This window comes from Crocuta crocuta, unplaced genomic scaffold (assembly GCF_008692635.1).
Source record: "Crocuta crocuta isolate KB4526 unplaced genomic scaffold, BGI_CrCroc_1.0 scaffold291, whole genome shotgun sequence".
NCBI classification, from domain to species: Eukaryota; Metazoa; Chordata; class Mammalia; order Carnivora; family Hyaenidae; genus Crocuta; species Crocuta crocuta.
In genome coordinates this window covers 3,394,919-3,467,007 of record NW_027527977.1, presented here as the reverse complement: position 1 = coordinate 3,467,007, position 72,089 = coordinate 3,394,919, and the positions used below count along the sequence as shown (strand labels likewise).

Here is a 72,089-nt window from a genome sequence, read left to right as displayed (position 1 = left end):
TTATCCATTTCCTTATTGATAGAGAAGCCACTTACTCTGTTCTTACTCAGTGCTCAGGCCTTGTCTTTCTAACCATAACAGTGTTGGCAGAGAAGGGGAAGCTAAAACATACTGTCAGACAACGCCTTTAACTTGCAAATACAAAAGTCAGCTGGTTATTCATGATTTTCTAGTCCTTCCATCTTGTCCCACTCCATAACTTGGATGAGACTTAATGTATAAACTAAAGAGCAGGTGTGTTCTTACTAAAGAAGAGGATGGCTTATTTTCTTTAATTCTTGGAGAAGTAAAACTTTGCCTTGATATCCTTTCTAATATCTGGAAGGAAGTAAATCCACAGGTCTGGGATTGCAGTGTGCCAGGACTGTATTTTTTTTTTTTTTTTTTTTTTTGAGAGAGAGAGTGAATGGGGGAGAGGGGTAGAAGTGAGGGGTGAAGGAGAGAGAATCTTAAGCAGGATCCATGCTCAGCACCCAGCCCAATGTGAGGCTCAATTCCACACACGACCCTGGGATCATGACCAGAACCAAATCAAGAGTTGGACTTTCAACCAACTGAGCCACCCAGGACGCATCTTAAAGTCCAACCGTTAAAGTGACCTTAAAGGACCCAACCACTATACCACATATATATATGTATATAAATATATATATCTTTATATATATTTCTATATATATCCCTTAAAACCTGAGGTAAAAGCTGGGTTACAACCACTTATTGATAAGTTTTTCAAATGTGGTATTTTAAGGCCTTGTCAATCTCCTTATAATATTCCATTTTACCAGGAAAAAAGCCAAAGGGAGAATATAAAATGGTACAAGATTTAAAAGCAATAAATTAAGTGGTTGTACCTATTCATCCCACAATGCCAAATCCATATGCTATTCTCACTCAGGTCCCTGTTGATGCTAGCTGGTTTACAGTTCTTATTTTAAAAGACACCTTCTTTTGCATCCCTCTACATGAAGAAACAGCCAGTATTTTTTTTGAATGGGCCTCACCTTCAAGCCCACAGGCTGCTCAATTAACTTGGACATTCTTGCCATGGGGATTTAGAAAGAGTCCTCACCAATTTGGGGCTGCACTTAGCAAAGACCTCCATAATATATTCTTGCCTCAAGGGACTATAATTCGATACGTGGATGATATTTAATCTGTAGTCCCACAAAAGAAACGTCTGATAGTAATTCTATAATCTTAATTTCTGGGCAAACAGGATATAGCATCTCTCTTAAGAAGGCACAAATTTCCAGACAAAAGGTATAATACCTGGGATACGAAATAAAAACAGGTCTCTGTATCCTGTCTACTAACAAGAAAATGGCTATATTAGATCTTGGACCCTCAACTACAAAGAAATAACTCCGTGCTTTCCTAAGTATGGTAGGATGTTGCTGTCTATGGATTCCTGAATTTTGGCTCTTAGCCAAAACATTGTATGATTGACGCTTCAGCTGAGCTTCACTTGAAGCTTTGGGGGTTTTTACCTGGAAATTAGGGAACAAAACAAGCCTGGTGGGCTAATTTTTTCAAAGACACTTGATAATGTAGCTCACTGGTGGCCAGCTTGTCTTTGACGAGTGGCTGGAATAGCCCTCCTTCTACTACCTCCTGGTAGAAGAAGCTGCAAAAACTCACCACAGGACAATCCTTGTCCATAATGATTCCACATCAGGTCTAGCCTGTCCTAGAGACCAAAGGATGATGGGAGGCTGACTTACTAAATAGCAGGCTATGATTTTAGATATGCCTGAAATAATACTTAAAACCTGTCAAAGTTTAAACCCAGTTATCCTGATGCCTGGACCTGACCATCTATGTTAGGACATGACCCTTTGGAAATGATCAATCTTGATTATTCTAGCAGACCAGACATAAAAGATTCCCCTATTGAAAATGTAGATGATAGTGGGTACACTGATGGTAGTAGTTTCATGGATAAGGAAGAAAGAAAAGCTGTATATGCCATAGTTAGCCTAATTTAGACCACTGAGGTAAAAGCCCTTCCAGTAAATACTTCTTCCCAAAAGACTAAATTACTAGCATTTACCCATGCTCTTCAATTGGCAAAGACCTAAAAATTGTATTTATACTGACTCCAAATATACTTTCCTGGTGCTACATACCCATGGAGCAATTTGAAAAGAAAGGGGGCTATTATCAAGTTGTAATTCCCCAAATATGGGCCTGAAATAATTACCCTTCTTGAGGCTGTGAATCTACCTCAGGAGGAGGCTGTAACTCATTCAAAGGACATCAAAAGGACATGACCTTGGAATCTAAAGGAAACAATTTGAGCATGCAGCCAAACATGCAGCACAAAATAAATACTAAGTCTTATGCCAATTTTAACTCCAATTAAGTCCATATCTCCAACCTATTGAGATCAAGAGATTTACACAGCCCAGAAATGGGGGTATTCAAAAAATGCACAAGACTGTCTTGTTAATGATGAGGGAAAAATCTTCTTATCCAAAAATAACCAATGGAAGGTAATACGGGATTTATATCAGGTTACTCATTTGAGCAAAAATGCTTTAGAACATTTGGTTAAAATATATGTTTGATGGAATATATTTAACAACTATAAAACAGATCTATCAACCTTATGTTGTTTGTGCACATGTAAATCTGGAAGGTACAGTCCATCCCCCTCCCCCCCACCCAACTCTGGAAATCAGTCCATAGAGGTGGAACATATCCAGGAGAGGCCCAGCGGCTTGATTTCACACAAATGTCTCCTTGCAAAGGCTCTAAATTCCTATTAGTGTTTGTAATACTTTGGATGGATTGAGGCCTTTCCATGTAAAACTTGAAAGAGCCGCAGAAGTAACCAAGGTTCTGTTGTGAGAAATTATTCCTAGTTTTGGCTTTCTGTGATCCCTTCAAACTGACAGTGGACCTTCTCTTACTGCACAAATAAGTCAATAAATAGCACAAGCTTTAAAAATTAAATATTTTCTACCTTCACCCTCGTATCCACAATCTTCTAGAAAGGTAGAGAAAGCTAATCATACTTCAAAAATGACACTTTACTGAGCTTAGTCTAGAGACCCAGAAAAACTGGGTTACTCTCTTACCATGAAGACTTCTCGGAATGAGAATTGCTCTAGAAGAACCTATAGGTTATGAGTTATTATATGGGAAACCATTTTTTACAGTGGATATGTTATTAAAGATTATAGTACTTTATTAAATCATTCACTCGAGGCCAGTTTAATTCATAAGTTACGTAATTAACATGCTTATCTCATGCTCTCCAAACCTGATTGAACTATAACTGAAAGTCCACCCCATGTAAGCCCTGGAGACATGATTTATTTAAAAGATTGGAAGTCAAATATGGCGGGGGTGGGGGGGTGTACTTACATTTAAAATGGAAAGGGCCATATCAGGTCATATTAGGTACTCCTACTGTGGTAAAATTAGAGGGATATTCTTCCTGGATGCCAGTATCTAAAATAAAACCTGTACCTCTTTCACAGGAAACTAATATGCCCTCATACTCTTGTGAACCTTTGGAAGATCTCAAACTCCTCTTCAAACGACAATGAAGGTTGTATATTTTCTCTTTGTTCTCTGTTCACATATTTAACAGTTCTTTTCTGCAATGGACATACCATTATACTGAACTTCAAAATGAAACATCTTGTTGGATATGTAGAATTTTGCCCATGTCAAGGAGCCCCAGGTTACCCTGATGAGTTTCTCCTTCACAAAGCACTGACTGACACTTTTTATATACTTCTATTTTAGATGTGATACATAATTGTAACACACTAGCATTTATCATGGTAATTCTATCACTAGACAAAATGTTTCTTCTTATCCCGTGATCAGTATACCTAGGAACTGTCCAAGTCATAACCAGAAATTTTCATTTTTCAAACTATTAAGGTTTTAAACTGAACTCACAAGCCCATCGATTAATGCCTGCCAATGAGTGTAATCTTACGAAACCCTAAATGTCAATAAACGCAGGATGGAATATACCAAATCTGGGATGAAAAATTATGCCTCACACAAAACATTGGACAAGTCAATCAACAGGTGATTTTATGCTGGGAACAAAGAAATCGTACGTGTGATACCTGGACAAACAGTACATGACATTGGGATGGCTATAACTAGAAGTATATTCTCAAACCATTGTACTCCAGCTTACTGATGGGTTTGCTACTGATTGGGCAGAGCAACCCAGGATTAGATGGCTCATTCCAAATGGAAACCAGTGGTTACATGGGTTTAACATATGGCCCTGGTTTCCTCCAGGGTGGGTAGGTAATTGTGCCTTAGGTTTTGGTTTTGGTTTGGGATTCATGGATGGATTACCAAAGCCATCACTACTCCACTAATCTTCCAAATTTAAAACAATGGACATGATCAGTATTTCACTGGTATGAGCATTTAATGTCGATCTTTGTTCCATCAGTGGGTCTGGAGGATGTCATCTGGCATATGGAATCTCTTAACAGATACACTATAAAAGCACTAAATGACTCACAAAACAGTATTTCTTTACCTAATGCTGAAATTACACAGATGTTCAAATCAGTTCTACAAAATCAAATGTCTTAGTTGTTTTAACAGCTGCTCAAGGTGGTATATATGCCATTATTAAAATGGGAGGTTTTGAATATAGTCTACATTATATAACAGGACTGTGAAAAGGTATGAATACTAAAATTGGCATTACATTATCCCTCCCTCTGCTTTAATGATGGTTTGAACTCCTGGGCTGGAGGAGGATTTTGGTCAACTATCAGAGGTCTTTTTCTTGGGCTTCTTTTTCTCATATTAATCTTATTTGTTGTTTTTTCTGATGTCTCCCCACCTGGTGCCGAGACTGCTTCTGTGCCGTAAATTCAAGCAACAGATGGTCCTCTCTACATAAGGAGATTCATACATGTTGTCTACCTTGGATTCTGCTGCCTCTGCCTTCTGTAACTCCTATATAAAAATTCCCCAACTGACCAATGTTGACCCATAGGTAGGGACATCTCTACACCCCTCTTCAGCAGGAAGAAGTTACAGAAGAGAAGACCTTCCACCTTCAGCAACCTTAAAGATTTAAGGGTCAAAATTGTTCAGGGGGGGAAATGATAAGGAGAACCAAGGCGAGAGAAATACAGTAAAATTAAATTTCCTTACAACTTGCAGCCCAGCGCTAAATACCTGAGACCTGCAGAGGCTGCCATTCTGCCAACTTGTGGTTGCCTTAATGGTTTCCTAGAGACTAAGAGCAACTTACCTTGACAATCATAGCCAGATCTACAAGATCCTGGAAGTCTTCTTTATCGTATCTACTCTCCCTCCCCCTAAATTTAAATGTATGTAATCAGTCTCTCCTCATAATCAGAAGTAGATCTCCTTCTGCCTATAGGGGTTCAGTCTCCGTGACCTAATAAAAGCACACTTTTGCACTGTAAAATGTCTCAAGAATTCTTTCGTAACCATTGCTCTCCATGGCCCCACCTCAATAACTGCTAGGATGGTGGTATTATGGGGGATTTAGGGATATGTTCTGATAGAGTCTTGGAATGTATCACAGAGGTGCTGAGCCCAAGGTTAAGAGGACATTCATCAGTTCTGTGATGGGCTCAGTGACCCCCTGCAGCCAGTTGCTTAAGTGAAGAAGCTGTGGGGATTGAGCTCAGCCTAGATTACTCTCCTGCTCTCATTGTTTTTCAATGTGCTTATCATTACTGTGGCTCCCTGCCTCAGGCAGGCATTGAGCATTTGAAATATAGCTAATATGAACTGAGATATGCGGTAAATGTAAATTATATTGCAGATTTTAGAAATTAATAAAGTGTAAAAAAATCCCATTGATGTTTTTATATTACATGTAGAAACGATACTATTTTGGATACATTGAATTAAAGTATACTATGGAAATTAATATTACCTGTTTTTATTTTTTTATTAGTGTTGTTCGAGATAGCTTAAAATTTTATGTGGTGTCTGAGTGGCTCAGTCATTCGAGCATCCCACTCTTGATTTTGGCTCAGGTCATGATCCCAGGGTCATGGGGTCCCAGGCTCAGCAAGGAGCCTGCTTGGGATTCTCACTCTTCCTCTGCCCCTCCCCCTGCTCTCTCTCAAATAAAAAAAAAAAGCTTACAATTATGTATATAGTTTAAATTATACTTGAAATACTGCTCTAAGCCATTGGTTCAACACCACTGGGAATTCTAGCATGTTCGAGTTTTGATGTGGGTCCTTTAGAACTGGGCTCCTGGCTCTGCTACAATCAGGTGTTCTGGGGTCAGCCTTGCTCCACTACTTGAAGTATCTCAAGCTTGAAGACATTTAAATAAACTCTATTATTGTCAGGGTCTTTAAAATTTATAAATTGGGGACAATAATACCTATGAACTGTATCAACATAATAATCCCTATAAACCAAAGCTTTTTGCCCCATATTTAACATATTTAAGTTCTTAAAAAATTTTTTAATGTTTATTTTTGAGAGAGAGAGAGCATGAGTGGAGGAGGGCAGAAGGAGAGAGGGAGACAGAGGATGGGAAGCAGGCTCTGTGCTATCAGCACAATGCAGAGCACAGACTCCCAAACCATGAGATCATGACCTAAGCCAAAGTCAGATGCTTAACAGACTGAACCACCCAGGTATCCCTAAGTTCTAAACATTTTTAAACAGCTTTCTTGAGGTGTCATTTACAAATAATACTGCTAATACTCTTAGTGAACAGTATTAAGACTAGAACGTATTGAGTGCTTCCTACTGCTAAGCCCTTTGTATGAATTCCCTCCTCTAATTTGTGGGAATTCTAGTTTTACCACCTTAGGCAAACCAGGTCAACTTTCTAGATCCCCATTTCCTCACCTCCACTCAGAGATGATCAAAAATGATTTGAAAGATCAATTCCAGCTTGTTCTTATTTCCTGGTTGTATTTCTTCTTTCATCTCCCGAAGATGTGTAATTTTGGTTTGTTTTTAAAAATCTTCTCTTACTACCCATACTTTCCTGTTTCCTCTGTGTTCCTTTTCTCTATTTAGTAAGTTTGCTGCTCTATCTTTTGCGTTAGACTTTCCCTTCACATGTCTGGTCTTCCTAGCTTGTCCATTGATATTCGAGAATGATACACTAAATGCTAATTGGAATCTCTGTGTGTTGGGAGGTGGTGGTGGCTGAGCAGTGAGGGGCGAACCTATTTTGTTGAGGCAGCTCAGTATCAGTATCTATAGGTATTTATATGGAGGAGACTTCTCAAAGAAGCTTCCACATTCCTGCCTGACTGTAAGCCTGGCAATTTGAATTCTAGAGGCTAACTGGGGATCCTTCCTGACAGGTCAAACCATTTCAGTGTGCTGCTTTACCTCCCGTTGGAGGTCAGGTAAGTTGGTTTGCTCTTTTTAGCGTCTCCTACTTCAGCCAAGGTCTCGAGTCTCTCTCGAACAACAGCAGTAGTAAGAGGACATATACAGTGGCTGCTACTTGTTAAGTACCAACTCCATCAGGCATTGTCCTAAGTGATTAACATGGCATGTATCATTTATTCCCCCTCTACTCTGTAGGTAGGTACTATTATCCCGTCTAATTTTTTGTTGGGATATGGAGAGTTTAAGTGACTTGCTCAAGGTCACAAAGCCTTGGATCTAACACCTCCACCCAGAGCCCATGCTCAAAGCCACTATGGCTTTGTCCATCTACTTTCTGCTTCCCAAATACTACCATCTCTTTTGCATTGGTGGTGCCTCTCTTGTTCCTACTTGTCTTTGAAATTTATGCTTTATTTCCTTACTGTCATTTTAGCAGCGTTTCAGAAAAGAGAGAGACAAATGTGCAGGTTTCATTCACCATATATAACCAGAGACAGAAATCCCTTTTTGGGTATAGGTCGCTATCACAACTGGTCACACTGACTGGTGGATGGCCAGTGTGAGACTAAGGCCAACCCTGCTGTCCCAGCTTTTGCTTCTGATCCCAATTAGCTTTTGTAGCCACAGAAGCCTCAGGAATCCTAGCTCATATATACATTGGTATTATGGTCAAGTTACCTAGAGCTGTTGCTGACAGCATCCGCCACTGAGGAAATGATTGGCTAGGTGGTAAGATTCAGAGCATGAGACCATCAGCTAAAGGAGAAAGAATTGGAAGTATTTCACTGTGAGAGTGAAAAACCACACATGTATATTAGAGGCCAGAACAATTAACACCAAAAGGTAAATGTTAGATTCTGTTAGGTGATGTGACTATAGGTGATTTATATTTTTTTCTTTGTTTTCATTTATTTTCCAGAGTTTTATACTGCCTGTGTTACTTAACAAGAAATGGTTAAGATATTTAAAAACATTCTCCCTTTGATTTAGCATTTCTACTTCTTGGAAATATCCTAAGGAAATAATTAATGATGGGTGTTAAGATTTAGCCACAGGAATGTTCATTCCAGAAACAATTCTACCAGCATTAAGTTAGAAAACAGAAATGTGTAAGGGGAGATTAACGTTGGATTATATAGCCATTAAGAATATATAATGGAATGATGTACATGATATTATTATGTGAAGAAAGCAAGCCCACAAAGCATTGTGTACAATATAATCTGAGTTTTTTTACTGAGGTATAATTAACATACAATGATATGTTAGTTTCAAGTATACAGCACTGACTCAACAGTTCTATACATTACTCAGCACTCACTATGGTAAGTGTAGTCCCTCACCATCTGTCGCCATATGATATTATTATAATATTATTGACTATATTCCCTATGCTCTACTTTTCATCTCCTTGAGTTATTTATAACTTGAAGTTTGTACCCCTTAATCCTCTTTATCTATTTTACTTAACCCCCCACTTACCTCCCCTCTGGCATCCACCAGTTCTCTGTATTTAAGAGTCTTTCTTGTTTTTTGGTTGGTTTGGAGTTTTTTGTTAACTGTTTTGTTTCTTGGATTCCATATATGAGTGAAATCATATGGTATTTGTCTATCTCTGTCTGACTTCATGTAGCATAATAACCTCATGTTCACCCATGTTGTGGTAAAGGATTAGTTGCCATTCTTTTCATGGCTCAGTAATATTCCATCATATGTCTATAACACTCCTTTATTGTCCATTCATCTATTGACAGACACTTCAGTTGCTTCCATATCTTGTCTGTTAAAAATAATGCTGCAGGACCGTCTGAGTGGCTCAGTTGATTAAGCATCCGACACTTGACTTCAACTCAGGTCATGATATCGTGGTTCATGAGATTGAGCCCCACCTCAGGCTCTGTGCTGACAGCATGAAGCCTGCTTGGGATTCTCTCCCACTCTCTCTTCCCCTCCATCTCCTCCGTTCTCATGCACTCACATGTGTTCTCTCTCTAAATAAATAAATAAAAACTTAATGCTGCACCACACCTGGAGGTGCATATATCTTTTCTAATTAGTGGGGTTTTTGTTGTTGTTGTTGTTATCATCGGGTAAATATTCAGTGATAAAATCATTGGATCATGTGGCATTTCTATTTTTAATTTTTTGAGAGAACTCCATGCAGTTTTCCACAGTGGCTGCACCAGTTTACATTCCCAACAAGAGTGCATGGGGGTTTCCTTTTCTCCACATTCTCACCAACTCTTGTTGTTTGTCTTTTTGATTCTAGCCATCCTGACTGGTGTGAGGTGATAGCTCATTGTGGTTTTGATTTGTACTTCCCTGATGATGAGTGATGTTGAGCATATTTTCACGTGTCTGTTGGCCATCTGAATGTCTTCTTTGGAGAAATGTTTTCTCAGGCAGATCCTCTGCCCATTGTCTAATTGGATTATTTGGTTTTTCTGGTTTTGAGTTGTAGAAGTTCTTATATATTGGATATGAATCCCTTATCAGATATATCATTTTCAAATCTCTTCTCACATCCTGTAGGTTGCCTTTTTGTTTTGTTGATGGATCCCTTTGCTGTGCAAAAGCTTTTTAGTTTGATGTAGTTCCATCAGTTTATTTTTGCTTTTCATCCCCTTCCTGAGAAGACATATTTAGAAAAATGTTGGTAAGGCTGATGTCAAAAAAATTATTGCCTGTTTCTTCTAGGATTTTTATGGTTTCATGTCTCACATTTACATCTTTAATTCAGGTTGAGTTTATCTGTGTGTGTGGTGTGAGAAAGTTGTCCACTTTCATTCTTTTGCATGTGGCTGTCCAGCTGTCCCAGCACCATTTATTGAAAAGACTATCTTTTCCCCCATTGTATATTCTTGCCTCCTTCGTCAGAGACTGATTGAATATAAAAGCATGGGTTTATTTCTGGGCTCTTTATTCTGGCGCACTAGTCTATGTGTCTGCTTTTGTGCCAATACAATATTGGTTTGATTATTACAGCTTTATAGTAGATCTTGAAATCCGGGGTTGTGATACATCTTTGTTCTTCTTTTCAAGATTGCCTTGGCTCTTTGGAGTCTTTTGTGGTTCCATACAAATTTTACGGTTATTGGGGCACATGGTGGCTCATTCGGTTAAGCGTCCGATTTTGGCTCAGGTCATGATCACACGGTTCATGGGTTCGAGCCCCGCGTCGGACTCTGTGCTGACAGCTCAGAGCCTGGAGCCTGTTTCAGATTCTGTATCTCCCTCTCTCTCTGACCCTCCCCTGCTCACACTGTCTCTCTTTCTTTCTCTGTCTCTCAGAAATAAATAAAATGTTTTAAAAAATTGTTTTAAAATTAGGGTTATTTGCTCCAGTTCTGTGAAAAATGCTGTTGGTATTTTGATAGGAATTGCATTGAATCTATAGATTGCTTTGGGTAGTATGAACATTTTGACAATATTCTTCTAATCCATGAGGATGGGATATCTTTCCATTTGTGTCATCTTCAATTTCTTTCATCAGTGCTTTAGCTTTACAGTTTTCAGAGGACAGGTCTTTACCTGTAATTTTTACCAACATTTAGTATGTTGAGATGTGTTGCCTCTAAACCCACTTGGTTGAAAGTTTTTATTGTAAACATGTTGAATTTTGTCAAGTGCTTTTTCTGCCTCCATTGAGCTGATCATATGGTTTTCATCTATGGTTTTATTGATGAAAGATATCACATTGATTTGTGAATATTGAACCATCTTTGCATCCCCGAAATAAATCCCACTTGATCATGGTGAAAGATCCTTTTAATGTATTATTGAATGTGGTTTGCTAATATTTTGCTGAGGATTTTTGCATCTATGTTCATCAGGGATATTGGTTTGTAATTTTCTATTTTTTTAGTGTCTTTGGTTTTGGTTCTAGGGTAATGCTGGCCTCGTAGAATGCATTTGGAAGCTTTCCTTTCTTCTGTTTTTAAAATTTTGAGGGGACTAGATGTTAACTCTTCCTTAAATGTTTGGTAGAATTCACTTGTGGATCCGTTTGTTTGGATCCTGGACAAAAATCCTGGACTTTGGTTTGTTCGGAGCTTTTTGATAACCAATTCAATTTCATTACTGGTAACCAGCCTGTTTAGTTTTTCTGTTTCTTCCTGATTCAGTTTTGAAAGATTGTATGTTTCTAGGAATTTATCCATTTCTTCTAGGTTGTCCAATTTGTTGGCATACAATTTTTCATAGTAGTGTCATAATCCTTTGTATTTCTGTGGTGTCAGTTTTACCTTCCCTCTTTTGTTTCTGAATTTCTTTTTTTGTGTCCTCTCCTTTTTTTTCCCCTTGATGAATCTGGCTAAAGGGTTTTCAATTTTGTTTCTTTTGAAAGAGCCAGCTCTTGGTTTCATTGATATTTTCTATTGTTTGTTTGTTCGTTTTTTAATTTTTTTAAAATTTTTTAATGCTTTATTTATTTCTGAGAGAGAGAGAGGCAGCATGAGCAGGGGAGGATCAGAGAGAGAGGGAGACACAGAATCTGAAACAGGCTCCCGGCTCTGAGCTGGCAGTCAGCACAGAGCCCCATGCAGGGCTCGAACCCACGAATCGTGGGATCATGACCTGAGCCGAAGTCGGAGGACCAACCGACTGAGCCACCCAGGTGCCCCATTCGTTTTTAATTTTAAAGAGAGGGCACGCGTAAGCAGGGAAGAGGGGCAGAGAGGGAAAGAGAGAGAGAATCTTAAGTAGACTCCCCACGCAGCACCAAGTCCAATGCAGGGCTCAATCCCATGACCCTGGGATTATGATCTGAGCCAAAATCAAGAGTCAGAGGTTCAACCAACTGGGCTACCCACGTGCCCCTCTGTTATTTGGGTTTTTTTGTTTTGTTGTGTTTTTTGTTTTTGTTGTTTGGTTTTTTTCTGCTCTCTATTTATGTACATCTGCTCTTCCTTCCACTAAACTTGAGTTTTGCTTGTTCTCCCTTTTCTAGTTCCTTTAGGCATGAGGTTAGATTATTTGAGATTTTTCTTGTTTCTTTTTGTTTAAAAAATTTTTTAATGTTTATTTTTGAGAGAGAGAGTGCAAGTGGGGGAGGGGAGCAGAGAGAGGGGGAGACGTAGAATCTCTGTTAGCTGTTAGCTCAGAGCCTGATGCAGGGCTTGAAACCACAAACTGTGAGATCATACCTGAGCCAAAGTCAGATACTTAACCAACTTCACCCAGGAGCCCCAGATTTTTCTTGTTTCTTGAGGTAAGCCTGTATCGCTATAAATTTTCCCCTTATAACTGCTTTAACAAAGATTTTTAACAGTTGTGTTTTCATTTTTCACTGGGTATTTTTTAAATTTCCTCTTTGATCTTTGACTATTGACTATTTAGCAGCATGTTGTTTAGTCTCCATGTATTTGTGCCTTTTTTTAAAAAAAGTGTTTTAAGGACAGTCTCTTTAGCAAATGGTGCTGGAAAAACTGGACAGCAACATGCAGAAGAATGAAACTGGACCACTTTCTTACACCATAAACAAAAATAAACTCAAAATGGATGAAGGACCTAAATGTGAGACAGGAAACTATCAAAACCCTAGAGGAGAAAGCAGGCAACAATCTCTTTGACCTCACCCGCAGCAATTTCTTCCTTGACACATCTCAAAAGGCAAAGGAATTAAAAGCAAAAATGAGCTATTGGGACCTCATCTAGATAAAAAGCTTCTGCACGGCAAAGGAAACAATTAACAAAACCAAAGGGCAACTGACAGAATGGAAAAGATTTTTGCAAATGACTTATCAGATAAAGGACTAGTGTCCAACATCTATAAAGAACTTACCAAACTCCACACCCAAAAAACAAACAATCCAGTAAAAAAATGGACAGAAGACATGAAAAGACACATTTCTAAAGAAGACATCCAGATGGCTAACAGACACATGAAAAGATGGTCAACATCATGCATCATCAGGTAAATATAAATCAAAACCACACTGAGATACTACTTCACACCAGTCACACTGGCTAAAATGAGCAAATCAGGAAACAACAGATGCTGGCGAGGATGTGGAGAAATGGGAACCCTCTTGCACTGTTGGTGGGAATGCAAACTGGTGCAGTCACTCTGGAAAAAGTGTGGAGATTCCTCAAAAAATTAAAAATAGAACTACTCTATGACCCAGAAACAGCACTACTAGGAATTTACCCAAGGATAGAGGAGCGCTGATTCATAGGGGCACATGTACCCTAAAGTTTATAGCAGCACTTTCAACAATAGCCAAAATGAGGAAAGAGCCTGAATGCGCATCAACGGATGAATGGATCAAGAAGATGTGGTTTATCTATACAATGGAATACTACTTGGCAATGAGAAAGAATGAAATCTGGCCATTTGCAGCAAAGTGGGTGGAACTGGAAGGTATTATGCTGAGTGAAATAAGTCAGAAAAGGACAGATAATCATATGTTTTGAGAAACTTAATAGAAGACCATGGGGGAAGAGAAGGGGGAAAAATAGTTACAAACAGAGAGGAAGGGAGGCAAACCACAAGAAACTTAAATACAGAGAACAAACTGACAGTGGATGGGGGGTTGGGGGAGAGGGGAAAATGGGTGATGGGCATTGAGGAGGGCACTTGTTGGGATGAGCCCTGGCTGCTGTATGTAAGCCAATTTGACAATAAATTATATTAAAAAATAAAAAATAAAGATTATTTAAAAAATTTTAAACGTTTATTTTTGAGACAGAGACAGAGCATGAGCGGGGGAGGGGCACAGAGAGAGGGATACAGAATCTGAAGCAGGCTCTGAGCTGACAGCACAGAGCCCAACATGGAGCTCAAACCCACAAACCATGATATCATGACCTGAGCCAAAGTTGGACTCTTAACCAATTGAGACACCCAGGCGCCCCTCTGCTTGTGCTTTTTAATTTNTATGAGGGGCTGTGTCTGCTGTCAGCATGAAGCCTGCTTCAGAGCCTCTGTCCTCTCTCTGCCCCTCCCCCACTGTGTGCACATATCCCTCTCAAACATAAATATTAAATTTTTAAAGATGCATACAATTTCAATCTTTTTAAACTTATTTTAATTAAAAAATTTATTTTAGAGAGCACATGAGTGGGGGAGAGGGGCTGGGGGAGGGGGTGGTGAGGAGAGAGAGAGACAGAGAGACAGAATGAATCCTAAGCAGGGTCCACACTCAGCACAGAGCTTAACACAGCTTAACTCTATTCACTACCCTGGGTTCATGACCTGAGCCAAAATCAAGATCCAGATGTTCAACAGACTTAGCCACCCAGGCACTTCAGTATACTGAAATTTAGTAAAACTTGTTTTGTGACCCAATATAGGACCTTTCCTGGAGAATGGTCCATGTGCACTTGAAAAGAACGTGTATTCTATTGGTATTGGATGGAATGTTCTGTGTACATCTCTGTTAAGGCCTTTGGGTCTAATGTGTCATTCAAAGACCTGTTTCCTTTTTGATTTTCTGCTGGATGATCTATCCATTGAAGTAAGTGGAGTGTTAAAGCCCCCTACTTTTATTGTAGTACTGTCAGTTTCTCCCTTTATTTCTGTTAATATTTCCATTATGTACTTAGGTGCTCTAATGTGGGGTGCACAATTTTTATATCTTCTTGTTGGAAGATCCCTTTATCATTATGTAATAATGCCCTTCTTTGTCTCGTGTTACATACAAAGTAACTTTGTCTCATCTAAGTATTGCTACATTAATTCCTGCCTCCCCATCCACTTCTATTTATATATTACATCTTTTTTCATGCTTTCACTTTCAGTCTATATGTGTCTTTAGATCTGAAGTGAATCTTTTGCAGGCAACATATAGATCAGTCTTTTTTTTTTTTTTCAATGTTTTANAGGTTCCTCTTTTTTTTTTTTTTTTTTTTAGCCATTTAGTCGCCCTGTTTCTTTTGACTGGAGCATTTAATCCTTTTACATGTAATTTTTGATAAGTATGAACTTATTGCCATTTTGTTCATTATTATTATATTTTTTTCAGGTACTTTCTTTTCCTTTCTTCTCTTGCTCTTTCCTTGTGATTTGATGGCTTTCTTTAGTGTTATGCTTGGAGAACTTTCTCTTTTTGTATCTATGATATGGTTTGATTCATGGTTACCATTTCATTCATATATAATGTCTCACGTGTACATCAATTTATATTGTTAATGGTCACTTAAATTCAAGCACATTCTAAATTTTTGTGTATCCCTTAACTGAATTTTGCATAAATAACTGATTTTACTACTTTTTCTTTTAAACTCCATACTGACTTCATAAGTGATTTTATCTATTACTTTTACTGTATGCTTTAACAGTGATTTTTTTTCTTTCATCATTTTTTTTTCTAGTTATAGCCTTTTCTTTCCAGTCAAAGGATTCCCTTGAATGTTTCTTGTCAGGATGTTTTAGTGATGATGTATTCTTTTAACTTTTGTTTGAGAAGTTCTTTCTTTCCCCTTTTATTCTAAGTGATGACCTGCTAGACAAGAGTATTCTCAGTTACAGGTTTTGGGTTTCTTTTTTTCCCCCTTTTTCTTTCAGCACTTTGAATATATCCTTCTATTCCCTTCTGGCCTGCAAAGTTTCTGCTGAAAACCAGCTGATAGCCTTATGGGGTTTCTCTTGTATGTAATTTATTTTTCTTGCTGCTTTTGAAATTCTCTATCATTACTTTTTGCCATTTTAATTATTATGTGTCTTGGTGTGGACCTCCTGGGTTCATCTTTTTTTTTTTTTTAACGTTTATTTTTGACAGAGCAGAGCACAAGCAAGGGAGGGGCAGAGAGATGGGGAGACAGAGGATCAGAAGTGGTGCACTGGAGCACAGAGCCCGATGTGAGCCCATGAGCCGCGGAATCATGACCTGAGCCAAAGTTGGACATTGAACTGACTGACCCACCCAGGCACCCCTCCCGGGTTCATCTTGTAAGGGGCTCTCTGTGTTTCCTGGACCTGGAGGTCTGTTTCCTGATCCAGATGAGGTAAGTTTTCAGTAATTACTTTTTCAAGTAAATTTTCTGTCACCTTCTCTCTTCTACTTCTGGGATCCCTATAATGCAAATGTTACTAAATTTGATGATGATGTTGAATTCCCTTAATCTATTCTCATTTTCAATTTAAGTAAAAAAAATTTTTTTTCTGTTTAGCTTGGTTGCTCTCCTTTACCATCTTCCAGATGGTATCCAGAACTGATATGTTCTTCTGCACTCTCTAATCTGCTGTCAGTTCCCTCTGGTGTAATTTTTATGTTGGTTAGTGAATTCTTCATCTCTGGTTCTTTTTTATGCTTTTCATCTTTTTGTTTCAGTTCTTACTGAGCTTATCTGCTTTTTTTCCTCAAGTCTAATGAGTATCTTCATGACTTTTACTTTGAATTTTTTTATCAGGCATATTGCTTACGTTTCATTTAGCTCTTTTGCTGTGATTTTCTACTCTTCTTTCAGACATTCCTCTGTCTCCCCATTTTGTCTTCGTCTCTGTGTCCATGGATTAGGAAGGTCAGCTGTGTCACCTGGTCTTCAAAGTAGTGGCCTTGGGTAGAAGATGTCGTGTGGGTCCTGGAGCACAGTGTCCCCGGTCACCAGAACCAGGTGCTCCAGGGTGTGCCTTGTGGGGGCTGCGTGCCCTGTGCTGTGGCGGCTGAGCGGTGTCTGCCTTCTCCTAGTCAGCAACAATGATCCACTTTGCTGTGGGCACGCGGCACAGGTTTGGTTCTTGCACTGCTGAGGGGCCTAATACCAGTTTGGGACTCATAGGTGATGGGATCAGCAGTCAGACTAGGCGTCCGCATTCAGCCTTTCTGCTGCAGCTGGGGACCCTCAGAAAGCGGGTCTTTCTCCCTGTGGTCCAGAGGCGCTCATTCATGGGCAGGGCCAGCGTCAGACTAAATGTCTGTAATTGATCTTTCTGCTGCAGTGATGGGTGCCCCAAGCAGCAGGGCTTTTGCCTTGCACAGCCAGCTAAAAGGCTCTGCTTCCGGAACTGTGCGCACACCGGCGTAGGGGGTTCTCTCTCCCTCTCCCCGTGGCAAGAGTCGCCTTGGAGTGCTGCCAGTCCCTGCCAGAGCTGCTTCAGGGGGCACCTGCTGAGGCAAGAGGGTTAGGTAATGCGAGGTTTGCAGGGAAAGTCAGGGGAGGCACACAGGGGTCTAGCAAGGTAGGTGGAGAGTTAGTGCTGGTTCCCACCAGTGTCTGACTATCCAGTCGAGGGGAGGGAGAACCCCCCACAGCCCCAAGCTTGTCCTGCACTAAGGTGTGAGATGGGAGGTGTGGAGGACATGCAAGAGGGAGAGGAGCTGTCTCCACAGTTAGTTCTTAAGCCAGGTTCCCTAGAAGGACATCTGAGGAGTTCAGCAGGCTATAAAATGGAATTCCTACAAAATGTTTTTATTTTAATAGTTTATTGTCAAATTGGTTTCCATATAACACCCAGTGCTCATCCCCACAAGTGCCCTCCTCCATGCCTATCTCCCCCCGCCCCCCCGACCATGTGTCCTCAGGTTGTTCTCAGCATTCAAGAGTCTCTCATGGTTTGCCTCTCTCCCTCTCCCCCACCATTTCCCCACTTCTTCTCCCTGATAGTCCTCTGTTAAGTTCCTCCTAATCCTCCTATACGTGCAAACATTTGGTATCTGTCCTTCTCTGCCTGACTTACTTCGTTCACCATAACACCTTCAATTTCCATCCATGTTGCTACACATGGCCAGATTTCATTCTTTCTCATTGCCATGTAGTATTCCATGGTATANTTCTGAGTTCTCTATTCTATTCCATTGGTCTATGTGTCTGTTTTTGTGCCAATACCATACTGTCTTGATGATGACAGCTTTGTAGTAGAGGCTAAAGTCTGGGATGGTGATGCCTCCCATTTTGGTTTTCTTCTTCAATATGACTTTGGTTATTTGGGGACTTTTGTGGTTCCATACAAATTTGAGGATAGTTCTAGGTTTGAGAAGAATGCTGGTGCAGTTTTGATTGGGATTGCATTGAATGTGTAGATTGCTTTGGGTAGTAATGACATTTTAGCTGTATTTATTCTTCCAATCCATGAACATGGAATGTNTTTCTTCACTAGTTATGGGTCTATTCAGATTTTCTATCTCTTCCCGTGTGAATTTTGGTAATGAGTGTGTGTTTAGGAATTTGTCCATTTCTTAGAAGTTGTCCAATTTGTTGGCATATAATTTTTCATATATTCCCTGATAATTGCTTGTATTTCTGAGGGGTTGGTTGTAATCAGTCCATTTTCATTCATGATTTTGTGTATTTGAGTGCTCTCTCTTTTCTTTTTGAAAAGCCTGACTACAGATTTGTCAATTTTATTTTTTCAAGAAACCAACTCTTGGTTTCATTGATCTGTTCAACTGTTTCTTTGGTTTCTAATATTGTTTATTTCTGCCATTTTTATTATTTCTCCTCTCCTACTGAGTTTGGGGTGCTTTTGTTGCTCTCCCTCTAGTTCCTTTAGGTGCACTGTTAGATTTTGCACTTGCGCTTTTTCTAATTTCTTGTCTGTAAAATGTTTTGATTGTTTAGGAATTAGTGTACCTGATGCTCTGTCAGCTTTCCATAGTAGCTATTGGTTTGTCGAAATAGAGCAAAGGAAGGACATTCCTGAAGTTAAAAGGTTCTGTGGCAGGATTTGCAGAGAATAGGGGAGAAAAAGGTTACACAGCAAAAATTCCTCCTGATTAGCTTTCTTTGGGTGTTAGGATTGCTTTTTGATTCTCTGTATATATGTATTTTTTAGAGAGAGCAAGCACAGGAGCAGGGGGGAGGGGCAGAGGGAGATAATCGTAAGCAGGCTCCAAACTCAGTACAGAGCCTGACATGGGGCTGATTCCTACAACCTGGAGATTGTGACCTGACCCCAAATCACGAGTTGAATGCTCAACTGAGTCACCCAGGCACCCCATTGTTTGTATATTCTAATATTCTCACAATTTTATTGTATAGTTTTTGTATTAAAAACCTTCTGTACAGAAAATTTAAAAAAATACTACTTTCTGGTTCAAGGTAAATATGTAAAATTGCTTAAGTGGTCAACACAGGGAGGCTTTGAACTTGGTATCCACTGGCTACATGCAGGCCTTCTAATCCAGGCATGGGTGGCAAAACAGAATCTTCGATTCCCACTCTCCTTAGGAATCGATTTTTCTAGCTCTATTTGACTACGTCCCAATCAGATGTCCTTTTAACCTGCATGTCAAAACCACTAGTCACATCATAAAGAGCTGCCTTCTCTTCGGCATTTTGCTGCTTTTTCTCTTTTCTACCTTGAGAAAAACATCATTTCTCAGATTATTAGAAAAAGCCAACTTAAGCAGCAGTCTCTTTGCACACACACATTGGATGCTTCATTTTCATCTTTAACATTTTTAACATAACATTTCCACGCCAAATTGCAGGAACTTGAGGAGCACCTCTTACCGTCAACATGAACTTGCAAGCAACCGTGGCTGCAGATGCTGATTTCTGAAAAGACGGGAGACTTCACCCCTAGCTGTGCTTGAATGGCCAACAAGAAAGCTTTATCTTCCTGTTTACTGTGGGCGGCCTAACAGGAATTGTACTGGACTCGAGGCAAGCTGCATCACACACAAACTGAGACCACACAGCAATGGCACTGTCACCAGGGAGGTAACACAGCACACTCAGTGGCTGGCTCTCTTCTAGCTTTAATTCGGGGTGGAGTTGCGCCTGGGTTGACATGACCATCTGCTGTTCTTTTAGGAACAGAGATGCCCGGTTGAGTTTGTTGAAGGGATCCAGGCCAGAGTTCAGTCTTTCTCACTTACTGTCACACATCTGTAAGGTGCCTGGATGAGGCTGGAGTATAGAAAGTGACAGTCTGTGGCCACATACGAGAGCACAGATTAAGGAGGCAGATTTCTAGACTCTGCTGGCTACCCTGGGGCTATTTGTTATTCTGACATTAAAAAAAAGGCAATCCAAATACATTTTCTTCAAAGAAAGGTTTATTATGTTTATTGGTCAAACAGTTTCAAACAAATCCAGAACAAGTTTTCACATTTTGAGGCTTTAGTGCAAAGAGACTATGTCATGCGTGAAAGAGATGCTGGTCCAGTGGAACCCTCCCCTGATGCACTTAGTACTGGGATGATCAGGCAGAAGGAGACTTCTGAGCCAGAGTTCTGCTCAGAAATCCTCTTGACAAAGGACAGAATTTAAAGCTCATTTTAAGGTTTTGTACAACATAAATGTGTTTAAACAACTTGTAATCTCAACTTCTTAATTTCAAAACAAAATACCCCAAGTATCAACTATCCCTTTAAATAAAAAAAATAATCAATTTATACTCTTCTTAAAAGAACTCTAACAATGTAAAATAAGTTCCAATTCCATATATATATACATATGTACATTTATAACTTAGGTGCTCTTTTGCTTTATAGACTTTGATTCATGCAACAGTGACGGAGGACTGGATGCGAGGACCTACAGAGGCCTCTCCGAGAAAGCAGTGTAGCTCCTCACTCTGGCGAAGAACAAGGGGGTGTACATCTTGTCAATCTCAAAAGCAGTGACTGCGGTCTCACCAGTTGATCTGCAAGAAAGCACAAAATGACCAGTTACAAGGAAGTTTCAACTATTTATCTTACATTTTAGTCGTTTTTTTTTTTTGGTAACTTTTATTTTTTTAATTTTTTTTTTACAAATAGTTTATTGTCAAATTAGTTTCCATATATTTTTAGTCGTTTTTTTAGTTCATCTCAGTAAGTTCTAAATGTTAGAGTCACGATAAAAGAGAACCACAGGCCCAAAATGGTGTCACTTAGACCGAGTTCCCAAACCAGGGCCTAAAACAAGAGTGAGATGCAATTTCATCAGTCAGGAATTTTCTGACGGGCACCCATGCGTCTGCCGCACGGGCCCTCTCTGTCCCCCAGAGGAAGAGGAGGTAATCTGCATGGGAAGACCCCTGCTCTGTCCCTCGAATGCCGGGAACAATCCTTCTCCTTTGCTGTAACCGGCTTGTTCCTACCCTCCTATAAAAACCTCCCGTTTTGTGCAACTCCTCCAGCCTTCCCTCTACTTGTTAGATGGAATGCTACCCAATTCATAACTTATTTAATAAAGCCAATTAAATATTTAAAATTTACTTGGTTGAATTTTTGTCATTTAACACATTTGGTGGCAGCAACAGGATCCCAAGTGAATTTCTGGCAGCATTTGGAGACCATGAGAAACAGGTGTGGTACCTGTGACCCTTTGCTTTCACTGCCTTTCTCACCATTTTCAGGGCCATGGGCAAGTTCCTCTTGGTTCTGAGTTTTTTCCTGTTGACATTCAAGCGCCCCATCTAGCTGGTTTTCCTTTATAAGGCAGGTCAGCTTGAGGTGGCAGAAGGGTCTGCCTAGCCTTGCAGATCACAGTTCCCTGGTAGAAAAGCAAGGTTCCTCAGGAACTGGTGGTGGTGTGCACAGGGCCTTCTTACAGGCCAGAACACTGAGGTGCATGTTTGTCAGGGCTGTACTGTGCAGAAAAGCTATCACCAGTGGGGGTCTTGGAGGCCAAAAAGCCCCAAGAACTGGTGGCTATGAGTGGAGCACTTAAAGGCCGTTAGAGTGCTGACCACCTCAAGACGACTCCTGGGATAGAAGTTGGTCATGGAACAGCTTAGATAGGCACTATGCGACCTGCCAACCTCAAGAAACCTTCCAGGCACTGACGCACACTATAAAACACACAATTCCCAACCCCGTGGTGCATCCATTTTAGGTGTTAGTTCAACTTGGGAGAAACCCAAAGGCTTATTAGCTAATGGGATCCTTAAGTTCTAACGAGTCAGGCTCACCATGTTCCAGAATACCTGCTTATTCGATGTCTCAGAACTCTAGTCCCAGAAGTTTTAGATGTCTAGCAAGAAAGACAAAATCCTCCTAAGCTTGTTTTGTGTCTGAGGAGCTTGGCTTAGTACCCATCAGGTCGGGTGCCCCAAAAGGCGGTTGAACAGAAATGTGGGTTAACTCTGGGGCTAGGGTCCTACCAAACGGCTGCCAGCCCTCTAGAGGAACCACAACCTAGAAACACTATGGCCAGTATGGGGAACATTCCAACTAGATAAGATCATTTAAGGAGTACACTTGGAAGCAAGGGTTTCCAAATTAAACAGGATGGGAGACCTGTTTTATCTGGCATGCAGAGGCTTTGAAAGGGTTTCAAAATTCCAAAAGTTTCATTGTAAGATTTTATCACAATAAGTTAATGAAAAATTAAACACAGAAAAGGTAGCTATCTAAAACAAAACTTAGAAGACCGACATGACTTCTACTATTTCCCCTCTATCCTCCTTGGGGGACTCATTCTAGTCTGATTTTTTTTTTCCCACTGTGAAAAGACTAATAAAACCATAAACAAAATTCTGCCAAGTTAATGGCCCTACAGGCTCCCTGTTATCTACCTTCAACATCTACCTTCAAAGGAGGGCCCTCATATGAGCCCCTCCCAGAGTCGATGAAGCTGAGGGATTTTTCTGATAAGCTGCTGTCATTCCTTAAACAGTCAAGGGGAAACTGGCAGATACAGATCTTGCCAAAGGGATTCTGGAAAAACTGGCAGAAGCCAGCAAAAGGGGAAAATTCTTACTGGAATCTGCTCTTCCAAATCTGTCTGCCCAATTAAATAGGAAGTAAAACCCATTGTCCCTTCCCTTCTAGATCCAGACCCACTGGTTATTGATCCCTTCTCTCCCACAGACAACTACTGCCCCCTTGCTACTCTTGTTTTGTGTAATTGGGCTTGGTTTTCTGCCTGCCTGGAGCGTACAGGTTGTTGGTTCTCTCTTTTGGCCGTGACTGTGAGTGGTTCTAGATTTGGCAAAGCTGATATTCCGACTCCTTTTGGTGATCCATCTTATACCCAAGGGGAGGCTATTCAATACTGCCAAATATACTTAGAATTTTGTACCCTGTAACTTTGTACAGGCGCCCCTCCTTGTATCTTTTAAATCTAAATGTTCAATGTTCTACCTGGTGTTCTCCAGAACTCTCATTAAAATGCCAATTTAACAGAGATCATTCTTACCAAGAAAAAAATAAAACAGGTCATTTGGAATTTGACTTACCAAGAACAAATACAAAACTTAAGTGTCTTATCCAAAGATGGATATTAAAAAACAAACTTTACCAAACTAGCCACGTGACCTTAATGTATTCATCATCTACCAGAAAAACAAACTCACATTCAACTTTCAATAACTAATAAGTTCTCTACTGATTTCATGGCAGAAATCTCAAAACCAGCTATACGTCTGAGTCTGTCTGTCCACGTGTATCTACACATGTATTACGTTACTTTCTACCTCTGAATGGTGTTGCTAAAATGAATTTGTAAAAGAGCTCTATGTAGTTGGTTTGAAGGCAAGTGCCTGTAAAAATAGGTAGTCTGAAACTCGGGAAAAAACCCAAATGTTTAAATTCACATGTGCTGGGAAAATATTTGATATAAAATCTAGACTATGGTTGATGGCTTAATTAAAACAAACATGTTTTTAGTTATCAACGTTAAATATAAAACTTATTCTACTGGAGTTTACTAGCCATCTAAGTTCACGTTCTTTCTTATAAGATGTGGCCACACAAAATAGGATAGTGGGTGACTCTGTCTAATGTTTAATAAAGTTCTTGTAGGTAATCTAAACATAATTCAGGATATTTCAAAAATAAAGGTAAGGAAGACAAACTTATAAATGAGCTCTTCAGCAATATTTTCCCTATGTTTTTTTTTTTTTTGGATACTCTAAAGCCTTAAAGATTTACTAAGGTTAAAATGACTTACAATCATTAAGTATGTAGATCATTTCTAAATAAGAGAAAATTCTAAAACATTAGTAAATGTAGGTTTATCTACTTTTGGCTTCTTATTGCAGAGAAGCTAAAAGATATTTAAACATGCTAATCTTACATTGAAAAATTTAAGAAAGGGGCACCTGGGTGGCTCAGTCAGTTGAGTGTCTGACTTGGGCTCAGGTCATAATCTCATGGTTCATGGGTTCAAGCCCCGCATTTGGCTCTGTGCTTACAGCTCAGAGCCTGGAGCCTGCTTTGGATTTTGTGTCTCCTCTCTCTGCCCCTGCTATGTCTCTCTCTCTCAAAAATAAAAACATTAAAAAAAAGAGGTTGTAAAAGGTCTGTGGAATTTTTGAAAGGGAATTTTAATATGTGGTCAAGCTGGTTAAGATTAAAACTTATTTTAAAAAATGAGTTTTAGGGGCACCTGGGTGGCACAGTTGGTTGAGCATGTAACTCCTGATTTCGGCTCAGGTCATGATCCCAGAGTCGTGGGATCAAGCCCCCTGTCGGGCTCCACTCTGAGTGTGAAATCTGCATGGGACACTCTCCCCCTCTCTGCCCCTCTCCTCTGTGTGCATGCTCTCTCCCTTAAATAAATAATAAGTTTTAATATCAAAGTAAGATGGTATAAAATCAGAATTTGGCTTTTTGTTAAAAAAGTTTTCTTGGAGTTTGGTCTACTTTTGATAATATTAAAAAGGTAAAGACATTTTTGCAATTTAAGTCTCATAATGATTTATAATTCTATTTAGGCAAGTGCTTTAAAACCCTTTTTAAAATTTTTTGAAAAACTTCCAAAGGACCTGTTAAACTACTGAGACTTACTCAATATGTAAGTTACATGGAAAGCATTGTCAAATGCATTAACACTAAGCCTTCTCTATGTTTGTAAAATTGTGGCACATGTGGATAAAAGTCCACTCTGCTTCCATAAAAATGGCCCCTCATCACCAGACTCTTGCAATCCTGATGTCCTTGTGATATGGCAGCAGCCTGCTTCTAAACTGGAGAAACAGAGATGAGTAAGCGATGACTGCAAATGAAACAAATGCTTGTGGTTATGCGAAACCCAAGATGGCCTGACTCTTCCTGGCAAATACCCACCCCTCCCTTTTCTAAGTTTACTTATTTTGAGAGAGAGAGAGAGAGAGAGCACAAGCAGGAGAGGAGCAGAGAGGAGGAGAGACAGAATCCCAAGCAGGCTCTGTGCTGTCAGCACAGAATCTGATGCAGGGCTCACACCCTGCATCATGACGTGAGCCAAGATCAAAGTCGGACACTTAACTGATTGTACCACCCAGGCACCCCACAAATCCCATTTTTTAGTTGTTGCATTCCTTTACCCACCACAGTACATTTAAAAAGACTCAAATTATAAACAGACAGTGATAGACTGTTTCTGTAACTTTATAAAGGTTTACCAGCAATGTCTGGCCTGACTGGTCACCACCACTCCCCTTCTAAAAACTATTTTTATTCCCAGAGGCTTAAACCTCTACCCTCTGGACTCTTTGAATACTAGCAGCTGGACTTCATTTACCTGCCACTTAATATGGGTTATTAATATGTTCTTGTTATTATATGTGTGCTTTCTAGATGGGTCATGTGTGCTGTAAGACAGATGCCCTCACAGGGAAAAAAAAAAAAAAAAACCTTAAAAAAATGTGTTTCCTATTTGGGGTATACCTTCTACTTCAAGTTCAGTGATCAAAGCAGCCATTTCACTGGACTAATCGTATAAGCCTTAATGGAAAACCTACAAACTTCTTGGAATTCTATCAGCACACAACCTTCTGAGCCCTTGTTGTCTCATGCTCATATGACCAGCTACTCTAAGTCTCTAATGTCTTATGCTCAAGTCTATCATCAAAATGCTCCAGAAGCTTCTGGATCCCAATTCAGAGAGACCTGTTGATCTACAGTTTAGAGCCTGGTGACTATATAAACACCGGAGGAAAACCACCTTTGAGCCCCACTGGAAGAGGACCTTAGCAGGTGCTTCTGACCCTGCTACAAAACTAACAAGTATTAAGCCTTGGGTACACTTCAGGCAGCCAGAGAAGGCTCCACCTGACATCTGGTCCCATACAGATGCTAGAGACCTCTGTATCAAATTGATGAGGGAGAGAAGTAGCTGACATCAAGGTAGACTCCTTCCTTCCCAGATGATAGATCAATACCTCATATGCTAATTAAACATAAACCTTTTTCTCCTCTTTGCCCTTCTTTCACTCTGGCATTGGCCTGGGAAGGTAACACCCTTATCTGCATCTCCCAGGCCATTGCTAAGAAGATGGGGTATACAACCTCTCGAATTTATCTAAATTTACATTGTTGAATTAAATAAGACCTCTGAGGGGTGTTATGCTGAGCGAAATAAGTCAGGCAGAGAAGGACAAATATCATATGTTTGCACGTATAGGAGGATTAGGAGGAACTTGACGGAGGAACAAGGGGGAGAAGAAGGGCGGAAATGGTGGGGGAAAGGGAGAGAGGCAAACCATGAGAGACTCTTGAATGCTGACAAAAACTGAGGACTGATGGATGTGGGGGGGGGATGGGCATGGAGGAGGACACTTGTGGGGATGAGCACTGAGTGTTATGTGGAAACTAATTTGACAATAAACTATTTGTAAAAAAATAAATAAATAAAATACATAAATAAATAAATAAATAAGATCTCTGAGGAGACATTCATGATTGAGATTCACTCCTTTTCACAGATCTCTATTTCCTTGATTAGGGATAAATATAAATAAGGCTGTGATCAAGAACTCCGCAATTCTCAAAAGTATTGCAAAATCTGCGGCTAAAGCAATAGCACAATGGAGATCCTCAGACTCTCTAGCCCAAGTTGTCCTTGATTATCTTTTAGCTGAACACCTTGTGTTGTGGCCAACATCACCTGCTGTGCCTGGATTAATAACACTTATGGCGAAGTTAAAACTCAATTATATAAGATCGCTGAGCAAGCCACTGGGCTTAAAAAGATGACTCCTTCAGCAGGGTCTTTGACTTACTTGATTTTGATTGGTTTGGGTCTTGGGGCCCATGGCTCTAAAGTATACTCCCATTATTGGGCATTATCCTTATAGTAATAATCCCTGTGGTGCATTATCTTCTCTCAAAACCTTTGAATCTATTATGTTCACAACTACTAAACACCAAGCAAATGATCTCCTAAGACTGAAATGTGAACCTCAATCTGTGACCAATAACCACCACAGAGATTAAGGAAAAGCATCAGGAGCTATAGGTACCACACAAAAAAAATCTACAAAGGCTGCAAGAAGTACAAAACAGTAATTGTTAGTGCTAATGCCTTAAATTTTGATCACATCTCTCAGTAAAGTGGAGAGTCTGAACAAAAGGGGGAACTGTTGGGGCACCTGGGTGGCTCAGTCGGTTAAACCCTCTGACTTCGGCTCAGGCCATGATCTCACAGTTTGTGGTTCAAGCCCCACGTCGGGCTCTGTGCTGACAGCTAGCTCAGAGCCTGGAGCCAGCTTCAGATTCTGTATCTCCCTTCCTCTCTCTGACCCTCCTCTGCTCACGTTGTCTCTCTCTCAGAAATAAATAAAACATTAAAAAAAATTTTTTTTAAAAAGAGGGGGGGAACTGTTAAGAAGAAAACCACAGATTCAAAGTGGCATCATCAGAATGAGCTCCCAAATTGGGACTTAATACATAATTTAACTGCAGTTTCAACCTCCCCCAGAAATGTAGTCTTAACTGGTCAGTCAGGAATTATCTGATGGCACCCACGAGCCTGCCACATGGGCCCTCTGCAACCCCCAAAGGAAGATGAGGTAGTCTGCATAAGACTCCTGCTTTTCCCTTTAAGGGAGAGCGTCTTTGCCTGAAACAATCCTTTTCTTAACAATCTTCTTGCTCGGCTCTTCTATAAAACCTTCCATTTTGTACAACTCCTCAGAGCTCCCCATTCACGAATCTTTTAATAAAGCCAATTAAATCTTTAAAATGTACTTGGTTGAATTTTGTTATTTAATAGGCATATAAAGAATTGACAAACTTAGAAACGTACAAAGAAAAATCACTCATAGTTCTATCACCTAGACATAGCTTATGAATTACAGTTGACCCTTAAACAATGCAGGGTTAAGGGCGCCTACCTCCCACACAGTCAAAAATCTGCATTTGAGTGTCCCAAAACAGAAATAATAATGACCTACTATTGACTGGAAACCTTACCAGTTACAGTCGATTAATACATATTATGTATGTTACATGTACTATATATTGTAATCTTACAATAAAGCTAGAAAAAAGGCCAAGTTATTAAGAAAATTATAAGAAAAATACATTTATAGTACTCTATCAAAAAAATCCACATAAGTGGATTCATGCAGCTCAAACCCGTGCTGTTTGAGGGTCAATTGTACTTCCTTCCAAGTACCTTAACCTGTCTATTGAGCTGTTCTATTGAGATCATACTGTTAGTAATCCTGTTACGTGTGGACATATGGATTTCCTCACATCAAAAAATACTCTTCAGAAGCCATTTTTAGTTCCTGCATAGTATTTCACTGTCTGTCTATATCACAATTTACTTAATAATCCCTTTTTGTTGGAGATTTAGGTTTCCACTGTTTGCTAATTAAAAAATAATACGATATTTTTGATTGCCCTTTGAACAGACTCCTAAGAACAGAAATTCTAAGTTAAAGACTATAGACATTTCAAGGATCTTGTTAAAAAGTAATTTAGAAAGAATTATAACCCTGTAACAGAATTTAATCACTTAATATTTGCATGATCAACAGCATGATCACAGTTGGGAGGGAGGCAAAGCAGATGATAAGTTAAACTACCAGAACCTTTTATTTGTCCCCAAAAAGGGAGAAATAAACAAGGGCAGAGAATTCAAATGACTTTGTAAGGAAATCAATGTTATCATTAGCAGTTACAAATGACACCTATTATAATGTCCTTTTTTCTCCTAAAACGTGATGCTATTTGTTTGGTTTTATTCTGGGTTTGGTATCTTTCTTTGAAAAGAAAAAAAAAATTCCACCGCACAATTTACTCAGAGAAGCAAGTAAGTAAGAATGAAAAGAAAGAAAAATGCTTTCTCAGTTCTCAGGACTTTTCAAATGAGAGGGGGGAAGTTCCTTGTAAGGTGGAAACAGGACGCAGAAAGTTTTCAACCCTGTGGTCAAGGCTATGAGGTAGGTTAATAGGAGGTGACCTCAAAATTAGTCTCTGAGAATTTTGGATTCAATTTTGCAATGGAGAGCCCTCGATCACACGCCAATATTCTTTCAAACCTAGCAACAGTGAGCCTCAACACCTACACAAATTCTGTTTCTCTTATTTCTGCTCATCAACTATTTCACACAGGTAATCCTAATATGAGGAGGTTTAAATTAGGAACCACCTGCTAGACCTGGCTTTGGAATAGGATCTTCTTAGAAGACTTATGCTTCTACCTACAATTTTATTAAAATGAGTGTATAATCCCTGAGAATAAACAAACTGGAAATAAGTAAAAATTTGGTAAGACTGAAACCCAGGGGAAGAAAACAGATCTGGTGTTTTCAAAGTGCCTTGAGTAAGTCAACAAACAAGTAATGCACGGACAACTTTGTGGTGACTGAGTACCATTCTGCTCGCAGAGCACGGCTTTCACTTTCAAAGTGGTGGCACCCATTCCCACTCCCAGGGGCACTGGGAAGTGCTCTGCCCCCTGGTCCACTCTCAGTTCATCTCACTTTGGCCATTTTCTTGGTTTGTGGTTGTTTTTGTTTGTTTGTTTTTTGAGTGCCTGACAGAATAACACTGACATAGAAAAGACTGTCATTGGCCTGGACTCTCTCCCTGGGCAGGTGACCCCCACCCAGAAAAAGAGAGAACATGACCAACTTGAGCCTGGCAGCACTGACTACCGCACCGAGAGCTCTCTAAGTAAGCACAGCAGACTTGGGCGGCATCTACAGTAACACAGAACACTCTATACTGTAATGCCGTTTTAGAATATAATGTCCACTCTGGAGGAAGTTAAAAGCTATGTGAGGGTTTTCTAAGCCTGACATAAGTACACATTTATTGTAACTGTAGTATTTGTATCACATTCACCTACTTGTAGGTAATGTGACAAGAATGATGTATCCAGATGAGTTTGTTGAACCTCTGCTGGCCACTGGAACACAGCTGTAGTCCCACATGAAAACTCTGATCGGCTTCTTGTACGGGGACACGACGGAAGTATCTGTATTTATAGTCAAGTGGTTTCTGTAAAAGAAAAAGTGTGTGAGCCATAATGAACCCTCACTTCACTGATGCACAGAAACATCCTAGGAATCCTTATGCAAGAGTGATGCTAAAAGTCACATGGTCTCTGCACACAGCAGAGGTGTCCTGGGTATCAAGTAAGAACATGTATGAGTGCTCTGACAAACATTAAAGCACTCTAAAATAGGGTTTTCTCCCCATCATCGTCTCTGTTAATCGTCACAGTAACCACAGGTCTTAAATATGATTGTATATTGTTAGTTAATGGCTACAAGAATGAAGACCTAGGGAGACCAAACAAGTTAATCAAAATTACACAGCAGTTGCAGAGTTGGAAATGAAAATTGGTATCTTCTACATGTAAGCCCAGTACTTCCTTCTACTGAAAGCACAGCAATGTTTAAGGAGGCAAAGTGATGAGCTCATGAAAGATATAGAAAAAGCATGGAGTAGAACTTAACTTTTGTGGTTATAGTTAAGAGAGTCAATGAAGAAATAAATGTGGACAAGGTTCACTAGAATCACACTTTAGCAAATACCATTGCTAATGACACAAGAATGCCAACACTATATATGGTTTCACTATATTATATTCTGAAGAGAAAACTGGAACTCAATGTAGGACTTCCTAAACTCTTTAATTAGGTAAAACCTAAATAACAAGGGCCTCACATTCTGACCTCAGGAAGCTCACAGCCAACATCACAGCTAGCGCAGCCACCTCTGCCCCTCAGACTGTCCCAGATTTCTGGAGGCTCTGAGGCAGGCAGAGAAGCCAGCAACAGATGGCCACAGGGTGAAAGGACTCTGATGAAACCCTGCCCTAACTATCTCAACACATGATGCCAAGGAAGAGAGGAGGATCTGATGGGAGGAAAACATTCAAAAACTACACTAATTATAAAAGCATTAGGCAAGTCTTTATTCCAACAACATCACAACTGACTACTCAGGTGTACGGGTATACATTTTAAAACCAGAACTGAAAAACACATATGGAGAAAAGTTGTGAAAAAAATTAGTTCCTCAATGTATTAGAGTTAATAGTAACCTGGAATGTAAAAATGCAATAATCACATTTGTTTGCCATTTTTTTCCTTATGTAAACACAGGAAGAAGGCTCAGGTCATCTTACAATTCAGGAGTTCGAGCACCGCATCAGGCTGACAGTGAGGAGCCTGCTTGGGATGCTCCTCTCCTTCTCTCTCTGTTCCTCCCCTGCTCACATGGTCTCCCAAATAAATAAACTTAAAAAATTGAAGTTCTCTGTACGAGTATCCTTGAGAAAGAATTACCTGTGTGAAGTAACTTAGGAGGAAATCCCTTATGATTCAAAATGAGAACACAGCTAAAAACATATTCAGGTATGATTTTACTATTTATTTCATAGGATATTTTGGCTTTACATTTTCATATGTAAAAAACCTGGACCCAAAAAGGAAATTTAGAGAATAAGTGGATTCACAATTCAAACTACCCCACATTTTAGACCTTCCAGCTCTCTTCAGAAGGATGCTATAAGTCAACATACTTTTTGTGAAATGTATAAATTATACACTATTTTCTTATCCTTTCTAATCAAGAATGCTTGAATAAGTAGGGTACTGAACGGAAAAGAACTGCCAATTCCACCCTGCATACTCACTTCTTCTTTTTTCTTAGTTATCACAGCAAATACTTTGGTCTGATTGTCTGTATCTTGTGACAAGCGATAATGACCCAGTAGAATTGCATCAGTTCTAAAAATGAAAAAATATAATTTAAATCCATTAATCAGTTATTATATGTATTTAAGTAACCTAGGAGGTAATAGGTTACAATAGAAGTTACTCAACTTGCCCAAGAAGAATTAGCCAGGATGTGAGTAAACCAAATCTGGTAAGGCTCCAGAGACCTACTGAAGTGTCCTCTCTAGAGACAGGCCCAGGAATTGGTATTGTTCACAAAGGCTTTGCAGAGTGCTGTTTTAATCATCCAGTACTAACTTAAGGAAGCACTGGATAACATTAACCCGCAGGTATCTATAGAAAATGTGGGTTGCATAGAGAACTACAGAAAAATACTACCTGGTATTCCTAGTTTTTAAACGAGGAACAATGGACTGAGGCTCCTCAGGGGTTGTCAACATCATCATGTGGCCATCAGGGAAGAACCTTATGTACCTGTGTAAAAAGAAAAAGAACACCAAAAAACACCACACACACACAAAGTATAAAACATGTCCTTGTTTTCTAACACCTAAACCTGTTCCCTGCTGTGAAATCAAAACAGAAATACCATGGGCCAAAAAACTGGCAAAACATTATTAAAACAAACATGACTGACAACCTGTGAGGCCAGCACAATAGATGTGAAGGCATTTTATTATCTTTCTTAGAGGGAACTGCTGAACTTAAATTTACTCCTGAATAAAAATAAATACTCTTCTATTAAAGCACGTTTCCTAAAGCATACTAATTAATGTCAAAAGTGAGCTCTAATGTCTATTTTTTTTTTAATTTGTTTATTTTTAAGAAAGTATGAGCAGGACAGGGGCAAAGAGAGGGGAAAAGAAGATCAAAAGCAGGCTCTGCACTGCCAGCACAGAGCCGGGTATGGGGCTTAAACTCATGAACCATGAGATCATGACCTGAGCTGAAGTCGGATGCAACTGACTGAGCCACTCCCCATGTCTACTTATTTCTCATTGACAGTTAACATGTGATGGATAGTAAGGCTGAATAATAGCACAAGCTATCTGAAAAGGCAAATAAGTGAGTACATCAAAAGCAAAAAAACAAGGAAGAGCTCTAAAACATAAAATGATTCTGGGGTACCTGGGTGGCTTAGTCAGTTAAGTGTCTGACTCAGTTTCAGCTCAGGTCATGATCGCGTGGTTTCAGGTGCAGAGCCTGCTTGGGATTCTCTCTCTCCCTCTCTCTTCCTCCCTCCCTTACTCATAGTCTCTGTCTCTCTCAAAATAAATAAACAAACTTAAAAAAAATGAAAAACTCCCAACATAAAACGATTCTTAGATTTAGAGGCTAGGGGGAATTAAATCATTTGTATTAACCTATTAGTTGAGTGCAGGTCCTGTTATAATACTGGATAAAAATGCTGAAGGTCATTCTTTAGATAAATACAAAAGCCACAGAGAACATCTGCCCAATAACTCATGAACTGATACTTGGAGAGAGAGAATTTTTCACTCACTCAGTTTACTACAGTTGTACCTGTAATATTCCACTTGGTGCCAGGCTCTATAGAAACCATCAAGAGACTGCTCCCCTTGACGAATATATGTTGTTTTACTGATATACACTCCTATAAAAAACAAAGTTGTTTTTTTTTTTAAGTAGGAATGTAAAAAAATTTTTACAGTTATAAGCACGTAACATGTTTCTAGTTTTGATTTTATTGTGGTTTCCTTTAAATATGATCAGAGTATTTACGTCTGTTACAGAAAAGGAAAACTATGTATTTATCAAAATCAGCATGACAGAACACTATTTCTTTTGCATTCTAAAGAGTTCAACTTACCATCAAATCGGACACGGGGCCTTTCTAAAAACATCTCTCTCCAGGATGTGTATGGAACAAGTTTAACACAGCTTCTGCCCCAAACTTTCAAGCAGGCCAAACGCCATATTTCAGGGTCTCTAGGTAATAAAACATAACATCAATTTATAAAAAAGACTAAGTCCCTCTAGGTAGATACAAGAAATATCTCTGCTACTAGCAATCATCTTCTATTCAGCAAGAATTTGTTGAGCTCCTACAAGGCACTGTCCAGGTTCGGGAGATAGACTGACAGACAAGGCAAATGTCTTGCTCTTTTAATGATAGAAAGCAAACAAAACTAAGAAAATAGAAACGTTTCAGGTAGTGTGCCCAGTTTAAGAACAAACTAAACAGAGTAAACAGACAAGTACTGTGGTGGGGAAACAGAGACCATTTCAAATATAGTGTCCGGGAAAGCACCCTGGGCAGAAGCCATAGCAAGTTCAAGGCCCTGAGGTGGGAGTGTGACTGGTGCACTCAACGAGGACCACAAAGTTACAGCAAACTAAGCATGGTTAACAGATTACATGATTAGAGAGGCAGTCAGGGCCAAGGGAGGTAGTGGCTTGCAGGCTGCTTAGGTGAGATGGATGCCACTGAAGAATTCTGAGTATGACTTAATACTTTTATAGTTTTGTTTATTTTTTCAATTTATTTTAAGAGAGAGAAAGCACAGGCAGGGGGCAGAGAGAGAGGGGGGAGAGAATCCCAAGCAGGCTCCACACTGTCAACGCAGAGCCCGATGTGATGAAATCACAAACTATGAGACAGAGCCCCACATTCATTGTAGAGTGAAGCCTGCTTGGGATTCTCTCTCTCCCTGTCTGCCACTCCCCTGCCTCAAAATTAATAAGCATTAAAAACAAAAAAAGTATAGAATAACATTTAATGGGCCAAAAGAAAGTTCTAGTGCAATCTAAGTTTAAATCATTACTTTAAAAAAATTTTTTTAATGTTTTTATTTTTGAGAGAGAGAGAATCCAAAGCCAGCTCCAGACTCTGAGGTGTGAGCACAGAGCCTGACAAAGAGCTCAAACCTGTGAACTACAAGATCATGACCTGAGCCAATGTCAGATGCTCAACCAACTGAGCCACCCAGGCACCCCTAAATCATTACTACTTAATGGGCTTACATTATTGTGAAAATGACTTGAGTTTATTTTTCTAGCACAGTTTTTTTTCCCAAATCAGTGAGGTTAGCATGGAAACTGCCCTGTGGAAGTGATGTGTGGGACGACATCTGTTCTACGTAATATTCTATACCCTGGAAACCTAGTGCCTTCTACCTTTAAATGCTAAGTGGTTTGAGAAAATCACATAAATACAACTTAGGCAAAACTGTTCATTCTAAGTTTTCACCCAGAATATCTATCAAGTCTTTTATCAAAACTGGCAAAGACCACAATTTTTTTTTCACCACCACCCGAGTTGTTTTAAAACAGGTGAAGTACCTGGCACAGATATAGAATCCTCTGCACACCTGCGACAACTGCTCTAATGATCTGAGGTCCAAGTCACTAGACACCACCCATCGGAAGATGTACATCAGGACCTCCATTGGCAGCACTGCAAAAGAAAACCATCCGATCAGCAATTCTCCTGGGTTATTTTACCATCTCATGTACCATCTCATTCTCGGTGCAGGTAGCTTCCCGTACTCCCACACATTTGTGACTCACACTCTGAGTATTGCTGAGAGCTGTGCACATGTGTATTTATCTAAAAGTAATAATTGTTTCTAACATCAAGACACAAATCTTTGTTTTTTTTCAGTACAGGGCAGATCAGAAGCCACTTTTATCAAGCACCTTTTACGTCAAAGGATGATTTTACCACCAAAATATATTACGATAAATGTGTTAGAAAGATAGTCTGAGATGTGTGTGTGTGTGTGTGTGTGTGTGTGTGTGTGTGTGTGTGTGTGTGTGTGTAAAATCCATATTCCATTTGCTAACACTAAAAACTTATTTTCATCTCCTTGAATGTTTTCAAGTGTCCTCCTCTGGAAAATCCCACAACTAACTTTTAATGTATGAAAAGAAAAACATTCATTTTTGAACATGCGCATATCTCAGGCTAATATGCCTGGTGACACCAGTATTCTCATTTTCTTGGGCTGCTTCAACACCCTCTTAGATCTTCACTGAATTGAGGAGTGCCTCCTTGAACTGCACTAGAAACTGCTTTCTTCTTCAGATTTTGCAGAGCTTATTAGTACATGCAAACAGTAATCGTAACTAGCTCTCCCAACATACCCTGACCTAAAGCACTTACCTGGCAAGTTATCTGACCTTGTAAGTTTGGAAACCTTCAATCTCCTGTGAAAGTGTGTCTCGCCGAGTTCTAACAACCGTGAACTCATACCTGATATGTGAGTCTGATTGCTCTCCAGCTCAGGCTGGCACAGTTTGAGCACAGACTCCTGAAACATGAGCTGCTGCTGGAAGCAGGACAAGAGGTCTGCCATCTTGCTGTCATCATCATTATCTTCCATGCTGAAAACGGAGGGAGGTGAATAAACTAAGTGCCTCAGGCCAGAACACAGAGCTCAGAAACTGATTTTTCATAGTACTTTTAAAATCTGCTTCAGAAAACTCTTCTAAAAGCAAGCTATCTTAACTACTTTTTTGATTTAAGTTTATTCTGCCTTGCAAAGGAGTACCATACCAAGTCTTTTGAAGAAAAAAGTTTCAGTAATTTTCATTCTCACCCAAGAAGAACTAGAATTTGGAGGGGGGTGTTGCGCGAGGGTGGCTAAGTCAGTTAAGCATCTGACTCGGTTTCGGCTCAGGTCATGATCTCACAGTTTTGCGAGTTTGAGCCCCACATCAGGCTCCTTGCTGACAGTGCAAAGCCTGCCTGGGATTCTCTGTCTCCCTCTCTATCTCTCTGTCCCTCCCCAACTCGCACTATCTCGATCTCTCAAAATAAATAAATAAGCTTAAAAAAAAAAAACTAGAATTTTGGATACAATTACTGACATTTAATTAGTCCATTTTATTATAGAGATTTCTTGAATTAGTGAAAAAGATCATTTCAAATGATTAAAAAAACTTGTGTAAATATATCCACACTAATAGGACTATAATCCATTCTAACTGGGTAAAAATCAAATATACAGTTGTCATCTGTGGTACTTACTTACCGAGGGTTTTCTAACAGATGTGCCTTATCACCCTACCTTAAGAGAGGAAAATATGTAATTTAAAAAATCTTAGCAGGGTCCACAAATCATCTACCAATATAAAAAAATGTGCATTTTAGAGTTCTAAAAACAAACAAAAAAACCTCTAGCTTTCCATTTTTGCTGAAATGAACCTTAAAAGTGATCAGACTTAAAAAAAAGGCCTAGAGGAGGGTGAAGTCAGAAGACCAGGAAGGGTTTATTATAACACAACAAAGGCACCTGCGGCTGATGGCTGACGCTAGACGGACTCAAGGGCTGCTCTACTGACATTTCAGGGAAGGCAAGAAACCAAAACAAAGCCTGGAAAGAGACTTTCAGGGATTACTAGATCTGATAAGAAAGAAAAAAGAAAAAGAAAAAGAAAAAGAAAACTATCTTTAAAGAAACTTCACTGCATATGGGCATGCAGAAAAGGATGGGAGAAAAAAGAAATGCTTTCATTTTTTAAGGCAACCTTCCTTAACAGCACCTGCATCTATTCATAAAACTGGCTAACAGCTGGGTCTAAATGACCACCTGAGTTTAAAGAAGGTTTAAAAAAATCCAAAGGATTCTTTTTGAATATAAACTAACTTGTACGGTTAAATCTCACTTTGTGAACAATACTATTGGCCTCAAAGTTCAAACACACAATTAAGACCAACTTCATTTGGATGTTTTTAATATCCAAAGCTTGTGTGTTAATACTATAAGCAGTTAAAAAAACAGAGTCAATAAGTATGATATCCATAAGGGGAACTTATTTCATGACAGAATATCATAATAATAATCATAACCCAAACACTATTTTCCTATGTATTGCTCATTTTAAACCTGACATTCTCTTGTGGGTTCAGACTGTCCTCCCTTCTCATTTCAGCAAATTAAGCTTTTAGAGATGGATTAAGCCAAAAACAATTTTATAGAACGGCTTGCAAATAGCTTCAAAAGTACTGCTTTAAAAATATGTTCTTTTCATCTCTTTATGTTCATAAAACTATCAATACTAGTTTATGACTTTCCTGCAAGTGACATCTGTCCAAAGAAACAGTTTCTTTCCTGTACCTGTGCTTTTAAACAAATGTTAATTTGTAGTCTTAATGTCCTCCTAGACACCTTAAAAGAATAATAAAGTCCTGTTATAATTCAGCGTTTTCTTAATAAAATGAAAAACCTTTTTTAAAAAAATGTGTAGCTTCAAGCATATAAAAAGGAGAAAGACTAGTTTGATGAAAGCCCATGTACCCATCACCCAATTTCAACCATTATTAACATTTTGTCAACTTTGGCCTAATTACCTTTTAATAGGTTTGGCTTTTCAAAAGAGGTTTCAGAAAGTTGAAATGTGTCTTTTAATTTACTTTCAATAATCACTGCTTGTATTTAAAAAAAACTCATTACCTTCTCTTTGTTATATCTGTTTAAAATGTGCATTTCTATATTTTAATTTTAATATTTCCCTAGCTAAAAAAAACTTCTACAACTGTATGAACCAGTCTTTATACTAAAGACAACATAATTTAACAGAATTACCACCACCTTCTTATCATGTTAAGAGTCAACAGGGCAAAGACGCTTAACTTTAACAAACTCTATGTATTACTGTCTATCGAATTATATACGCACTAGCTGTTTCCAACGCCATCACCATCTGGAGACCGGGTATAAGTAATCTTGAACTCTATATCAGGTACAAGTTGCATAGCCCTACGATAAAACTTGATGGCTAAAAGAAGAAATAAAGCTAAATTAGCTATGACCGCACATTTTTGTCATTTCCTTTGATTACCTGTAACTGTGGTTTAATTTGGTAACTTTCTTTACAAACAGCCAAATAAATTCTTTTCTGTATGCAATAGCAGTTCAGTGAACAAACTTATTTCCAAACCTCACTACTCAGAAATAACCTTTCCTTTTCTAAAACTAACACATTACAGACGCTTAAGGACACTGTATTTCACTCTTTGCTTTTAGCCCTTCCCACCTTTTCCCCTTAGCCTCTTATGTATTGTTAGAAGTGATCTTAAGTGGCTGTCTTCCCTCCAGCTTCTAAAAAGCAACTGCTGTAGCCCCAAGAAAAACACTTTTAAGCAACCTTTTCTAAGATGCAGAGTTGAGGATAATCAAATGCTTCCTACTAGGTAGAATAAAGAGGGATTTTTGAATTGAACCTTCAAATCCAACTTCCTTTAATCCAGCTGCCTTTTATTTAGCTAAATAACCTTTAAAACCTATTTTCTTATGAAGTTTCCAGCCAGGCAGTTTAGAGCTATAATATTTAGTAATCTCTCCCACAAAGCTACACCAACAGAACTTGAGACTGCAAAAGCCAACCAGCTCTTTTCCCCTTAGATGGAGTCTATTCAATTCAATGTATTCTGCTGTGTTCTATCATTCTGGGTGAATTACTATACACTAAGTGGATATGGGACTCTCACAAACTAATGAAGCCTGTAGAGGGCTTTCACCATTTTGGCTCTTTTACTATCTCAGAGTAAAAATATCGCTAGAAGAAATGTGCAAATAAGATGCAGTAATCCTGAGAATGCTATTTTTGGGGCATTTTCAAATGATTCAAGCACAACCATTTTTCCCACACGCCAATTATCAGCTTTACTATCACAAAATGGGAGCCTTACACGCCTAATATGGTAAAATGCATCACTTTGTTTATTTATGCAATTCTAATGCGTTAATAAAAGAGACAATAAAAGCTGAAAGGTATTCTTTTGTGTAAGTGTAAATTAGCAGATATGTGTATGTTCCTGAAACTATCCTTTATATTCCCCTCCTCTGAAGTCCTTTTCACCCATAAAATACCTTGTTTTTAAATGAGAAACAATTATTTTAAGACTTTAATAATGAAGAATTAATAAATACTAAAACCTAAATATAGACCAATATGATGATGTTTCACAGTAATACTTTCTGGAAACAAGTTACACAGAAATACAATTTTTAGTTTTGATTTGTTAAAAAATAATTTCAAATATAAGGAGATTGATGTTTATATGCCAAATATATTCTAGATAAAAAAGGAACTGGTCAGTAAGAGCTGTTATTCAGAAATGTCATGACCACATGATCCTGGGCCCTGAGTTTTACCTTCATAGAGAGCTCCGTTCTGTTCTTCTTCTACTGCCTTAAGGAAGAGTTCTCGAGCCTATAAAAACAGTGAAATGCAATTTTTGAAAGTCTGTATTAAAAATGAGTATGTATGGCAGAAGTGCAGTCTTTCCAAGAAACAGTGCCAGAACAACTGGACATCCACAAAGTACTAAATTGTGACTTAAACCTCACATCTTACATAAGAACTCAAAAATGAATTGATTGTAGACTTAAATGTAAAATACAAAACTTTTAACTTTTATGAAAAAAAAATCTTGGAGACTTATAGCTGGGCAGAGAGTTATCTTATACTCAATTCTCAATGCACAATCCATAAAAGGAAAGGCTGATAAACTGGATCTCATCAAAATTAAAGACTTTTGCTTTGTGACATACCCTGAGAATGAAAATGCAAGCTACAAGCTGAGAGAAAGTATTTAAAAGCCACTTATTAAAAAAGGACTATATTTAGAATGCATAAAGAACTCTCAGAACTCAACAGTCAAAACATAAGCAATCCAATTAGAAAAGACAACATATTGTACAGAGAGGATATAAATTTGGCAAACAGCATATGAAAAGGTATTCAACATCATTAGCCATCAGGGAAATACAAATTAAGATCACAGTGAGGTATCCCTACACACCTATCAGCATACATAGAACTAAAAAGTAATGACAACACCAAGGGCCGACAAGGATGTGGAGACACTGGGCCACTTGTACATTGCTGGAGGGAACATAAAATGGAGCATACACCCTGGAAAACAACTCGGCAGTTTCTTTTAACCAAACAGGCACTTACCATACAACCCAGCAATTGCACTGTTAGGCCAGAGAAATGAAAACTTACATTCATGCAGAAACCTGAATATGAATATTCATAGCTGCTCTGTTAACAGCCCAAAACTATAAACAACCCAAATGTCCTTCAACCGATAAAAAACAAACTGGGGTATGCCCATACCATGCAATACTATGGAGCAAAAGAAGGGAACTACTGTTACACACAAAATTGGATAGATCTCAGGGGAATTATGCTGGGCGAAATAAGTCCATCTTAGAAGGTTATACTAGATGATTCCACTTATATAATATTTTTTGAGTATCAAAATGATAGAAATGGAGAGGAGTGATTGCCAGGGGTTCCGAATGGTCAGGGGGTGGGGGACGGGAGGGTAGAACTATAAAGGTGTTAAAAGAGAGCTCTGCGGTGCCAACAAAGTTTTTTTTGTTTTTGTTTTTGTTTTTTAATGTTTTAGTTCTAGGAGAGAGAGAGACAGCGTGAGCAGGGGAGGGTCAGAGAGAGAGGGAGTCACAGACTGAAACAGGCTCCAGGCTCTGAGCTGGCAGTCAGCACAGAGCCCGACGCAGGGCTCGAACCCACGAACCGCGAGATCATGACCTAAGTGAAGTCGGACGCTTAACCGACTAAGCCACCCAGGCGCCCCACAGAGCCAACAGTTTTTTATCTTGACCATGGTGGTGGTTACAGGAAGCTACACATGTAATAAAACTGCACAGAACTATTTATATACATACACACAAGAAAGTGCTTATAAATCTGGGAGGTCTGAATAAGCTCTGTGCATTGTACCTACGTCTATTTCCTAGTTTTTGATACTATACTGTAGCTATGTAAGATGTTACTACCGAAGTGGAAAGGGTGAAGGGTACACAGGATCTCCCTATACCTATGTTTTTGTAATTATTTCAAAAGAAAAATTAAAACAAAATGAATACGGAGGTTTTTAATTATCATGGTAATTCCAATTATTTAATGACACATTGCTTGTTAAAAAAAATTGGGGGAAAGATGATGGCTCTATGGAATAGGAAAAATGGTAAGTGTGCTGTGCCTAGTTCATATTAGTACTAAAAAGAGGTGAACAATTAGACAGAATTAGAAATTTTTTCAGTGTGAGCACTTTCAAAATTTTCCAGAGTAAGGAAACAATTAATGAATCATTATAAATTTGTTCAACTCAAATTGTAACAAAATACTGCATTAAGACCTTTGCAAAGGTATTAATGTTTGAACAAGTTTTTTCTCCCTTAGTGCTTCTGCTAATAAATTCAGAGGCATCAATCTTTTAGAGACTAATGGATCTCAGGGATCTGAATTGCCAAGAAGGTCCATGAAGAAGAGTACCTCCAGGAAGAAGCCCATGAGTGGTGGTATCATTCAAAGTACGTAGAAGCAGAAGTGAAGGATAGACATGCTGGTACACTTTCACACATGAGGAAAAACTGTTTTATAAGTTATGTGCTTATTTCACCAGAACACAACTATAACGATCACTTACTACTCAAGACCACGAAAATTCTCATGTGCAACTGGAAAATAAAGTTACTTGTCACAATGTCCATAATACTTAACTTTTCTTCCTTTGCCAGTTCTTGCTTTCCTTTGGTGTCTGCTTTCAGTAAAGAGCCTTTTGCCGCTGTTCTACAAGGCCGAGTTTCTAAACTGCTAGAGCCGACACCTGGAGCAAGTTCAAACATCCACTGAGCTCGAAACATCTGGAGTTGTGCCTAAGGAAGAAAAGGACTTTAGAGTTCATCAAGAAGAGTAGCTCAGCTCTGAATAATTCATCAACAGGTCCAACATCAATTTCCATATAAATAATGAAAGACCAGAAAGCAGGGTCTTTTAAATTACTAATATCCATTCAACACATTATCTTCTAAAATAATGTTCTGCTTAAATCTTTAAAGAAATTAGGAAGAGTCGCCTACGTTTGTCTATGTAGGAAAAATCTAATGGTGTTGGAAAACCAAATTCTGTTTTGAGCTGAAAATAGAGACCATCACCAAGGGGCTTAACTTATAAGCTTTCAAACATTTGCTTACCTAGAATACATCATCTACTAGAAGTAAAAAGTGCTGTTAAAAATTCTATAGTTGTGCCCCAAGCCTTCCTTTTAATAGCCATTTTCTTTTTTAAAGAGAAACCATTTTCTCTTATCTATGTAATGGCAATTTTTACATACAGCAAAGAGTAAAGTTGGGGGGCCTGGTTGGCTCAGTCGGTTAAGCATCTGACTGGCTCAGGTCATGATCTCGCAGTTGGTGGGTTCGAACCCGCAACAGGCTCTGTGCTGACAGCTGGCTCAGAGCCTGGAGCCTGTTTCAAATTTTATATGTCTCTCTCTCTCTCTCTCTCTCTCAGAAATCAAAAAAAAAAAAAGAGTGAAGTTCCCATGTGTGGTGGACTGTGCCGTGCTCAGTCCAGATCCCTTCAGGAATCAAGGCACCGATAACCCCAACTGCTGGGACCAATACAGAAACAGTCCCCAACTGTCGGCCCTTTCAGGTACAGCCTCAGCAAGATCACGCCCCTTCCTAGGCAATCCCCACCCAATAACTATCAGCGGCTGCTGAAAGGCTCTGGTCCTCCACACTGAGAACTCTTGCAGAACTGGCTAAGGCCAATTCTTTCCTCCCTCTCTCCCTTTGGTAGGTGTTGATCCTAAAAGCACTCCCTAGCAAACCTCCCTCCCTCATTGTATTCTCCACCTTAAAGTCTGCTCTCTGGGAACCCAAAGGGAAATGCTCCTCCTCCCAAAGAAGGCCATTATCAATAGGACTGTGTACATTATTCCTAGATTTTTGTTGAAGAGGCATATAAAAAAATACATGTTTTAAAAAGAATTTTTCTTGCCATTCTGTACAGTGGTTTGGTTCCCACCCTCCTAGCTCTAACACAAAACACATCTGTAGTAGCACTGAACATCTGTTAGAGGGTACATTTCAAATAAGGTATTACAAAGGTTATAAATTCAGTAAGATACATTTATCTAATTATAATGAGCATTTTTCTATTTCAATGCACAGGATTTACCCCCATCAAGTGACTGTATTTCACTGTATGAACTCACCTTTACTTAACACAAGTGATGGATATTTAGGGCTGTATTCCTTTTTTTCATGTGACTGCTATAAAATACATTTTGTATAAAAAACATTTTGTACACATTCTGTACATGTGTATTTACTCAGATTCCTCATTATTTCCTTAAGATTAATTTTCTGGAGTGTTTTTCATTTTGTTCCATCTTGCTAGTCTGCTCCCCCCAAATCTGTAGCAGTTTATACATCATGTGCACTGGTTAAGTGTTCTCTAAGACTGAACAACAATGGGCATTGTTCACCAATCTGATTTTAAAAAAAAAAAACAGTGTAGATCCAATTTGTATTTTAAAAACAGATCAATAATCTCAAATATTTGATAACCATTTATATTATTTTTCCATTAGCTGTCCATTCAGATCTTTCTATCTTGTGTCCCTCTTACTAATTTATAACGATATTCCATATACTGAGAGTGGGTATCAATCATCTGCCTATATGTGGTAAACAGTTTTTCTAGCTGATCATTTCTCTCGATTTATGATGTCTCTTCTACATACAGGTTTTAACTTTTAGGTGGTCAAATCTGTCAATCTTTTTAAGGTAACAGGTTGAGTTATGCCTTTTATTTTGTTCTGTTTGTATTTTTAAGTAGGACATGGACCCCAACACAGCGCTTGAACTCACAACCTTGAGATCAAAACCTGAGCTGAGATCAAGAATCAGACACTTAACTGAGCCACCCAGGTGCTCTAAGTTATACCTTGTCTTGAACATTTTAAACTCATAAATCAAACTACATAACAGCAAGACTGTCATTTTCAATGTGAGCACTCAGAATTTTCAAGAAGGAAAAAATGCATTATATATTTATATTATACATTTTGTTCAATGCAAAATATTATAAAATACTGCATTAAGACCTTTGAAAAGGTGTTAACATTTGAACAAGTTTTCCTCTTTTGGGTTTCTGTTAATAAACTGAGAGGCCAAGTGAATCTTGGCCAGGGTCCATAATTTACCATAAATTACCAACAAGAATTCCATGAAGATAGTGTACTTGTAGGAAAGAAGCCCATGACAAGTGGGGGTATCATCCAAAGTACCTAGAAGCAGTACTGAGGGATGGATAAACTGGCTCTGCTGTTTGTGGAGGATGGTGAGAGGGAGGATCCTGAGCTCCGCTCCTCCAATGGACATAACGAGACAAGTATATCTACTACAATTAATTCTGACAATGACCTGAAGACGCAGATCTTCCATAGCTAGTTGTAGAGAGACAGCCACATTGAAAAGGGTAGGAAGAACAGAGACACAGTTGGAAACCACATCCCCAGGGTAATTAACCTCTAACGGGAGGGATATCACAAGCACAGAGGAGCAAGGGGATCACCCCACAGTAGGCACTCCCAGCCCTGGGAAAGTAAGTCCTCATAACATCTGGCTTTAAAATTCCTGAGGCCTAACTCCAGAACTAGAGAGGTACTAGAGGAGTCTCCACCCTTAAAGGGCCAGCACACTAAAAACCCCACCAACAAACAGCACAGAAGCAGCACATTGAAAGCGCCTGGGGTATACACAAAGGTATTTATTTATTTATTAAATATTTTTTATTTATTTCTAGGAGAGAGAGAGACAGCGTGAGCAGGGGAGGGTCAGAGAGAGAGGGAGACACAGACTCTGAAACAGTCTCCAGGCTCTGAGCTGGCAGTCAGCACAGAGCCCGACGCGGGGCTCGAACCCACGAACCGTGAGATCATGACCTAAGCAAAAGTCGGACGCTTAACCGACTAAGCCACCCAGGCGCCCCTACACGAAGGTATTTATTAATTACTTCTAGGACATGTGCCAAAAGGGCAGGTACCTGCAGGAAAGTTCTGGAACAAAAGTGCTACTGGGTGCCATTTTTACACTTGATCTTAGCCAAAAGGCAGAGAAGTGATAGTGGGTGCCATTTTTCAAAAATTTTTTTCATGTTTTATTTATTTTTGAGAGAGAGATAGCAAGTGGGAGAAGGGTAGAGAGAGAGGAGAGACAGGGAGACACAGAATTGGAAGGAGGCTCCAGGCTCCGAGCTGTCAGCACAGAGCCCGATGCAGGGCTCAAACTCACGAGCTGTGAGATCACGACCTGAACCAAAGTCAGACACTTAACCAACTGAGCCACCCAGGCACTCTGGGTGCCATTTTTCTTCCCTCCCCCAGCCTGGATAGCCTGAGGCACGCAGGAGCAAATTCTAACACTATTCATCTCCCTTTCTAACACTTGTGCATGCAGCTGCATTTCCCTATAGACTTTCCACCTTGTAGGCGCCCATCCAAAACAGCGCCTTCCCTGCTAAGCCAGCAGGCAGCCCTGGGCAGGACCAGCACCCCTCCAAAGTGACTCCTATTGTGGGGACGTAGGGGGATAACCCCATACGACACATCAGTTCCTGCAGCCAGCCTCTTAGCTGGCTGTGCAGGGAGAAGCCCTGCCCTTTGGTGTGCCTGCAGCCATTGGTTAACTGCAGACAGCCAACGTGACGACTGACTACACCAACCATAAAGTTTATGGCAGCTACAGCTGAGCATCTAACAGTACCAAAAGCAAAACCTGCCCAGTGTACATGCAGCAAGCTGCAGCAGCAGATTACTGAAACCAGCTGGACCAGGAACAGTCCAAACTACCAGCATGCCCTTATCAATCACAGCTCAGCCACAACAGGAGGGCACACACAGGCCACAGAGGACACTCATGGACTGCCTGGTTCTGGTGACCAGGGGATTGAGCTACAAGGGCATCTCAGGACCTCTTCCACATAAGGGTACTACTTTTTGTTTTTTTAATGTTTATTTATTTTTGAGAGAGAGCTCACACACAAGCAGGGGAGGGGCAGAGAGACAAGAGGGTCAGAAGCAGCCTCTGAGCTGTCAAAGCAGAGCCCGACACAGGGTTTGAACCCACGAGTTGTGAGATCATGACCTCAGCCAAAGTCGGACGCTCAACCAACTGAGCCACTTAGGTGCCCAAGGCCACTAATTTCAAGAGTAGGACACGTAGCCGACCTAATACAGAGAAACACAGAGGCAAAATGAGGAGACAGGAAAAATGTTCCAAATGAAAGAACAAGACAAAAATCACCAAAAAAAAGAGCTAAATGAAACCAGGATAAGCAATATGCCTAGGAAAGAGTTCAAAGTAATGGTCATAAAGATACTCAACAGGGGCACAGGGTGGCTCAGTCAATTAAGTGTCAGACTTCAACTCAGGTCATGATCTCATGGTTTGTGAGTTCAAGCCTGGAGTCAGACTCTGTGCTGACAGTGGAGCCTAGAGCTTGGTTCAGATTCGGACTCTCTCTCTCTGCCCCTCCCCCATTCATGCACTGTCTCTTTTTCTAATATAAATAAATACTTAGAAACTAAATAAAGATATTCAACAGACTTATGAGTGGATGAACTCAGGGAGAACGTCAACCAAGAGATAGAAAATATAAAAAAGAATGAATCAGGGGTGCCTGGATGGCTCAGCCGGTTAACCGTCCAACTTCAGCTCAGAACATGATCTCATGGTTCATGGATTTGAGCCCAACATTGGACTCTCTGCGGTTAGTGCAGAACCTATTTCAGATCCTCTGTCCTCCTCTCTCTCTGCCCCTCCCCTGCTTGCCTTCTCTGTCTCTCAAAAATAAACATTAAAAAAAAAAAAAAAAGAACCAATCAGAGCTGAAGAACTCTAACTGAAATGCAAAATACATTAGAGGAATCAACAGATCAGAGGACACAGAAAAATGGGTCAATGATGTAAAAGACAGGATAATGGAAAGCAACCAAGTTGAACAGAAAAAAAGAAAAAAATAATAAAAAATGAGAATAGGTTAAGGGATCTTTGCAACATCATAAAGTGTTAACAGTATTTGCATTACTGGGATCCCAGACAGAAGAGAGAGAGAGAGAGAGAGAGGAACAGAAAACTAACTTGAAGAATAATAGCTGAAAACTTCCCAAATCTGGAATGGGAAACAGCCATCTAGGTGCAGGAAACACATAGAACCCCAACAAGATGAACCCAAGGAGGTCCACAAAAAGACACATATTAACAATGGCAAAAAGTAACGATAGAGAATCTTAAAAATATCTAAAGAAAACAATTACATACAAGAGAAACTCCCATAAGGTTATCAGCTGATTTTTCAACAGAAACTTTGCAGGCTAGAAGGGAGTGGCAGGCTATATTCAAAGTGCTGAAAGCAGGCAGGGGCGCGTGGGTGGCTCAGTCAATTAAGCCTCCAGCTCTTGATTTTGGCTCAGGTCATGATCTTGTGATCGTGAGACTGAGTCCCACATCAGGCTCTGCACTGGGTGTATCCCTCTGAATTAGTATTTTGTATTCTTTCGTTAAAATGCAATTACTGGATCATAGGATAGTTCTATTCCTAATTTTTTGAGGAACCTCCATACTGTTTTCCACATTGGCTATACCAGTTTGCATTTCCACCAAAAGTGCAGGAGGATTCCTGTTTCTTCACAAGTTAATGGCCATTTGATTTTGAACCCATTTCTCTGGAGCATGGAATGCTGGGGTTTGGTATAAGCAAGTTAAGTAGTAGGCGTCCACTCAGTGCTCTTCCCTGTTAGTCTGCCTCACTCTTCTTCACAACTGGGGCTCCTTCCCCACTGCAGCGGCTGCCATCTGTTTATCTCCCAAGCTGTGTCTCTAACATTTCCTACTTTCTTTCATGTAGCTTCTTCTTTACTTTTAGTTGTGGAGTTTGTTCTGCCAAACTTTGGCTCAATTTCTGGAATATTTAGGATGATTTGATAGTTATCTAGTTGTATTTGTGGGATGAAGTGATCCTAGCTAGGGCCCTCCCACTGCCATCTTCCAGACTGTGAAGTGAGTCTTTCAAAGGCAGCAAATAGGTGGGTCTTCTATCCATTCAGCACCCTGTCTTTAATGAGAGCATTTCATACATTTACATTTAAAGTCTTTGTTAGGTATATTCTTATTGCCATTTTGTTCATTGTTTTGGAGTTTTTGTACTTTTTCTTTTTTTTTCTTGCTCTCTTTTGTGATTGATGGCTTTCTTTAATGTTATGTTTGGATTCCTTCCTATTCACCCAATACAGGAGAACTTAAATACATGAAGCAAATATTAACAAAGAAAAAATGGATAGTAACACAATAGTAGGGGACAAGAACATCTCATTTACATCAATGGACAAATCATCCAGACAGAAAATCAATAAGGAAACCAATAAAAATCAATCAACACACTAGACCAGACGGACGTAACAGATATATACAGAACATTCAACCAAAATCAACTGAATACCCATTTTTCAAGTGTAAATGAAACATTCTCCAAGACAGATCACATGTTAGGCCACAAAACAAGTCTTAATTTTAAAAGCTTTAGATGGTTACCAGAGGGGCAGTGGGTGAGAGGATGGGTCAAACAGGTGATGGGGATTAAGGAATGCACTTGCTGTAATGAGCACTGGGTAATGTATAGCATTGAATTGCTATATTGCACACCTGAAAACTATTACTGTATATTAGAATTAAAATAAAAAATAGTAAGTTTGAAATCATGTCAAGCACCTTCTCTGACCACAACACTATGAAACTAGAAATCCATTAAAAGAAAAACACTGGGCAAACTACAAACACAGGGGCTAAATAACACCCTACTAAACCATCAATAAATCAACCAAGAAATCAAAGAGGAAATAAAAAAATACATGAAGACAAATGAAAATGGAAAATATAATGGTCCAAATTCTTTGGGATGCAGTGAAAGTAGTTCAAAGAAGAAAATTCACAGTGATACAAGCTTACCTCGTGAAACAAGAAAAATCTCAAATAAACAATCTAACCTTACACGTAAAGGAACCAGAAGAACAACATAGCCCAAAGCTAATACAAAGGAGGATATAATAGAGAGCAGACATAAATGAAATAGAGACTTAAAAAACAACAGAAATGATCAAAGAAACCAAGAGCTGGTCCTTTGAAGGGGGGGGGTGTGTGGGGGGGAGACAGTGAGCGTGAGAGGGACAAATATTTAGCCAGGCCCAACAGGACAAAAAGAGGAGTCAAGTAAGTAAATTCAGAGATGAAGGAGATATAACTGACACCATAGAAATACAAAGAATTCCAAGACAATATTTGAAAAGGTATATGCCAACAAATGGACAGCCTAAAAAAATGGATAAATCCTAGAAACGTATAATCCTCCAAAACTGAATCAAGAATAAATAGAAAATTTGAACAGATCAAATATCTTAACCAAACTGATGTGGTAATCAAAAAATTCCCAACAAACAAAAGTCCAGGATTGGATGGCTTCACAGGTGAGTTCTATCAAACATTTAAGGAAGAGTTAATACCTTAATATTAACTTCTAGTCTTCTCAAACCATTTCAGAAAACAAAAAGAAGGAAAACTTCCAAATTTATTCTACAAGGCCAGCATTATCCTGATACCAAAACCAGACAAAGACACTATCTCTGATGACCACAGATGTACAAATCCTCAACAAAATACTAGCAAACTGAATTCTGCAATACATTAAAAGGCTCATTCACTACAATCAAGTGAAATTTAGTCCAGGGATGCAAGGGTGGTTCAATATTTGCCGATTAATCAATGTGAAACTTTACGCTAACAAGAGGAAGTATAAAAACCCTATGATCATCTCAACAGATGCAGAAAAACTATTTGACTAAATTCAACATCCATTCATGATAAAAACTCAACACAGTGGGTTTAGAAGGAACATACTTCAACATAATAAAGGTCATATATGAAAAACCACAGCTAATATCATACTCAATGGTGAAAAACTGAAAGATTTTCCTTTAAAATCAGGAACAGCACAAGGACACCCACTCACCACTTTTACTCAACATAGTACTGGAAGTACTAGTGGCAGCAATGAGACAAGAAATAAAAGGCATCCAGACTAGTAAGGCAGTAAAACTGTCACTATTTCCAGAGATACAGAGAAAATCCTAAAGACTCCACAAAAAACTTTTTTGAATGAATTCAGTAAAACTTCAGAACACAAAATGATTATACAGAAATCTGCCACATATCTGTACACTGAGAACAAAGTAGCAGAAAGTGAAATTAAGAAAATATTCCCATTTACAATTGCACCTGAAAGAATAAATTCCTAGGAATAAATTTAACCAAGGAGGTGAAAGAGCTATACTTGCCAAAGCAATCTTAGGAACAAAGCTGAAAGTTATCATAACTCTAAGAATGAAATCTGGCCATGTGTAGCAACATGGATGGACCTTGAGGGAGTTCTGCTGAGCGAAATAAGTCAGGCAGAGAAGGACAAATACCGTATGTTTACACGTATAGGAGGATTAGGAGGAACTTAACGGAGGACCATGGGGGTGAAGAAGGGGGTAATAGTGGGGGAGAGGGAGAGAGGCAAACCATGAGAGACTCTTGAATGCGGAGAACAAACTGAGGACTGATGGATGTGGGGGGGAGGGGGGAGATGGGCATGGAGGAGGGCACTTGTGGGCATGAGCACTGGGTGTTATATGGAAACTAACTTGACAATAAACTATTTGTAAAAAGAAAAAAAAATAAAGTTATCATAACTCTGAATTTCAACATATACTACAAAGTTACAGTAATCAAAACAGTATGGTACTGGGACAAAAATAGACACATCAATAGAAAAGAGAGCCCAGAATGAACCCACACTTATATGGTCAATTAATCTACAAGAAAGGAGGCAAGAATACACAATGGGGAAAAGACAGTCTCTGTAATAAATGGTGCCAGGAAAACTGGACAGCTACATGCAAAAGAATGAAAGTGGACCACTTTCCTACACCACACACTAAAATAAAATAAACACGGATTAAAGACCTAAATGTAAGACCTGAAACCATAACACTCCCAGAAGAAAACATAGGGAGTAATCTCTTGGACACTGGTGTTATGGATATGTCTCCTCAGGCAAGGGCAACAAAAGTAAAAATAAACTACTGGACTACATCAAAATAAAAACCTTTGTGCAACAAAGGAAATCATCAATGAACCAAAAAGGCAATCTGCTGAATGGGAGAAGACATTTGCAAATGATAATCCAAAATATATAAAGAATTTCTACAATACTAATAATAATCCTATGAAAAAATGGTCAGAGGACCTGAATAGACATTTTTCTTAGACAACAGCCAAGAGACTCATGAAAAGATGTTCGACCTCACTAATCAACAGGGAAATGCAAATCAAAACACAATGAGATACTGCCTTCCCCCTGTCAAAATGGGTAGAATCAAAAAGTTAAAAAATAGGGGCGCCTGGGTGGCTTAGTCGGTTAAGCGTCCAACTTTCGCTTAGGTCATGATCTCGTGGTTCGTGGGTTCGAGCCCCGCGTCGGGCTCTGTGCCGACTGCCAGCTCAGAGCCTGGAGCCTGTTTCAGAGTCTGTGACTCCCTCCCTCCCTGACCCTCCCCAGCCTGTCACGCTGTCTCTCTCTCTCCTAGAAATAAATAAAACATTAAAAAAAAATTTTTTTTAAAAGTTAAAAAATAGATAAGATATATATATGTCTATGTTTATTGCAGCATTATTTGCAATAGCCAAGAAAAGTAATCTAAGTGTTTATTGATAGATAAATGGATAAAGAAGATGTAGGGTAGGGGTGTGTCTACACACATACACAATGGAATATTACTCAACCGTAAAAAAGAATGAGATCTTGCTATTTTTGACAACATGAATGGGCCTAGGGAGTATATTGCTAAAAGAAATCAGAGAAAGACAAACACCATATGATTTCACTTATATGTAGACTCTAAAAACAAAACAAAGACAAGCAAACAACAGAAATAGATTCATAAATACAGGAAAGAAACTGGTGGTTGGCAGAGGGGACATGGGACAATGGGTGAAATGGGGATTTAATCCAAACTTCCAGGGGTGCCTGGCTTTGTTGGTAGAGCATGAGACTCTTGATCTCGGGGTTGTACGTTCGAGCCCCACACTGGGTATGGGGATTACTTAAAAATAAAATCTTAAAAAAAAAGAAAAATTAGAAGTACAAACTTCCTGTTAAAAAATAAATAAGATACAGAGATGAAAAGTACAGCATAGGGAATACAGCCAATAATACTGTAACAACATATGGTGACAAATGATTAAAAAAAAATCTGTAACACATCTTTAATTTGTGTATTCTGTAAACCAGTATGAAGGTACAGTTAAATTCAATGCAAATAAAAACCGATATATCTTCATAAATACGATCAATTTTTGTTCTTATATGGAAAGTAATGGAATAAGAATTAAATATACACTTGAAGAAACATGCCTGCAGATCAGTTTCAGCAGGGCTTTCATTTTCATCTTCTCCTGCTCTGACAGTGTCAGAATGACAATCTTCCTCAGCTTCTGCCTGAGGGGGAAAAATACAAAATAATCATCAGGAATATGCAAACATCAGTTTCCTTTTGTAATCCACATCTCCTTGAGCTACACTGCCCAGTGAAATATTTAGTTGCTTCTCTCTAATCTCCTTCACAGTTAAGTTTAATGATTCCAGTTGAATAAAATTCCATACTTTCTTAACAATGCAGAATAAACAATTTTACTGGACTAATTTATTAAAATTAGTTAAAAGGTTTTGGTAGGTGGTTTAAAATGGCTCTGCTTCAGAAAGTAACATTTAGTTGTAGCACAGAGTTCAGCAAATAGTTTTCATTTCATCCATCACTTACGAGCCCATTTTTAGGGGCACCTGGGTGGCTCAATCGGTTCAGCATCTGACTTCAACTCAAGTCATGATCTCAGAGTTCGTGAATTCGAGTCCTGCATCCGGCTCTGTGCTAACAGCTCAGGGCTTGGTGCCTGCTTCGGATTCTATGTCTCCCTCTCTCTCTGCCCACTCACACTCTTGGTCTGTCTCTGCCTCTGTCTCTCTCTCTCAAAAACAAATAAATGTTTAAAAAAATTTTTTTTAAAAAGACCATTTTTAGTCCACATGTAGATGCCCTTCCTTTTACACCACTGCCATGTTAATTGATGAATATGACTTTTGTCTATTATTTTAAATGTCCTGGGAAAGTTCATTAATCAAAGACATATAATAGCAAATGTTTCTGTAAAGAAGCCTGTTTTGTCTCATAAACCCAGATTTATATATACTGGATTGATTTACAGTGGAATAAAAGTGGGCTGGAATTACTGTGCAATGGTTTGGGGTTTATTAGAAGTCTCAGGTCAGTTTCCTTGCATTTTATCCTTTTATTCTCAATATACATTTGCTAAATTAAACTGAATCCTACTTTCCAGTGAAAATGAAGTGCTAGCTCAGTTCAGTCTGTTAGCTAACAGACTTAATAGCAAATGGGGCTTGCTCAACACTTCTTGCGTTCAGTCCTACAATGTGGTAATAGGGGAAATGACCTGAGGGTTAGAAATTAGAATAACACCTACTTGATTTCACTTGTTTCAAAGATGTAAGCTTTATAATTATAAATTTTTACTGTAATTTGTTTCTAGGACAAAAACACTTATATTAACATAAATTTTTGAACTTGGCAACCAGACAGACTTGTACTACTTTACAGCATTAACATAAATAATCCTCAATTCATATCTTATCTCTGGCAACCAGACTCAGAGCAGAGGTAACTTTAAGACTTAAACTAGGTAGTATATGGTAAGGTGCTAGACATACTGCAAAGGATAAATTAATGAAGAAATCAATGAAAGAGGCCAAGATTCTTAAGTAATTTCCAGGAAACTGAAAAACGGAAGCATTAATGTATTATCAAAGTTATTTTTTGGTCTCTTTAAGCTGGGTGTTTTCCTATTAACAAGAAAACACATAATGAAGGACTCTGAAAATTTTTTTGAATGTTTAAAATTTATTTTTACTTATTTTTAAAATTTGAGAGACACAGAGACCGTGTGAGTGGGGAAGAGACAGAGAGGGAGAGAGAAAGGATCCTAAGCAGGCTCTGTACTGCCAGCACAGAGTCCAATGTAGGGCTCGAACTCCACAAACTGTGAGATCATGATCTGAGCCAAACTTAGGGTCAGACACTTAACCGACTGAGCTACCCAGGCACCCCAGGACTTTGAATTTATAGATACCATTGAGGAGGGTCTTTCTATCCTTAAATTAGAGGCTGCTTTATTATTGTAAACACTCTGTGCAGCTAATGGGAGGGGACCTAAGCTCCCTACAACATCCTCTTAGTAACTCAGCCTTTTAACTCTGGCCTAGCAGTCATACTAAAGTGACTTCATTCAAGAGCTCCCCCTGCTCTCTCCAGCTCCATGGTCTTGTACATGCTGCTTGCTCTCTTCATCTGGCATGACCTCTTCCTCACTCGGCTACTTCTCATCGTTCAAGGTTCAGTTCAGGGATCATTCCAGTAAGTCTGATCCTTTGAATTGTCTTTGTTTCCCTACAACACTTGTGCTTGTATCACAGCACTTAACATTTGTATTGATATTATTTTTGTCTCTTTGCTAGAGTCGGTACATTTGGAACAAGGATCAGTCATATTTGTAACTTTAGAAGGCCAAATACACTGCTTAAGTCATAGTAAAGCAGGTCCAGGCTTCACCTTTCACATCTGTAAAGACAGGGTGTTTGATTTGATAACCTCTGAGGTCCTTTTTCATATGTGACATTTTATGATTAAAAGTTTACAATAGGGGCGCCTGGGTGGCTCCGTCGGTTAAGCGTCGGACTTCAGCTCAGGTCATGATCTCACGGTTGGGGAGTTTCAGCCCTGAGTCAGGCTCTGTGCTGATAGTGCAGAGCCTGGAGCCTGCTTCAGATTGTGTCTCCCTCTCTTTCTGCCCTTACCCCACTCATGCTCTGTTTCTCTCTCTCTCCCACAAAAAGTAAATAAACATTAAAAAAAAGTTTTTTTTAAGTTTACCATAAATCTCCTTATAGGTTTGGTTATACTGGAGATCTAATACTGTGCTGGGGTCTAGCACCAATAGGTGCTAAAAAAATTTGCTTGAATTAACAGATAAAAAATGTCATGTGGGGACATATGGAGAATATCTCAAGAATGAGGAAAATAAATGGGAAATCTGTAATACAGAAAGCATCTTCTCCTCTGAGTTCCTGTGTTGTTCTTGAATTCACGTCCTTTATTACTTTGATTTTGGCAGTATGAGGACTATGAAATTTGGGGTTTTACTACATTTCAGCAACTCAAATACCACTTGAAATAAGTAGGTCCCCAGCTGTCACCCAGAGATTTCCGCTTTAATTTTCCTAATTGAGTCTGCCCTAAACATCACCCTTCACTTGAGCAGTTTATGTCTTCATCTTTTTACTCCCGTTTTACACGTGAGATTAATGAAATATAAACGGTTAAGTGCATACTCCTGGTCGGTCAGAGAACTACTTCTGAAAGCTTAAGGACATAATCAATTACTGCTTTTTTATCCTCCTGGTTAATAAAGTCAGCCATCCATTTATTTAATAAAATATCTGAGTGTCAGCTCATTGGCTTGGGGTCACCGCACACCTGATTCATTTCATCTTAGCCAGAGTTTCTCAGATGGAAAATGTACTCAAAGCAAAAGAAAGGCAGCGCAGGGCAGAAACTACACCATCCAGCATGCAACAGTCCCATGGAATTTGCGTCGTCAATTTCTGGAGCTTAAGTCACTCGCTCCATTTGGACCACACTGACGCTGCTCAGGCCCTCACCGCTACGAAGTGAGACATAATCTCTGTGATCCCGACACCGCCAGGACAGCCTGCCAACATCCTACCCCTTGGCACTTGATGCGTCACGGGGCAGGTGCGTCCTAAACCCAGGACTCCTTAAAGGACCCGAACGGCTTCTCCGTGGGTACTGCTTTCCCGAGGGGGTAATAACAATCAACAAGTGTCTCCGTTTGCCAAGGTTCCCCCAAGTCAATTTCAGATGCTGCAACGGCTCACCCCAACCTATCCTCACTGCTTTTGATAAAATCCCTTGAGGGAGGCAAGACGGGCTCAATATCCACAGGGAACCAACAGGAGGCATTCTTTTCTGCTGTCCTGCAAACCCGCTCTTTCTCACACCGGATCCCGGCTGCCGGGGTTCACGCAGGAAGGAACCCCAGGGAGCGGTCAGGGCTGGCACCCACTCCACTCTCTCTCAGGCCAAAGGCCCTACAGCGGGTGGCGGCCGAGCAGCTCCCAGTCCCCCCAGTCTCCACTTCCCGCTCTCTCGGGGCTCCTCCCAGGCCTCGCCCCTCCTTCATTCCGCACTCCCACCTCGCAGCGTCCCTCTGAGCCCCCTCCCGGGTTACCATGCTGGCGGGGCGGCCGGCCGCGCTAGGGGCTCTCCGCGCCCCCTCTGCACCGCTCCCCCGAGGAGGTGTGCTGGGTGTCCGGGTGTCTACTCCTGCCCTTCTGCTGCAGCGGGGCTTAGCAGAGTTCTCGGTCGGAGAAGCGCACCAGGCAGCGGCAGTAACTGCGGGCCCGGCGTACGGCAGCCATCTTCGCGGGGCAGGGGGCCAGATCCGGGCGCGCTAGAGCGACGGCCGGGAACTCGCGGAGCGGAGGGACGCCCGCTGCCAGCGGAGGCCGAGGACAGAGCGAGCACCAGCGCGTCGACGCCGCTGGAAACCCCGGACGCCGCGGCGGGGCTGCCCACTCTACTGCGGAAACCTGTGGGGACGCACCGGGCATGCGCAGTGTCGCTGCTGCTTGCGTGCGTCTCACGGCTGCCCGGCCTCGAGAGCGCTCCCTAGTGGGGGGGGTCGGAGGTGTGGGCCTACTGTGTGTGTGTGAGGTCACGTTGGTAGTGAGATCACCAGTTTGCCAACCCCAAATTCAACCTACGTATTCGTCTCAGTGACCACTTATGCAAACTTGAAGAAGCATTACCTCAAAAATGTTTACAACTCTAATTTAGGGTTGAGACCCTAAGGTAAACATCACTTCAGGAGCATCGAAGTGGGTGCTCAGAAAAGTCGCTATGCGCTTTTCGGGGCCTCTGGTTAGAGTCCGGTGCCAGGATTGCAGGGGAACGGTGAAACCCCACTACAGTCACAGGCTTTTACTAAACTTTTTGAAAGCACGTACCTGGAAGTTCAGGAAAAGATAAGCTTAGTGTAGAAGCAGGGCGAAAGAAAGCCACGGCAAGGCATGTCTTACTACAGATCCCATCATGCAAGAGGGGGAAAGACGACGCACCTCCTAAAGCCCTGAAAACTGAGTCCTGCCTCTACAGAGCCCGGGATGTACTCTGGGATTTGTAGTCCGCTGTTCCGCGTAGAGCGCCGGAACTTACCGGCAGTACTAGCCCCACCTCTTAAAGCCCAAACACCTGACTTCGTTTCCTCACAAGACACTCATTTATCTGGAGATTTATTATTTTGCCGCACTTTACATTGTTTTAAATACGGAAGTTTGCATGCTGTGTAGAAACCTGCAGTCTTACAGTCTCTTAGCTTCATTTGGGAAATAGCTGCAGTTTCTACCAGTTAGATAACTAACAGTTACCAGGTTTCCAAGACGCTAGTTCGATGAACCCAGAATTTAAAGCTCTTATCCATTATTTTATTCTGAAGGTCTTACACATACAGTACATCTTTGGCAGAAAAATAGAGGCAGTAAAAGGGGATGGTGGTGGCAGAATGGTGAGCTACAATAAGGAAGCCCAACTGCTATCTTTTAATATTAGGATTCCCCATCCTTCGGATGGGAATATTTTTATTTCCACTCTAAGCTACCTAGAAAAAGTACCTTCATGTTTAACAAAGGCCAAAAATTTTAATAGTTTTTCATTTTTAAAGGAAACTTAAGTCTTTCAACAATGACTTTCTTCCCAATGACTTCTTTAAAATTGATTTTGCAATTTAAATAGGAGGGAGGGGGGATCAGATGTAAGAATTTATAATAGAAGAAAATGATATATGTGACTCATGAATGCAAAAGATTAGTTTCTATGGAAACCAACTTGACAATAAACTATTAAAAAATAAAATAAACATTAAAAAATTTTTAAAAAGATTAGTTTCACAAATGAAGAATGAGGTACTGAATGAAATGTTTTCAGAACTAGTCTATTTCATGAAACATGTTAAATGCTAATTTAAGATCGCTTGTCATTTAATTCAGATGATTTCTATTCTAGCTAATAATAAAGCTTAATAAAATATAGTATTTGTAATGATAAATTAAGCATCTATTTTGTTAATATGCTGTTGTTTGTTACAAAATTTTCTATTTTAGATTAGTATCCACTGTATCCATTAGATCTCAGATTAATATTACCTCATCATATTATACTTACAGTGTTGTAATTTTCCTGACCTAAACCATTTACTAGCTCAGTGGATCCTTGTTAGAGCTAGACCAAGACCATCCCTCTTTTCGATGGGTAGACTTGCTTGGACAACTGAGTTTGACTAAAACTGGTAATTTCAGATATTTTAAGAACCATTTGTCATGGGAGCAGTATGTAATTTGTTAGACTACCCCTCTTGTCTCCCTATCTTTTCATTGATAAGGACTTTCAATTTTCATTTGCCATATGGTTTGGTGTTATATAGGTAAACACAAAGATAGATAAATGTTACACATTTTCCAAGTGGCCAGATGATCCTTTCCCATTTGGGATAGGAAGTCTTATATCTTGTGGGTTTCTTCAATAGGAGGAAGAAGCGTAAGGGATTCAGGCCTTTGTTATAGATTCTATTAGGAAATAAAAATAATGCTTTGAGTTCTTAGAATTCAAACTTAAAAGAGAAAATTGATATGGTGATGAGTTGGAGAATTTAAACTGAAAGATCCACAATGTGTAAATGGGTTATTGTTTTATTGATTAAAATTGTGTTCTTAGGGCAGTATTGTTCCCTGGACCAGCAGCATCAGCAGCAGGATTCGGGGGATGAGGCACAGCAATCTGTTTACACAAGCCTGCCAGGTGATTCCGATGCCTCCAACTAACGTTGTTCCCTCCAGCATTCAACTAATTCTGAAAAAATGTGAAGCTTGGGGCAATTATGTAACTTTAAATTGGGGAGGGGGAGGGGAAGGCTTGAAGCTGTTTCTGTTTTCAAGTATCTTCAGAGCCAGCCTTTATATGGATGATTTAAGGTCTACAATATAATTTGACACAAGTGACTGTGCTTAACACACAAGTGTGTTAGATTACATACAGCTAGTTACACGCAGAGGACAATTGTTGTAAAGATCTTATCCAGTCTGTTTCCCACCTGGATAACAATCCAGTCTTTCAAAGTAAAGTTGCTAACAATATAAAAACTCTTCGAGTTCAAATGAATGCTAACAAGCAATCCGTTGCGTTTTCATTTTAAAAGATCTTATATTGCAGTAAAGTATAACACAATCTGCCATCTTAACCATTTTGAAGCGTATATTTCAGTGGCATTGATTTCATTGACAATGTTGTGCATCCCCGGTTACGTTTTTTAAAACCGGGCAAACGTTTTCATCACGATTACCTGTAATGAAGTCTTCTCAGAACCATTGAGGTGGTGTCCACGGCCTCCATTTCTAAATCTTGATACCTGATGCACAGACGTGCAACAAAGACGCGCGTGTGGAGCTGGAGGGCGCACGGGTGGTCAGCGGGCCTCAGGGATCCCTGGGCTCGGTCAGCCCTGGCGGGGAGCTCGGCGCCGCACCTCGGCGCCCCCGGGCTGCCTGGACGCGACGGTGCAGGGACGCGCAGGGCCACCAAGGGGAGCTGCAGGGTAACTTTTCCCAGGGAAAGCGGCCGGTCGTCCCCGCTAGAAGCCTCCCTGCCTTTTGTTTGTTTTCCAGCCGGAGGCTGGTGAGCGGCCGGGTTCCTGCAGCTCCACCATGCGCCGCGCGGCCCGTGCGACTCGCCGGACCTCTCGGGCGTCCCTCTACGGACCGCTCGGCCTGTCCTAGCAGGGATCGCCCCCACCCCCAGTTCCCGAGCGGGCTGCTGCGCCCCGGTCGCCGAGAAGCTGCGCTCACCGCAGGGGCGGGCCCCCGCCTGTGTTCGCGGCGCCAGTAAGTGGGGCCAGGGGTTTAGGGGCTTCTGCTGGGCGACCTGTCACTGGGGATGAAGGACTGGAGCTGCGGAGGGACCCCTGCGGCGGGGCCTCCGCGAGGGGCTGGAAGGAAAGGGAGAGGCTCATGGGCTGTAGTTTCTTTACGCGGTCATGTGCTTCTCTCCCTCTTGGCTTGGGAACTCCGGGTTGCTCGAGTCTGGAAGATGTTGATGGGTGTTTACCTTTCGGTGTTAAAGAGGGGAAAGACCCTTGCCCGATTTTAAGCCTCTGTAGGAGGATGTGGGGGACTTGCTCTTGGAATTTTCCTGACTAGGCCTGTGGCTGTCCCACAAGGAGGTCTGAGCAGGAATCTTCGCACATTTATGTGCAACCATTTTTCACTGGGTTTCTTTCTGCTCTGATTTCTTCTTACTAACCTGAGTAGATGTTAGGAGAAGGCTGTTGAAGGGTTTTCGAGAGCAACCGTTTCTTTGGTAATGTACCTTTGAGAGTCTGACTTTGACACTAACATTGAGGGCTTTTACTTTTACATATAAAAGTAGTTGAAGGCATCATTCTGCAGAGAAGAGTATTCATTTCTACTTATAAAGTAGAGATCTGCTTTTGCTAAAGCCGGGCCAGGCTGAGAGAATACTACCTTGAATTTTGCATGCAAGTCTGTGTTCTCCAAGGTATTGGGACTTGTGTTTTTTGTCTTGAGTTGTTTTTTTTTTTTTCTTTTTTTGGCTTAGAGCAAGCACTCTTTGTAGCGATAGAAGTTTGCATTTTGCATTTTGCATTTTCCAGTGAGTAGGCTTTCAGGATGTGCCCCAATAGTGAATTGTACTATTGCTGAATGTAAAATTAAAATGAGCTTGAAATTTGTGTAGTCAACATGTAAATTATTAAGAAGAATTTGTGTCTCAACCATATGCTATCTGTACTAGGAGTTAATATATGAGTAAATATGCACATTTGAAATAGTTTCTGGACAAAGCGCTGTGATTTGGTAAAGAATCTTTAAGGCCTTCCTATCTGTTTGAGGGCCAGTAATTGTAAAATACTAGGAAGTGAGTATAGAAATGAAAGCATTGCTGGGATCCTCTATTTAAAATGATATCCTGGGGGTGATTGGTGGCTCAGTCGGTTAAGCTTCTGACTTTGGCTCAGGTCATGATCTCACAGTTCGTGAGTTGGAGCCAGGCGTCGGACTCTGTGCTGACAGCAAGCTCAGAGCCTGGAGCCTGTTTCTGTATCTCCCTCTCTCTCTGACCCTCTCCTGCTCACGCTGTCTCTCTCTCAGAAATAAATAAAATATTTTAAAATATTTAAAAATAAAATAAAATGATATCCTGTACCACTGCCCCCTCCCTAAGATATAGCTCCCTACAGTGACCCTGCCCACTTTCTGTTTCCCCCTGTCCACTTTGCCTTGCCCCTTCTCCGGAGTCAGGTGTGGGCAGCCACATTTCTTAATAAGATCAGTTTCATTTTAGATGATGAGGGGATGTGTTGGAGGGTTGATGGAGCCTGTCTGAGGAGGCAGAGGTCTGTGCTCCTTGCCAAGGGAACTCAGCATTCAGTCACAGAGAAGCCTGTTTTTCTCACTGAAGTTTCTTACCTACAGATGGGTCTTTGGGGGTCTTGTTGACCGTTCAACATCATCAAAGCTCTTCTTATACTTTCATGGTTTGTTTTATTCTTAGCACTTTTTGAGGTTCCCTGTAAAGGTGGAAGTTATGTCAATCCTGAACCTTTGGAATTATCCTTAACTATCTTTTCCTTCATTTCCTTCAACCTCTGTATTAATGAGTCACCAAGACCTTTGAAATGTGAATTATTCAGATCCCTCCCTCCATATTCTTATCCAGAACCTCACCCTTCCTGTCCTGCAGACTGGAGCAGCCTCTTAGCCGGCCATCCAAGCCTGGCTCTTAATAAGTCCTCAGTAAATGTTTGCAGAATAAACCAATGACTGAATGAATGAGATGCTCCCCTTTCTGGTCTCTTCAGCATTTGCTCTCTGTTTAACTTTTTTAAACTATCACTTCGACCCTCTCCTTGCCTTGCAACCTGCAGGTACTCTCCATTCGCTATCTCAAATAATTGCCCGATTTTTCAAGGCCTTCATAATCAGGCCTCACCCCTCCTATCTAAATCCTATTTTCAGTTCAGTGTAGATCCTTGTGCTTTATACAGTTTGGTCATGCTGTCCTGCTAAGGGGGTCGGGCTCATTCCCACTGCAGTGTCCGGTTCACACTGCTGTCCTAGAAACTCCCGCCCTCCTCCCCATTCTCCTGTGCCAATCCTCTGAGAAGGAGCTCAAGCCCTCCTTCTTCCCTAATGTCTTCTCTAGCTTCCCATTCCTCTTCTCTTTCTTTAAAGTCTTAAAATTCTTGTTTGTTAATTCTTCATTATATCGGCTGTATTGGTCTCTAATTGGTTTAGGTTATTTTAAGCCTCTTTAGGGCAGAAGCCATAGTTTATGCATGGTGTCCCGGGCTTTGGAGTCAGGCAGAATTGAGGTCAGGGCCTGACTCCACTTATTACTCACGTGGCCTTGTGGGATACTCCTAGCATTGGAGAAGGGAAATGCCTTCCCCAGCATGGGGTGGTGCGAAAATGCCCTACCAGGCCTCTCCAGTGCCTGGCAGACACCTTACTAAAGTCTGCCCATCCCTTGCAGTGACTCAAAGGGACCTGAATGTGTAGCACATGTTTGGTAGGTATTTGTTGAGTGGCTTGTAGTAGACTGCAAGTCATGGTTCAGCCTGGAGGCCCAGAGGACGGGGCGACCATTCAGTGATTCCTCTGTGAGTGTTATCCTGCCCTTACTTAACATGGCTTGAGCTGAGGTTATTCCTGGCTGCAGCTCTGCTTCTGGGATCTGTTGCTGTTTTTCCATCTGAACCTTGCCAGGAACACTACTGCCTTCTCATTTGTTTTTGTTGTTTTTTTTTTTTCTCATGGCATCTCTAGCAGAAAGCGCCTCCATTTCATTTTGCAGGACCTTGCGGAGTTGGAGTGTACCTAGCCCTTCTTTTTTTTCCTGCATGTGGGGTATGTGTGAGTGTCTGTATTTACGGCAGGACTCTTTGCCTGGTGCTTTCTTGGCAGAATTCTGGGTACAGTGACCCTTCTGTGGATGTTGACCCATTAGCCTGTGAGTAGAGTCTCACTGAACTGTAAATTCTCTCATTGGCAGTCTTTGCCAACCACGGCGTCCTGAGAGGAGCCCTACGAGTAGAGAATTAGAAGGAGCTCCAATGTGGTTGATGTGGTTGGCTGAGAGTGTGCGCAGAGGTGTGCGCGGGATGACTTAACACACACATGTTGTTTGGGGGTTACAGTGCAGCCGTATCCTAGGTTGTGACTGTGCTCACCCTGAAACAGTTCTTTCTTATCAATACACAGGTGTTCTAGAAAGTTACCTTATAAAAACAGTTTGATAAAGCAAAGCATTTTGTGGGGCAAATGGCATTCAAATGCTGCATCTTAATGGCAGCAAGAAATCAGAAATGTAGTTACTTGCAGCCAAAGAAATAAAAGAAGAAACATAGGTCCTCTCAAGATGGTAAGGAAAGTTGATGTGGGCATTCACTCTCAATCCCTCTGCTCCTGGTGAGGTGATGCGTAATGCAGGGAAAATACTGCTATTCAACTGATCCTAGGGAAGTACTCAATCCGAGCAGAAAGCTTCCATTCCTGATTTCCTTGCAAGGAAACTGAAGTGTCCTTGCACAGTGAGTAAGTGCCTGGCTCGCTTTGAAAGTCCGAAGCTTCATAGAAAGAGTGCTTGTGGTCGGGCTCGCCTGTGCAGGTGGAATCAAACCCTATGTGTGTTAACTCATGAAGTTGTCTCAGAGTTTGAGGAAAGCACATCTTTGGGGGAGCCTGCCTCATTTTTTTTTAGAATAAGTGGTTCAGGATTAACAATACATTTATATGCTTTCTACAAAAGAGGAAATGGGGCGTATTTGATATATATGCTTAATGGACTCTTAAAACACTTCTTATATTCACACATGAAGAAGTGTGCTAGTCTGGGCCACCTGTGTGGCTCAGTCAGCTGAGCATCTGACTCGATTTTGGCTCGGGTCATGGTCCCCATGGTTGTAGGATCAAGCCCTGCATCGGACTCTGTGCTGAGCATGGAGCCTGCTTTAAATTCTCTCTCTTTCCTTTTGCCCCGTCCCCTGCTCTCTCTCTCTCTCTCTAAAAGAGAGGTGAAAAAAAAGTATGCTACTCTAAAGATAACAAAGATTCTGTTCGTAGTAATTGGGTCTCTAGATCTCATCAGTAAAGTGAGAGTATTGCATGATCATTAAGGTCCCTTATAGGAGAAAGAATATCTAATTCTGTAGTTGAAAGTTTCCTCAATCTTAAACTGTGTCCATGTTGAACTTAGGTCCTATTGATCTTAGCATTCAATCTATACTAATTAGTATTGGGCTATGTATTACCTTACTTGAAATTTTTCCTGAATTTTAAGTTTGTCATCTTAGCTCAGTTTTTTAAAGTGGAAGGACCGGGACAGGACCTCACATTTCCTTGGGTATATTTTCCCCCATACCTGGGGCTTTGAGTAGCCACTTGATAAATGTGCAGTATAGCCAAGCACTTGTGAGAGCCCCATATATCTGAGAAAAGAGCAATGTGAGTCATATTTTACCTTGCTGTGGGTGTAATATGACCTGTGAGGAAGTGCTGATAACATGTGACTGCCCTCAGGGTTACTATGAAAGATAATGGCCCAGAGCCAAAATATAAGTATTATGGTGTAACGTCCAACTACTATTTGACAATATTGTGAAAGTTACTCTCTACATGAACTTATAGTTCCCAGAAGGTAATAATTAGTGATTTGGGCCTCTTGGACACTACCTTTACTCTGAAAGTCAATTTATTAAAGATTGATATAACGCAGGCAAAACTGAGAAAATAAAGATACATATTTCTATGTGTTAGCTGTTAAAAAGCAAACGTTTTCTTAAATTTGTGTAAAAATGTTTAGGAAGATTCATAATTTCTGTGCCCTGGCCCCCATGTAATTGTCCAATTTGGCAAAGAAGGGGGCCACGAGGGGATGGGACAGCCATGGACATGGGGTTGGTGATACAGGAAAATCACCAATAGTCACAATTACCCTTTATAGACCCATAATGTGCTCATTCGTTAATTTATTCATTCAACAAATGTTTTTCGTGAGCAGCTATTTGTGCCAGCTGTCTGCCAGGTACACGTCTGGGTGCTGGGCATGGAGTTATGAACATAATAAAACTTCTGCCCTCAAAGCGCAGGATGAACACAATTTGTGTGCTACGCTGTCACCCCAGGGTACACGAGGCTTATGGAGAGGGTGTTTAAAATGTTTGTTTAGGGGCGCCTGGGTGGCTTAGTCGGTTAAGCGTCCGACTTTCACTTAGGTCATGATCTCGCGGTTCGTGGGTTCGGGCCCCGCGTCGGGCTCTGTTCTGACTGCCAGCTCAGAGCCTGGAGCCTGTTTCAGTCTGTGACTCCCTCTCTCTCTGACCCTCCCCTGCTCACGCTGTCTCTCTCTCTCTCTCCTAGAAATAAATAAAACATTTAAAAAAATAAATAAAATAAAATGTTTGTTTACGCACAGACTTCCTCTGTTTTGGGGGTAGACAAGCTGTGCCTTGCAGGCATATTCTGCCTGCTGCCTGTTTTTTTTAAAATAAACTTTGCTGGAACACAGCCCATTCATCTACGTATTGTCTGTGACCGCTTTGGTGCTTCCTCAGCAGAGTTGAGTAGTTGTGACAGCGACATAGCCCTCAATGCCTGTATGTTCACCAGCGCTTCACAGAAAATGTTTGCTGACCCCTGCTCTATTTTATTTTTATATTAAGCCTCTACCTCTTCATCTGTGTTATTGATTGGTTTGTTGTGGATGACAGCATAGTCTCTTCCATTGAGTGAGATCAGCTCCTGAGTTAAAGATGCTGTCATATCTGCAAAATACATGAGATACATGACTTTTCTCGTTCACTCCCCCCATCTGCTCCTCGCTTACGCTTCAATCCTGAGGTGGCAATCAGGCAGGCAGCTGGGGCCCGACTGTCACCACCCTCAACGGTCTTTTTGATTAAGTTTGGGGGACCATCCCCCAGCTCATCCACAGTTTCACACGAGTCAGGGCAAAGTGATTCTTCCTTCAGCTCTTCAACGTTTCCCTCTTCCTGCAGTTCTTCACAGTCTGCATGAGCCACACATGATGACGCGTCCCAATTTGGAAATAATCTACAAGTGACTGAAGGCTTTTTTTTGGCTCAGGGCAGGGGCGCCCTTTGGAACCGTAGGAGGAGCAGTGGGAAGCCGTGGATCCTTCTCGTGGTATTAAGGACCCTGGTGCATGAGGAGTTTTTGGCTCAGAAGTGGGGTCAGAGGGAGAGGGAGAGGCATGGAGCAGTTTCTGGGGAATAGCAGAGACACACCAGGTATCTGATTTCCGTCTCCCCTCACTCCAGTTGGTGCAGTAGCCGAAAGCATCCTTAATGCACTCCTTTGTCCAGGTAAAGGCAAGGCAGATCCCACGTGGGTAAAGAAGGTTCTTTTGGCCTTCTGGCCGCTATCCCCAAATGCAGGAAAAAGCACTACTCCAAGAGGCAAAGTACTTAGAAGACATTTTTGCTAAAATGAATATAAGCGGAAAGATTAGGCCCCAGAAAGAAAAATATAAACACAAATGTACTATTTTTAGTACCCTTTTCAAGTAAGTTAACAACATTAACTCTTGTAAAGTTATGACACGTTTGAATATGAATATGATGTGTAATTACCTGCAGGATGAGGTAAAATGGAATTCTGAAGTGCCATGAAAAGGGCCATTTAGTGATTTTGCACATAATTCAGTTTTCCTACGAGGATAGATAAGTTTCAGCATAAAACGGTTAAGGCTGAGGGAGAAAAGCTGCTCAGAGGGTCTGAATTTAACATGGCTGGTAAACCGCAACTGCCAGACAAGGCCGAGTTTACGTACAGTTTTCTGTCTTCTTTCTTAAAAAATAATAATAATAGTAAGTGTGACCTCAATTCAGTGACTTTCAAAGTTTAGGAATAGAGAATGGACTACCATCGTCCCTGCACCTACCCCGTTTTCCAGGCTGTGAATGAGCAGGGTACGTGGTATGAGCTGCTGGCCACAAGCAGATGTTGCTTGCCTCCGCTGAGGATTGAAGCCGGAGGGAGGGAGTTGGGGCGGATCACAGGAAGGTTTTCCCCAATGTCACCTAACCAGAGAAACCATAACATTTGTCTCAGAGATTTGCTGGAACTCTGAAAGCAAAATAAGGCTGCATTTCTGTGTTAGTTGAGCACAGCGTTTCCCAAAGGCCAAAGGCCTGATCTGACAACACTGAGGGGGACTTTCTGTGAGTCTCTGAGAAACAGTAACTCCAGTATTGTGGTGGGAAGGCCCTGCCTTAGCCTTTCCGTGGTATTTACAATTCTTCCATTTCAGAATTTCACATTTCTGGTCAGGTCAGTTTGATTATCATTACTTTGCCCATGAAGAAATAGCACTATGTGTGGAGCTACTTACCAAGGGTGGTACAGGAAATAAGTGGCAAAACTAAAATTAAATTTTTGACCATTCAGACAATGAGTACCTACTGTGTGCAAGTGGACTGTGAGGTGTGAGGCCACAGAGATGAAGGAAGCGTGGTGAGTGTCCCTGCTGATGCAGAGGTCAGGCTTGCATGTCATGGACCCCCGAGAGACGCTAGCAGTGAGGTGGGGACAGGATGCTGTGGTAGCTGGGAGAGAGCTGTTAGCTGTGTCTGTTGTTACAGGCTGGGACAGGAGGCTCTTGAGGTGATGTTTGAGCTGGACTGAGAGGGAAGGAAAGGAGTAGATTCTGATTTGGGGGACCTGGCTGAGTCCGTAGCGCACTGTCCTCTAAAAGAGATGTCTGTCATGTAGCATACAGGGTCCCTCTGGTCTACTACCTTCCCTTTGCCAGCTTTTCTGCAGGTGACTTTTAAAAATTTATTTATTTCTGAGAGAGAGAGAGAGAGAGACAGAGAGAAAGACCATGAGTGGGGTAGAGGTAAGGAGAGCAGGGGAGACAGAGGATCTGAAGCAGGCTCTGTGCTGATTGATAGCAGAGAGCCTGATGCAGGCTCTCCCAAAGCAGGGCTTAAACTCACAAGTGGTGAGATCAGAACTTAAGCCAAAGTTGGACCTTTGACCGACTGAGCCACCCAGGTGCCCCGTTCCATTTTTCTTCTTAGACAAAAACTAACGTGACACAGAGAGTCACAGAATCACCGATTATTAGAGTGGGAAATCACCCCACTTCCTCATGAGTCCAACATACCGATTTCAAAGAAAGTAGACCCAAGGACCAAGGGCCCCTCCAAGTCACAGGGGTTGGTACCTGCGACCCTACCCATGTGATCTGGATGACGTGGAGCAGACCCTAACTGAGAGCAGTAAGCGATCAAACTGCTGTCTTACAAACGATGTGTATTTTATACACCATTCTCTCTGTATCCTCTTTTCCTTTACTATGTATTCTGTAAAGGAAAACCAAGAAATTGGACTTAGAAAATGTTGGGCCTGCATCAAATAGCGTTATAGGAAAAATACTTCTGTTTAGTGTTCATTAAAAAAAATGGGTGTGTCAAGGGCATCTCAGCATTAGCCAGAATAATGGTTTGGGACAGTGTACAATATGTGACATAGTCACAGAAAAATCATTGTTTGAATTAGAAAGAGCATTTGGTTGGAACCAAATGATCCCAACAACAGTGACTTCGACCAAGTCGAAGCCTGGGTGGGTGGTCGGAGTTTCCTATCCCAGGTGGGACCCATGATAAAGGCAAAGTCTGACTCCTGATACCCAGGTTTAAAAATCCAGGGAGGGACTGCCTGGCTGGCTTAGTGGAGCATCTGACTGTTGATCTTGGGGTCCTGAGTTCAAGTCTCCCATGTTTGCTGTAAAGGTTGTATACATACATATACATATATACATCAAAAAATAATAATAAATAAAAACCTTTTCTTAAAAAAAAAAAACAAAACCGCAGACCTCAAGGGGAAGGTGATTATTCTGCAGGACCGGTGAAGACATTCAAACATCACTACATCATTTGCTATTTAAAAAGAGTCAACAAGCCTGTGAGCTCAGAGTGTACTTGACGATGCATTTGAGTTGAAGCTGGGACCCAGTCCCTCTTTGTCTGCATTCACTTTGCCTCCATTGTAGACAGTTGGTGCTGGGGAGGCCCCTGCTGGGTTCGCTGATGTTTGATTGCAGAATGAGGCCACCAAGAGCATGACTACATCACTGGTTTCCATATTTGGACTTTGAGCCACAAAGTACTTCTAATTTCTCCCATTCTCAGATCCTCAAAAGATTTCATGACCTTTGGATCTTTTGCAACCTTTCTTTTGAGTTTGGTACAGTCACCCTGGGTTCCTATCTTAGTTCTATCACTTACTAGTTACATAACCTTGGAGAAGTCACTTATGTCTCAGTTTCCTGATGTAGAAAATTGGGAGGAGAGAGGATGATGGTAACAGTACTATGGACAAGTTGCTTGTGCCCCAGTTTCCTTATCTGTAAAATAGGGATAATAATAATAGTGTCTCTGGACAGAGTTGTGAGATTTGAATGGATTAATATATGCAAAGCACTTATAATAGTACTATACACATGTTAAGTATTTAAATTATTATTATTACTACCTTTTGGCTTAATTGATATAGTAAGAGGCTAACTGTGGCTTAGTTATAGTGAGTGTTTTATCCAAGTTAATTTTTGGAGTGCGGACAGTATTTAGAGCACTGCTCATCAGCAGGTTAGCGGATTCCCAAGGTGAAGGATGGGCAGCTGCATACCTTTCACTACTTGGGCAGTCTGTACCAGGAGCTGTGAATTCAAATACTGTCAGAGGCAGAGGAAGAAATGTACAAGACTCAGGAAAGCTGGGTATGTGCTTGTTAAACAGGAAAGGAATTGCTCTTCTCTTATTTAAAAAAAAAAACAAAACACATTTTTTTCTTCTCCAGTTTTTTTTCAAACATGTGAGGGGGTTCTCAGGCTGTCTCTTTTGATAGAGGTACAGGAACAGAGAAATGGTTTTCTTCCAGCAACCTAGTGGTATGAAGGTACAAAAATAAATGACAACTAAAAATACTGGCAACCTATGTGGCATCCATTTTAGGGACAACAGGCAGGATGGGGACTGTGATGAGCATGGGGACCCTTGTCCAGTCTAAAAGGATGGTGACATTTCTCTAGCTTCTTATTACCATGGAAGGCTAAGGATCCCGTGTTATTGGCTCTTCAGTTTTTCCAGAGAAGCTCCAAATCTCATTTTTATATTAGATTCCTATTTTTATTTTTATTTTTTTAATGTTTATTTATTTTGAGAGAGAGAGAGAAGGAGTGCTTGCATGTGAGTGGGGGAAGGGCAGAGAGCGAGGGAGAGAGAATCCCAAGCAGGCTCCAACCACAGCATGGAACTCCACGTGGGGCTCAACGTCAGGACCCTGGGATCCAAGACCTGAGCCAAAATCAAGGGTCAGACGCTTAACCAACTGAGCCACCCAGGTTCCCAAAGAGTTCCTATTTTTATTTTTATTTTTAACATTTATTTATTTATTTTGAGAGAGACAGAGAGAAGCACAGGATAGGGGCAGAGAGAGGGGGAGAGACAATCCCAAGCAGGCTCTTCACTGTCAGCACTGGGCCTGACTCAGAGCTCAAACCCGAGCTCAAGATCATGTCCTGAGCCAAAATCAAGAATCGGAAGCTTAACCAACTGAGTGACCCAGGGGCCCCCATTTTTAAATGTAGACTCAAAGCATACCTCTGAATTAGCTCTCAGGCTGCTAGTTTGCAACCGCTGATCCACACTTTTTAATCTCCATATACTAATGTCATATATTCAGGGATTTCAGTCAGAATTGTCAAGTCCTGTCCACCATGCACAATTAAAGAGAAATCCTCTCTATATTTCAAAAAGGAACTTATTGTGTAAGTAAGCACCGACTTCTTATTCCATTCCTAAAACACTCAACTTTGAATGGAATGAAAAAC

The 72,089-nt window shown here is 40.5% G+C and overlaps 2 protein-coding genes across 3 annotated transcripts in view; one reads left to right on the top strand and one right to left on the bottom strand.

Moving 5' to 3' along the window:
* Positions 1–20,267: 20,267 nt before the first annotated feature.
* On the bottom strand, positions 20,268–58,130 carry FBXO9 (F-box protein 9). 2 transcript variants are annotated; one of them, XM_077752844.1, is made up of 13 exons: positions 58,112–58,130; positions 53,369–53,452; positions 42,570–42,723; positions 40,186–40,245; positions 38,707–38,806; positions 36,279–36,409; positions 35,366–35,480; positions 33,894–34,012; positions 33,587–33,677; positions 32,441–32,536; positions 32,020–32,113; positions 30,223–30,374; positions 20,268–20,875 (listed from the first exon to the last, which is right to left on the bottom strand). In XM_077752844.1, exons 3-13 carry the CDS (start codon positions 42,709–42,711, stop codon positions 20,767–20,769), a joined length of 1,209 nt encoding a protein of 402 aa, XP_077608970.1. In that variant the 5' UTR covers positions 42,712–42,723; positions 53,369–53,452; positions 58,112–58,130; the 3' UTR covers positions 20,268–20,766. The 2 variants fall into 2 exon arrangements, with proteins under 2 accessions (XP_077608970.1, XP_077608969.1); XM_077752843.1 differs by lacking the exon at positions 58,112–58,130 and adding an exon at positions 57,334–57,531.
* Positions 58,131–60,840: 2,710 nt separating this feature from the next.
* LOC144222354 (uncharacterized) overlaps positions 60,841–72,089 on the top strand; it is a 21,186-nt gene continuing 9,937 nt past the window's right edge. Inside the window, exon 1 of the mRNA XM_077752842.1 lies at positions 60,841–61,036. The gene's annotated coding sequence lies outside the window, so the exon portion shown is untranslated. The remainder of the gene's footprint in view (positions 61,037–72,089) is intronic.

Coding starts and splice junctions, on each gene's coding strand:
- FBXO9 (XM_077752843.1), bottom strand. Junction 34,013..35,365: donor GGATTCTATATCTGTGCCAG/GTACTTCACCTG, acceptor TTTATTACCTAG/AGACCCTGAAATATGGCGTT. Junction 20,876..30,222: donor TCTTGTCACATTACCTACAA/GTAGGTGAATGT, acceptor GCTTTCTTGCAG/ATCAACTGGTGAGACCGCAG.